The sequence below is a fragment of the Corythoichthys intestinalis genome, chromosome 11, assembly GCF_030265065.1.
Source record: "Corythoichthys intestinalis isolate RoL2023-P3 chromosome 11, ASM3026506v1, whole genome shotgun sequence".
Taxonomy (NCBI): Eukaryota; Metazoa; Chordata; class Actinopteri; order Syngnathiformes; family Syngnathidae; genus Corythoichthys; species Corythoichthys intestinalis.
The window spans coordinates 8405639-8462595 of record NC_080405.1 but is presented as its reverse complement, the minus strand read 5'-3'; the positions used below and the strand labels follow the sequence as shown (position 1 = coordinate 8462595).

The 56957-nt window shown below is 41.7% G+C and overlaps 3 protein-coding genes across 4 annotated transcripts; all 3 read left to right on the top strand.

Annotated features, from left to right (window-relative positions):
- The first annotated feature begins 2077 nt into the window (after positions 1 to 2077).
- On the top strand, positions 2078 to 13589 carry tcof1 (treacle ribosome biogenesis factor 1). Its single transcript, XM_057849315.1, has 7 exons — positions 2078 to 2343; positions 5818 to 5882; positions 5967 to 6022; positions 7662 to 7711; positions 7790 to 7961; positions 10914 to 12122; positions 13248 to 13589. Exons 1-7 carry the CDS (start codon positions 2236 to 2238, stop codon positions 13295 to 13297), a joined length of 1710 nt encoding a protein of 569 aa, XP_057705298.1. The 5' UTR covers positions 2078 to 2235; the 3' UTR covers positions 13298 to 13589.
- Positions 13590 to 17203: 3614 nt separating this feature from the next.
- On the top strand, positions 17204 to 34169 carry tmco6 (transmembrane and coiled-coil domains 6). Of its 2 annotated transcripts, XM_057851196.1 has the most exons (12): positions 17213 to 17971; positions 18093 to 18199; positions 18262 to 18374; positions 19259 to 19442; positions 19522 to 19626; positions 19721 to 19812; positions 19941 to 20057; positions 20150 to 20264; positions 22431 to 22611; positions 29261 to 29355; positions 29464 to 29631; positions 32000 to 34169. In XM_057851196.1, the coding sequence occupies exons 1-12, from the start codon at positions 17881 to 17883 to the stop codon at positions 32168 to 32170; spliced, it is 1539 nt and encodes a 512-aa protein (XP_057707179.1). In that variant the 5' UTR covers positions 17213 to 17880; the 3' UTR covers positions 32171 to 34169. The 2 variants fall into 2 exon arrangements, 1 of the variants encoding a protein (XP_057707179.1); XR_009064903.1 differs by lacking the exon at positions 32000 to 34169 and having other exon boundaries at positions 17204 to 17971; positions 27580 to 29355; positions 29464 to 29526.
- Positions 34170 to 35991: 1822 nt separating this feature from the next.
- On the top strand, positions 35992 to 56249 carry LOC130924404 (uncharacterized). The gene is made up of 7 exons (XM_057850951.1): positions 35992 to 36095; positions 36291 to 36414; positions 36500 to 36631; positions 36762 to 36818; positions 55172 to 55303; positions 55383 to 55496; positions 55664 to 56249. The coding sequence occupies exons 1-7, from the start codon at positions 36091 to 36093 to the stop codon at positions 55709 to 55711; spliced, it is 612 nt and encodes a 203-aa protein (XP_057706934.1). The 5' UTR covers positions 35992 to 36090; the 3' UTR covers positions 55712 to 56249.
- The last annotated feature ends 708 nt before the right edge of the window (positions 56250 to 56957 follow it).

The window sequence follows — 56957 nt, the reverse complement described above, 5'->3', positions numbered from 1 at the left end:
ATTTTTACATTTTGAATAATATTTAGCTGGTACCAAGTGAAAGAAGCTGGCCTCGTCTACGGATCATCAGTTAAACAGGTGTGTCCAAACCTTTTGCAAAGAGGGCCAGATTTGGTGTGGTAAAAATGCGGGGGGCTACCTTGGCTGATTTACATAGAACAATACATTTAAACAAATTTTAGCAAACCCTTCTGTGTGTCACATTTGCTTTTTTTATTTATTTATTTTCATAATTTTAACAGTCTCGTCTTTGTGGCGTTCTCTTTCGACACTCGGGCTCTTGCGAAATACTGCTGCTGTGAAATTAAACTAGCTTCAAGTTGCAATAATTTCTCGCTGCGTATCTTCCCTGTAATGTTGTTGTACATGTCAGCGTGTCTTGTTTGGTAATATCACGTCACATCGAACTCCTTGAAAACAGCGACTGTCTCTTTGCAAATGAGGCAGACACAGTTGTTGCGTGTTTTATTGAAGAAATAGTCCAATATCCACCTATCCTTGAAGTGTTGGCCATCACAGTCAACCTTTATTTTTTTATTGATTGTCGCCATTTTAGAAAATTGGAAGTAAAGGGCCACACAGGGTAATGTTGCTTAGAATGCTGCTCTTAAAGTTTTTCAAACTTTCGTGAGAATAGGCTGAAATTGTGTGGACAAGATAGCTGTAGATATCAGATAGCAGATGTCAGGCAGAGAGGGCGAAGACAGCGGGTCGAAAAATATCGATTTAGGCATCAAATATGGATCTGGTGAATGGATAGACTGAAGCGTTTCCACATAACCCCTTTTATGCAACACATCCAATGAGTTTACAGCATCTGAAAGCACCGGGGCTTCCATGAATTGCACTATAAATTGCACGACAAATTGAAACCATTGAGAATACGGATAAACAATGACGGACAATATGGCGGCCGGATACAGCGACACGTCATTCTGTGACGTTGGTGAGTAGGGTCTATAGGTCATCCTACGAGTAAAACAGTGAAACATTGCCTGACTTTACGTTCAGTACGTATGTTACGTTATACGACAGAAAAAAAGTTGTTTTTTGATGGATGAGCCATGTTTTAAAACCTCGTAGATACAGTGGGGAGAACAAGTATTTGATACACTGCCAATGGGAAAACCCATCCCCACCAGTGGGAAGAACAAGTATTTGATACACTGCCAATGGGTTTTCCCATTGGCAGTGTATCAAATACTTGTTCTCCCCACTGTATCTACATCACCAAAACACAGAAATTAAGCAAATCAGTGCAGCGCAGTGGCTATGCCCAGGGAATACTTTGGCACGACACCGGCGGGCATACCATATTCAATGGATGACGATCTTGGCGAAAAGTATAGCTGTTGTAGCCTGAGAATTTAGAATTCCCCTCAAGAATGATGGGAATACAATTCAGTGGTAACTTTTCCGTACTGGATGTGCTACTGATGAAAATAAATGAAGATGTTTTGTCAATTTTTAGTGCAACTGCACTGTTTTGGCAAAGGATGTATACTTATGCATGGCGGAAAACACAGACAAGGCTGTAAAAGCAGTTTCTACTCTTGCATCCCTATTTAAAATAAACTGCTGTATTTTAAGCCAAAAGAACTGTTTTGTTTGATAGAACAATATGTCTATATGCTGCCATAGCAGATTCATGGTGCATTAAGCCCCCAAACTCTTTTTAATTTGTCCATTTTACCCCGGAGACCCCTGTTTACGGTTGTCGAGCAACTGCTTTTGTTTCATCCCAGCCATAAAAAGGTGAGTAAATATATTTATTCTTCTAAATGTCTTTCATTTTTAACTTAGAATCATTAATTGGTGTCTAATATTTAGTTTTTAAAAAACGACTTTAAAAAAATCATTCACTTAAACTTTTAAACAAATTACGTCACAATGAAAAAAATAGAGTCTGTAAATAGGTTGGGGGTTTTTTTCCATATAAGAATGGGGCTTTCTGTCGAAATAACCACGTCGAAGAACGCGGGCTTTGTAGTGCACGGGGGGGAAAAGTCGAATTTTACACAAATACAGAAGCCGGAACTAAGCGCGATACAGTACTTCCCATAATGCACCGCGCGAAATGTAAACTGCATCCTGGGTGAAAGTTGAAACTGGAAGCATGGGTGATTTTTTTTAGGAGTTTACCAGCGACTTTCGCGTAGTGGTGGTTGGGGCTATATTATAAATAATGCGAGGAAAAGCACGCTTGTGTTTACTATTATACAGGGAGCGGAGACCATGTCTGTGAACGCATCACAACAAGAGCTTATTGTGCTCATATTTCGTCACTTGAAGGAGAATGGGTTCCACTCTGCTGCAGAAGAGCTTCTTAAACACAGCCCACAGGTAGGTAACGTTTGGAGGTACACCATTATACATGTGTACCTTAAATGTACTGGAGTAGATATTTTTAATTCCGCGTGCGTGAGTGCACTTTGGCAACTTATGTTAGCACTGAAATGGTATCTACATGCTTGTGAATATCTTCAATTTGCCCCAGTTGCTTACTGCTCTCTCCCTTTTAGTTACAACTTGAATACTGTAAGTACAGGTAGTTTATTACAGTTAACAGTGTACATATATATGTTGTAAGTGTAAGCAAATATCGTAGCCGAAATAGCAAAACTACTGTACTTGAGCACAAATAAAGTTAAAACGTCCACAGAATCTCGAACTCAAGCCAAATCTCAACTACACATTTGACATTACTTCCATCGTTGTGTTTAGTAGTTTGCTAGTAAAAGTTTTCAGATAAATACTCAAATGATGCACATGCATTTATTCATATACAAGAAACATTTACTTTTCTAAAATGTTTCCACTTAGTACAACTGCACCACATACATGTTAAGTAGTGGTGTAGTCTGTGATACACAAGTATACTGGTATGTATGTAAACTGTGACACACTGTTGACCAAAAGTATTGGCACCCTGCAATTCTGTCAGATAATGCTCAATTTCTCCCAGAAAATGATTGCAATTGCAAATGCTTTCGAAGTAATATCTTCATTTACTTTGATTGCAATGAAAAAACATTAAATCGTTATCATTAAAAAAATATATTAAAAAAAAAAAAAAAAACTCAAAAAATGGGCCGGACAAAAATACTGGCACCGTTTGAAGAACCATGTGATGCTTCTGTAATTTGTGTAATTAACAGCACCTGTTACTTACCTGTGGCACACAACAGGTGGTGGCAATAAGTAAATCACACTTCAAGCCAGTTAAAATGGATTAAAGTTGACTCAATCGCTGTCCTGTGTCCTTGTGTGTACCACATTGAGCATGGAGAAAAGAAAGAAGGCCAAAGAACTGTCTGAGGACTTGAGAAGCAAACGTATGAGGAAGCATGGGCAATCTCAAAGCTACAATTCCATCTCCAAAGACCTGAATGTTCCTGTGTCTGCCGTGTGCAGTGTTATCAATAAGTGCAAAGCCCGTGGCTAATAGGGGTGTGACAAAATATCGAAATGGTGATATATCGTGATACTTTTTACCCCAAAAGGTTATTGATATGCTCCTGCCAAGAATCGAGATATCGTTTTAAAAAGGTGTCAGTGTCTAAAAAAAAAACCAATAAATATGAACGAACAAGTTGCTACCAAAATCTTCCACCATAATGTGTTGCAGTTAACGCTAAGGCTGCATTGACGGTGCACGACGCCGAATCCATTTAGACTGGGAACATTCGTTCATTTGAAAACCAGAGTATTCACAGTCATTCTGTCCGGTTTTAAGGGCATTTACAGGTCATTTCCTGTTGAGTTTGAGTCACTGCCTATTCATTTGCGTGATTCCCAGGTCACTTCCTGCTCTGTAACTCAAACAGGAAGTGACCCGTAAAATACCCCAGGATCAACAGGAAAATGACCTCAAATAGCCCCAATTTACCTCATTGCCTGGCATTGGCTGCCACTGACAGCCATAGATGGTCAATCCATTTGAAGTGGGAGAGATGGCAGCGAATGAACGAATATTTATTCACTGCCACCCTCCCAGTTCAAATGGAATGGACGTCTACTAGTGATAAACTCATTCCAATTCACAGCAGAAGCTTGTTTTTCTGTTTATTAGTTGTTTTTAGAATATCCTAGAATGATTTCCTGACTAATGTATCGATAATCGTTGTATCGCCATATCGTCAGATCATCGTTATCGTGAGCTTTGTATCGCAAACGTATCGTATCGTGAGGTACAAAGAGGTTCCCACTCCTAGTGGCTAACCTCCCTAGATGTTGACGGAAAAGAAAAATTGACGAGAGATTTCAATGAAAAATTGTGCGGAAGTTGTCCTGCAAGCTGTCCTGCAGTCCGAGGGTACAACAGTGTCAACCCGTACTATCCGTCGGCGTCTGAATGAAAAGGGACTCTATGGTAGCGATACCCAGGAAGACCCCACTTCTGACCCAGAGACATAAAATAGCCAGGCTGGAGTTTGCCGAAACTTACCTGAGAAAGCAAAAAACGTTTTGGAACAATATTCTCTGGTCAGATGAGATAAAAGTGAGCTTTTGGGAAAAGGCATCAACATAAAGTTTACAGGGAAAAAAACGAGGCCTTCAAAGAAAAGAACACGGTCCCCACAGTCAAACATGGCGGGGGTTCCCTGATGTTCCCTGATGCTGCCTCTGGCACTGGACTGCTTGAACATGTGCATGGTATTTTGAAGTCTGAAGACTACCGACAATTTTTGCAGCATAGTGTAGGGCCCAGTGTGAGAAAGCTGGGTCTCCCTCAGAGGTCAGGGGTCTCCCAGCAGGACAATGACCCAAAACACACTTCATAAAGCACTAGAAAAGTGTTTGAGAGAAAGCACTGGAGACTTCTGAAGTAGCCAGCAATGAGTCCAGGCCTGAATCCCATAGAACACCTGTGGAGAGATCTGAAAAGGGCAGTTTGGAGAAGGCACCCTTCAAATCTTAGAGACATGGAGCAGTTGGCCAAAGAAGAATGGTCTAAAATTCCAGCAGAGCATTGTTGTTTTTCCATTCTTTTTTGTGTTTTTTCATTGCAAGCCAAATAAATCCAAAGCATTTGGATTTGCAGTCATTTTCTGGGGGAAATTGAGCATTGTCTGACAGAATTGCAAGGGTGCCAATACTTTTGGCCAGCACTGTATGTTTTTTTTTCTGCATATATAAACTAGAGAGTTCCCAATGCTGAATTTATTTTATTTTTTTTAACTTCCTGTCCAATTTTTTTTTTTCGATCCGATACCCATCTTTTTAGACCAGTAAATAGTAATGCGAAAAAAAGGTAACCAGTTAATGACAAATCTTATTATATGTGTTAAACTGAGCCCTGCTGGTACCTCCTCAATAAACGCTCTGTTTACAAATATTACACGAGTCTGTTTCTATAATTCCTAAAGACTAGTGGTCTCACTTAGTGAACATATTTGCGTAGTGGTTTGATTTACAGCTGCCGGAAAGAATGATGGCACTGTAAACACACGACTATTGGATCAGATCTCGTCAACAACCCAGATACCATCCGATACTCTAAAAATGGCCGTTTCCGGTGTCCATACTGATATTGAGTATCTGATCGGGACGTCACTAATATAAGCATTTGAAACTGAATCAAATTTGCTAATGCATGGGCTATACTGATGTACAGGTATGGAGAGATGACATTAATGTGTGCACATTGCACATAAGTCTCTCCCAACATAAAATTAATTGTAATATTGATATTCATAGGTTGTGTGAATGTGCATGAGTTGAATATGGTAAAATTCACAGCTTTTTTGTATTTGAAAATTAGTAATGTGGTAAAATTGGAGGAAAAATCAAACTGACTATATAACTCAATTACAGGGATCTGCGCTAGGAACTACAGAGTTGTCGTCATCATTAGGGGACATCTACAGTTCCTGGTTAAAGTGAGTATCTTGTGTAAACCAAGCACATATATTTGTTGTATTTACAAATGCTATGTGAATATTAAATGTTTTTATTCCTGGCAGAAAATCTAAGAGCAAGCACTCCACTTCTAATGGAGGTGTGTCAACTCAAATTCAAGGTATGGTAAGACACAATTAATATTAATGTGGGATTTTCAAATGAAAATGTTAAAAGTGTTAAATCCCAGATAGCTTAAGACATAGACCTAATAATGATATTGACGGGGCATGGAGTGTGGGGCCGATTAATAGGGAGGCTATCTGTCAAAGCTGACAGAGTGGAAAGTTTTTATCTGACAAAACAAGAACGAGATGAAAATTAGCCATAGTTTCCTTCTTAAGTTCACAATGTGTGACATTTCTTATCGTGTGTGTAGTTAGCACGCATCGTGAAGTGTTTGGTCACGTCACTCATGTGACGTGCAGCCAGTGCATGCAATGAGTTAATTTTGGGGTGTTTCACGTCATTTCCAGTTGATTTTTGGTCAGTTCCTTTTCCTTTTGGGGCATTTACAGGTCACTACCTGTTGATTTGGGTCACTGAACATGAAATTGATATATTGTCACACCCCAATTGCTTATCATATGAATCGTCACTTTGCCTGCCCGGAGCATAGATCAACATAGATTATCATTTCTACAACCCCTAGCAAAAAGTATGGAATCACCAGTCTCGGACGAGCACCCACTCAGACATTTTATCATGTAGAACAAACTTAGATGAAATATTATTTATTATATATTTTCAAAATATTTTTCTACCTTGTCAAGAGTCAAGAATCTGCATTGGACAAGGTGTCAAGAGTCAAGAATCTGTATTGGACAAGGTGATGATGATGGAACTTTTGTTTGGTGCTGTTCCATTGAGATTTACAAAGATGACTGCCTGAAGAAAACATTAAAATTCCCTCAGTCCTTGATGATGGGGGGCTGCATGTCAGGCAAAGGCACTGGGGAGATGGCTGTGGTTAAATCTTCAATAAATGCACAAGTTTACATTTGAAATTTTAGACAGCTTTCTTATCCCTTCGATTGAAAATATGTCATTTTCCAAGATGACAATGCATCATGTCACAGAGCTAAAACTGTTAAAGCATTCCTTGGAGAAAGACTCATCCAGTCAATGTCATGGCCTGCAAATAGCCCAGATCTCAACCATATTGAAAACCTGTAGTGGAAATTGAAAAAAATGGTCTACAGCAAGGCTCCCACCTGCAAGGATGATCTGGCAACTGCAATCAAAGAGAGTTGGCACCAAATTGATGAAGAATACTCATCAAGTCCATGCCTCAGAGACTGCAAGCTGTCATAAAAGCCAGAGGTGGTGCTACTAAATACTAGAGATGTGTTTTGATGGTTATTTCTTTGTTTGTTTCTCATGATTCCATATATATTTCCCTGCACTTGCTCAATAAAAGTAACGTTTACTGACCACCACAATGTTTTTTATTCATTTCTTTTAGTGTTTCTGAATGCTGAAGAGTTGCACTTTTGAACTAATTAATTCTTTTTTTCAAGCTTTTTTTTTTTTTTATCTTGAGTTCGTTCTTCATGATAAAATGTCTGAGTGAGTGCTCGTCCAAAATTGGTGATTCCATACTTTTTGCTAGGGGTTGTAATTGGCTACCAAATTGACGTTATTCATGTTTACATCTTCACATTGAGATTACAGGTAGACGACATACATAATGATAAAAATGCTAATTGTATTGCTGTGTTGTTCAATTTTTCGTTTTTGGGGGGTGCCTTACAACGCAGCCGCTTCAAAGAAGGAGAAAAAAACAGTAAAGAAAGCACAAAAGCAGAAGGTGAGTGTTCACATAACTAAAAAAAAATAACAAATGAATCAACTGCCATACCAAAGTGATCATGATTTGTATTTTCAGTCGCCATCAAAAAAAGATGACAAAGATCGGAAATTGTCAGAAACTGTCAAAAGGAAGAAGCTAAAGAAGCAAGAAAATGTTGTAGCCCCTGCCGCTGATGGCGGTGTCGAGTCGGACTCTGACAGCAGCTTGGACGTTGAGAAATGGAAAAAAATGCTTTTTGAGATGACAGGTAAGTGTTTATGAGTGCGCTTGCATGTGTCTGATGAGAAGCAATATTTTTGACCGGCTGATACAACCCACTTTATTTTATTATAGTATAGAATAGAAAGCCTTTATTGTCATTTTACAGAGTACAACGAGATATAAAGTTTCGTCGGAACATGCACCACACAGTGTACAAAGATTGGGAATAAAGTGAATAAGTGACTAGCAGCAAGTGATGTGATAGTAATACAACAGTGAGTATATGACAATTTAAAGTACTTAGACTACAAGGCAGATGGCTGACTTGATATGATGGTGAAAATGACACGTTGTGTGTAGAAATTGATGTAACAGTGTAAAAATGCTATAATCAGGGTATACGCGGGGTCTTAACAGCTTGACAGCTTACTTAGCATAGCAGCAGCAGAGAACATTTTAAACAGAAACGAATTACAGTACTTTCATCCATGGGCATTATTAGCCATATCGTAGTATCCCTATCTACTGCCATTGGCTGTAGATAGGGCTGCAACTAACGATTACAGGTAGTCCCTGGGTTACAACTAGTGTTGCACCAATACCATTTTGTGGCCCCGATACCACTCCGTTTATTTATATAATATATATATATATATATATATATATATATATATATATTAGGGCTGTCATAATGATCGCGTTAACGGGCGATAATTAATTTTTAAATTAATCACGTTAAAATATTTAACGCATTTAACTCATCCGCGGAACGACCCACTCACACATTGCCGCGAACAGACTACAACGGCGCCGTTTTAGACAAACGAGTGGAGTGGACAATGGCATTCATTGGAACCGCGCTACTAATTAGTATAAGCTTTGCCATCTCTTCCATAACAATCCTATATTGTAGCGAGCGATGTGTGGATGAATGACAGGAGATTTTTTTTTTTCTCAACACCCTGTATTGAACACAACGCAGAGAAGTTATACCATTTGCAGCCACAACTGACAGTCATGGTTTCCCAACTTCCCATCATGCATTTGGGCAGTTAAGAACAGTTATGTTAACAAAAAAAAAAGCGCTCAATGCAAAGAGAACTGGCATTCCCAATCAAAATAGCTGTGCAAAATAATACTCAGACTTTAGTCACTCTATTCAAACATTTCGTTTAGCTCAACAAATACACTAGATGGCAATATTTAGTCACAATGTACAAACTATCAAAATTACTATAACTTGTACTCACATTTATCTTTTAAGAATTACAAGTCTTTCTATCCGTGGATCTCTTTCACAGAAAGAATGTTTATAATGTTAATGCCATCTTGTGAATTTATTGTTATAATAAACAAAAACAGTACTTATGTACAGTATATTATTGAATGTATACATCTGTCTTGTCTTCTTTCCATTCAACAATATTTTACAGAAAAAATGGCATATTTTAGAGATGGTTTGAATTGCGATTATGATTAATTAATTTTTAAGCTGTGATTAACTCGATTAAAAATTGTAATCGTTTGACAGCCCTAATATAAAGATATATATATATATATATATATATATATATATTTAGAGAGAACTACATACTTGGATGTGAAATCATTGGTATCATGGCTTTGTCAGGCTGCTGCTTACCTTTGCGAAACAGGAAAAAGACTAAGACAAAGTGAATCCAGTAGATCTTTTTATTCCATACCTGGTAGGGGTGGCAAATTGACAATAGTTGAATAAACCCTTGGCTCTCAAAGGCCCGCCTCTCCCAAACTGCCTGAAAGGTGGGAGGTGTGGCGCACGAGGATCATTGCTCGTGAAGAAAGAAACTTACGGAGACTGCTTGCAGGCTTTAATGTCGGACAGATCCGTTGTTTGGTAGCATTTTGGGTGAGCTGATATGCTATCCCCACTTGTACATATTTAACAAAGACTGTCTTTACGGATACGTACAACAAAGTCTGCCAATATATTGTTGCCGACTTGGCTGCTGCGAACAACCTCAATTTGACAATAGATAGCCGGACGACACTGAGAGCTATCTCACGGTTACATGATGAAGAATGAGTGGCGAATAAAGAGCGCTGTACTTCAAACTCGTCCCGTTTATGAAAGTCGAGTGTCAAAAGCTGATGTTGTGCAGTAATGAGCAGACGTGACTTCTGTTCCCTCGTATCGTAAATTGTACCAAACCGTGACTTAATTGTATCGTTGCATCCCTACTGATTAGCATAATCGCTAACTAGCTTAGTGCACCATGCTAAGTAATCACGTCTTATCAGGAAAGAATACAAATACATCAGCTTCATTTATTCACCTCTGACAGAGGCACACTGGCCCTAACAACACACAAGGCAATTTAACTCACGACAGTTTGTAATATTATTGATTCGGCAGCTCAACCTGAGTGTAGCAGTGAACTGTCTCTCTGTTGCTCTAATCACTGGCGCACGCGGACCCTCACATTACACACAAACAAGGATCCAAACAGGACTGCTCTTAGCTGTCGGCAAAAATATATTATCAAATTTGTTGGCAACTAATTTATTAATCAATTCAATCGATTAGCTGTTGCTGCCTTAGCTGTAGGGTTTACAAAAGAAACAAAGACAAATAAATTAATATATTTTGCAAGTAATTCCTGGCCTTCAATTTTAATTCAAGTATTTTGTACTTTTTTATGGTATTGATGTGAAATGGGTCTTAAATTGTTTTTTTTTTTTTTTTTTTTTTTTTTTTTTTTTTTTTTTTTTTTTTTTCTAAGTCCAAAATTTGGCCTGTTGAAACCTGCAGAGACACTGATAATGTAACTGTGCAAATATTGCATATGCAGTACCCAGATTGAGACAGATGTCTGAAAACATATTACTTTGTGAGATGCATGTGACAATGTTATGGCATTAGCAGTGCAATGGAAGTAATATTAATGAGCAAACTTGAGTGTGGTGACAGCCCTTGGAAAGAAACTCTAATCTCTAATTATACGTTCGTTGTCTACAGACGTCAACGCCATGACCATGAGAATAGATACCATCAACGCTTTGGACTCATCCTCTGCCAAACCTGTTAAAAAGAGAGTCCGAAAACCTCAGGCTAAGCCTAAAAGTGGCACTCCTTTAAAACAGCCAGGTAAAAAGGAAAGCGACTCTGAGAAAGCAGTGAAGGAGAAAAAAACAAAGTCAAGTTCCGCCAAAAGGACTATTCTGGAAACCGCTGAACCAGAGAACAAATTGCCTACTTTAAATGGCACACTGCCTCTGATACTATCAGAGGAAGGGGCAACTTCGTCTTGCGAAGACAAACAGAAGAAAAAAAGCAAGAAAAGGAAACAAATGGAAGGTTCTGAAAGCGAAATCCCAGAGATTAGAATTGAAAACGGCAGCAAGGAGAGCAAAGTTGTCGGACAACCTGTGGAGGATTTGATAAACTGCAGTAACCTGAATTCTGAACCCCAAGATGAGCATGTAATGGTGTGTACAATTGGGAATGATGAGGCAGTGAAAAGAAAAAAGAAAGAAAAGAAAAAGGGAAAGGAGGCAACTGATGGTGAGAATTTGTCTGAATTCCTTATCAAAGATAAAAATGATATGAAAACCGATAAGGAGGCGCAGAATAATCAGAATGTTTCTCAGATACCTATCAAAGGCCAAAAAGATGATAAAAACAATGCAACAGATAGTCCAAATATTTCTGACACCCTCATCAAACACAAGAAGAAGAAGAAAAAGAAGAAAAGAGATGATTTAGAGGAACTCGCTGAGCCGTTAGCTGAGGAAACTAAAACCCAAACAACTCTCGTCAGTGAAGAAATTGATGAGCAACCATCTACACAAGAAAATCCAGGCCTGACAGATGACGATAAGAAAGACTGGCTGAACACCGTGGACGCTTCGGATGCTGTGAGAGAAAAGAAGGCAAAGGAGAAAAAGAGGAAAAGTCATCCTGAGGAGGGAACAACTCAGCGGGTGGTTGAAAAGGAAAAAAAGAGAAAAAGTTGTCCTGAGGAAGGAACTCCACAGCAGGAGAAAAAGAAGAGAAAAAAAGACAAAGCGAATCTTGTCGAAGATGAAAGCGTGAGCGTTAACATCGAAGAGATAGTTTCTCCAAATGCAGAAGTAAAGAAGAAAAAGAAAAAAAAACTTGGCTTAACTGACACTGTGCTTCTGTTTTCCCCGGAGACACCAAGTCCTTCATCACAGAAAAGGAAAAGTAAGTAGACAACTAAGTAGAGAACCTTTGTATACTACAGCCCCTAGCAAAAAGTATGGAATCACCATTCTCTGACTAGCACTCACTCAGACATTTTATCATGTAGAACAAACTCAGGTAAAAAGCTTGAAAAAATAATGAATTAGTTCAAAAGCGCAACTCTTTAGCATTCAGAAATGAAAGAAATGAGTAAAAAACATTGTGGTGGTCAGTAAATGTTACTTTTATAGAGCAAACAAAAGTTACAGCATCATCACCTTGACGAATGAAGATTCTTGACTCTTGACAAGGTGATGATGCTGGAACTTTTGTTTGGTGCTGTTCCAGTAAGATTTACAAAGATGACTGCCTGAAGAAAACATAAAAATTCCCTCAGTCCTTGGGGATATGGGGCTGCATGTCAGGCAAAGGCACTGGGGAGGAATGGCCGTGGTTAAATCTACAATAAATAAAGTTTACATTGAAATTTTAGACAGCTTTCTTATCCCTTCAATTGAAAATATGTTTGTCATTTTTCAAGATGACAATGCATCATGCCACAGAGCTAAAACTTAAAGCATTCCTTGGAGAAAGACTCATCCAGTCAATGTCATGGCCGGCAAATAGCCCAGAGCTCAACCCTATTGAAAACCTGGGGTGGAAATTGAAAAAAGCTGCAAGCATAATCTGGCAACTGCAATCAAAGAGAGTTGGCACCAAATTGATGATTACTCATCAAGTCCATGCCTCAGAGACTGCAAATTGTCATAAAAGCCAGAGGTGGTGCTACTAAATACTAGAGATGTGTTTTGATGGTTATTTCTTTGTTTCTCATGATTCCATATGTTTTTTTCCTCATAATGGAGTGAATCCATATGTATTTCCCTGCACTTGCTCTATAAAAGTAACATTTACTGACCACCACAATGTTTTTTATTCATTTCTTTTAGTGTTTCTGAATGCTTGCTGAAATGCTGAAAGACTTGCACTTTTGAACTAATTCATTATTTTTTCAAGCTTTTTATCTGAGTTTGTTCGACATGATAAAATGTCTGAGTGAGTGCTCAGCCGAGACTGGTGATTCCCTACTTTTTGCGAGTGGTTGTGCAAGGTCAGTATTTGATTTTTGTCGGCTTCCTTCCGCAGGGAAAAGCACCGTGAAATCTGACGAGCTTCCAGCAACGCCGACAAAATAAGCACATGGAGGTATTATAATACCATCCAGCCACAATGAAGTGATCGATCTGTCAAAATATTGTCTTGTTGTAAACATTATGATTAATACCTGACAAGGTAGAACTTTTTATGTTGACTATTTGTAAAGAAATTGATCATGTATTTTTGTACCATTTTACCACTTGTTTTAAACGATCACCTACTAAGTGCTATGTAGCAAATTTGTCTTGGTGAGGGCTTTGAAAAGAGATCTCCCTAGTTTCAAGTCAGAGATGCTTTGCAAGCATTTTTTTTTTTTTTTTTTTTTGTATAGAAATCAAAACATCACTCATATAGAACTAAACAGCAATGCTAATTGTGTCACGGAATGAACTAAACTGTTTTATTTTGGAAAAACAACACTGAATTCTTTGGTGTTGCTACATTTTGCAGCGTCTCATTCAATACACTTCAATCTCAAACTGAATTGTGCTTTTTAAAACTTGATCTGATTGAGAATTGTGTGCCGTAAATCCTGCCTGTTGTTCAGAATATCTTTGGTTTGAATAATCTGAAGACTGCCATCACAAGAGATGTATTTCAAATTGAAAGAACCAACCAAAGTAATGGAAACAGATGTAGATGTGAAACGTCATCTAACAATTCTTGCTACTCACGAAAGTGATGATGAATTTATCTCTGAAAGATTCCAGTGCTTCTCCACTTGGGAGCCCCTGCCACGTGGAGTAGCTTCCTTGTTAAAGTTCTCCATCATAGTGACAGAAATCCGTCAGCAGAGGGTGCTGGTGGGTGGTCATGCATGAGGAATGGAAGCAATTTTACAACTATTAGTTATTGTTAGTTTTTTTTTTTTAATACATTGGTACCTCTACTTATGAACGTCTCTACATACAGAATTTTCAGGTTACGATACGCCTCAACTGGAAAATGTTGCCTCTTGTTACCAAAGAAATTTCAGGATATGAAAGGCAAAAATACAGTATGGACTGTTACTCGCAGTTCCCAGATTTTACTGAATGTAACACAATTATAGCTGTTCAGCCACTGGCTATTGCTTAGCATCTTCCTGGCATACAATTGGCTAAGAGAGACCTCTACTGTATGTGTATGCATACATCCCAGCGTCCTCTTCATTCACCCCTTGTGTTCTGACAGCTTTATATGAGGAGTGTATTTAATTCTTTAGTCTTTGTATTTTACGTTATGCACAACTCTCAACTTTCATCTTTTATAAAGCATAAAAATGCATCAAACCATATTTTTTATTCATTTTTATGCTTTATAAAGGATTTATGTCTGAATTTTGGGGGGGAGCTGGAACGGATCAGGGCATTTATATGGAAAACGCATCTACTTATGGAATTTTCAGTTTACAAAAGTACTTTCAGAAGCAATTTTTTAAGTAGATGTACCAGTGTACTGTCTTTTCATGTTTTTTGTATTTCATGCTTGTTGTGCTGTTACAGCCCTCTGATTACAGTGCTGGCCAAAAGTATTGGCACCCCTGCAATTCTATCAGATAATGCTCAATTTCTCCCAGAGAATGATTGCAATTACAAATGTTTTGGTAGTAATATCTTCATTTACTTTGCTTCTTGCTATAAAAAACACAAAAAAGAATGGAAAAAAATTAAATCATCATTTTACACAAATCTCAACAAAAATGGGCAGGACAAAAGTATTGGCACCCTTTGAAAGATCGTGATGTTCTCTAATTTGTGTACTTAACAGCACCTGTTACTTTCCTGTGGCACATAACAGGTGGTGGCAGTAACTAAATCACACTTGCAGCCAGTTAAAAGGAAATAAAGTTGACTCAACCTCTGTCCTGTGTCCTTGCGTGTACCACATTGAGCATGGAGAAAAGAAAGAACACCAAAGAACTCTGAGGACTTGAGAAGCAAAATTGTGAGGAAGGATGGGCAATTTCAAGGCTACAAGCCCATCTCCAAAGACCTGAATGTTCCTGTTTCTACCGTGTGCAGTGTCATCAATAAATGTAAAGCCGCTGGCACTGTGGCTAACCTCCCTAGGTGCGGACTGAAAAGAAAAATTGACGAGAGATTTCAACGAAAGATTGTGAGAATGGTGGATAAGGAACCTCAAACAACATCCAAAAAGTTCAAGCAGTCCTGCATTCCAAGGGTACAACAGTGTCAACCCGTACTATCCGTCGGCATCTGAATGAAAAGGGACTCTATGGTAGGATACCCAGGAAGACTCCACTTCTGACCCAGAGACATAAAAAAGCAGGTTGGAGTTTGCCAAATCTTACCTGAGAAAGACAAAAACGTTTTGGAAGAATGTTCTCTGGTCAGATGACACAAAAGTAGAGCTTTTTGGGAAAAGGCATCATCATCGAGTTTACAGGGGGGGAAAACGAGGCCCTCAAAGAAAAGAACACGTTCCCCACAGTCAAACATGGCGGAGGTTCCCTGATGTTTTGGGGTTGCTTAGCTGCCTCTGGCACTGGACTGCTTGACCGTTTGCATAGCATTGGGAAGTCTGAAGACTGCTAACGAATTTTGCAGCATAATGTAAGGCCCAGTGTGAGAAGGCTGGGTCTCCCTCAGAGGTCATGGGTCTTCCAGCAGGACAATGACCCAAAACATACTTCAAGAAGCACTAGAAAATGGTTTGAGAGAAAGCACTGGAGACTTCTAGAGTGGCCAGCCATGAGTCCAGACCTGAATCCCATAGAACACCTGTGGAGAGATCTGAAAATGGCAGTTTGGAGAAGGCACCCTTCAAATCTCAGAGACCTGGAGCAGTTGGCCAAAGACGAATGGTCTAAAATTCCAGCAGCGCATCTGTAAGAAACTCATTGATGGATACCGGAAGCAGTTGTTCGCAGTTATTTTGTCACAAATACAATTCGAATGTTTGCAAACAATAATTCATGATGAGTGCACGCACACCATAAAAAACACATGTATAACTCACAGATATATTGGTGGATTACAAAAACATGTGAAACTAACAAATATATTTGTGGATCTCGAAAATACATGTGAAAATCTTGGATATATTTGTGCATCTACAAAAAATATGTGTGAAGCGCGGATGTATTTGTGAGACTTTTTGAGACAAATCTCTCCCCATAAGTATTAGGCTAATGGTGCTAATACTTTGTCCGGCCCATCTTTGGAGTTTTGTGTAAAATTATGATTTTTTTTTTCATCCTGTTCTGTGTTTTTTCATTGCAAGCAAAATAAATATATTACTACCAAAGCATTTGTAATTGCAATCATTTCAATTGTCCGATATGCATGTGTGACACATCATTGGAAAGCTTATGCTTGGAAATCTCAATTTTCTGGGGGAAGAAAATTTTTGGACAGGAGGGCATTTAAAAAAAAAAAAAAAAAAAAAAAGAATTACAGACACCATGACTTTAACGAGATATTATCGCTTACTTACCTTGTTTCGATCCAAAAACTCCATGTCGCATGTATCACTGAGTGTCAAGACACAGCTGTGAATGGCCACAGCTGGATTTTGGGGGGATTTTATGGATGAAACACGGTAATATAACAAGGGTCGCAATGCAGAAATCGCAGACATCAAGGAGTGGTCGAGATGTTCTTATTCATATATTTACCCATTTAAATGTTTTTATTTTAATTTTCTTTGTTTGGATCAATTATTTATCTAACATATCGGGGGAAATGCAGCAGTAACAAAAAATTACAATTTAGCGATAGTTATGAGGTAGATATCCGTGACTTTTTTTTTAGACACCATTTTTTTCATTGTGACGTCATTTGTTTAAAAGTTTAAAATATGCGAGTGAATACTTTTTTAAAGCCGTTTCTTTTTTTTAAACTAAATATTAGACATCAATATTGATTCCAAGCTAAAAATGACAGACATTTCGAATAATAAATATAATACCTTGTTTTCATGCCTGTGGTGAAACAAAACTGTTGCGCGACGTCTGTAAACGGGGGTTTCCAGGGTGAAACGGGCAAATTAAAAATAGTTTGGGGGCTTAATGCGCCATGAATCTGCTATGGCAGCATATAGACATATTGTTCTACAAAACACAACAGTTCTTTTGGCTTAAAATACAGCAGTTTCTTTTAAAGAGGAGTGCAAGAGCAGAAGCGGCTTTTTCAGTCTTGTCTGTTTTCTGCCATATATATATCTCATACGTATTACATTCGCAGTGCTTAAAAACTTCATTAAAATATACGTTTTTTTTTAATTACTTTTTTAAACAGTTTTTTATGTATCTCTTTACAATGTTGTTAAATCTGAAAAAATACACTGAGCATAAAAAATATATATATATTTTTTTTTTTATGTAAATAGGCTCCGCCTCTACTCAGCGGGGCGGGGGGGTTGTTTGTTTGTTTTTGTTTTTTTGTTTGTGTTTTTTCGAGGGGGTCGCCATTAACGAGAGAGAGGGATTAACCGCGGAAAAACTTTAACTGCGACACTAGGTGGCGATAATGCACCAAATAGCTGGCTTTCACTTGCCAGTAAATACAAGGAAGAAGTCACGTCGCTGTCAGTTGTTTTGGACGACTCTCAACAATGCTAACTGTTTGTATTGCAACCCGCATTTTTACTTAGTTACTTTTTCCCAAAAAATCATATAATGTGGAGGTTAAGCAGAGTTCGACATAAAGCCGCCCGAGCAGGCAACAGCCTGGAGGAGTTCCGTTTAAAGAGGCAAAAGCACGAAACAGGTAGTGTTTTGCATTGGTACTACTTGGTAGCCCCCTTATACGTCAATTTATCGATAGCTTGGTATTCGTGATGGCTAATCGCTGCTATTAACTGGGTGAAATATGGATTTCGGTGCTATAGCACTTCGTCAGGCCCGCCGAGATAAACAACTGGTCAGCAAGCGACTCCTGCTAAATGAAGAGGACGGGCAGCAAGACGCCCATATGGACACTTGTTCAGATGATAAGGTGAGTGACGGCCACGGTCTCTGTTCAAATGAGTTGAATTGGAATTCGTTTTCTTTGTGCAGGATATTGTCGGTTTGCTCCACAAGCTTCAACTCAGTGGTCCAGAGAAGGAAGCCTACCTTAAAACTTTAAGCAAATCCCTTCATGATCCACTGGCTCAGCTTGTCTTCATCAAGTATGCACCTCCCCAATACTGTGCTTTCTATTTTTCTGTGTGGAATATGTTAGTAATATGTACCATCAGTATAGTAACCTAGATATGGTTTACTAATATGTACCCACAATCTAATAATCTGTGGATAGTTTAATCTGTATTACTGATTTTTTTTTTTTTAATGTATACAAGTACAGGAAAAACAACTTCATAACAGTAATGAGCGTAAGTAACTCATTAGGGCACAGCGGGGCCGATTGTCACATTTTTCTCTTTCATAAATATCTTCCCAAAAATACATTTTAGAATACCGGTAATCATTTATTACAGGAAATCTGAATATCTAGTCTTAGATTTGACCTCCTTATTGACAGATATTTTTAACAGTGACTTATTATCAAAGGCAGCCTGACACTTTGACACTTATCTCCATGGTCGGTGATGATTGTCACCAACTAAAAGGCTGTTTGTGACTTTTAATTAAAATGAAATTTTCTTCTAAAATGATGACGAATTTCTGCTGTTGCTAATATGTTCCCACAGATCACTACTATTTATTAGTAAATCGTACCCACAGTGTAGTAATCTGTACCTACAAATTACTCAACTACGGATGCAGATTACCGTATTTTCCTCATTATAAGGCAGAATTATAAAGCCTTATGCATCCATTAGATGGAGCTGCGCTCAATAGAATGTCATGCCATGATGAACCAATATTCACCCATTTATAAGGTGCATCGCATTATAAAACTCACTGTCTGGTTTTGAGAAAATTGACAACTTTTAGGTGCACCTTATAGTACAGAAAATACGGTCCCTATTAAAAAAAAATTCGGCACCAAGTGGAGGGCGGGCTTTATTGGTCAACTTCTTGTGTATCACCTCATTCATATTCTGTTTAGGCAAGAGAACAGTATTCATATGCTGGTCAGCCTACTCACCGGATCCAACACTCGGTGTCGCCTTCAATCTGTCCGCTGTCTACACGAGCTCTCTCAGTCTCCTCACCCAAGTGTGGCCCCAGCCTGCCTGCCTGCTACGCCCTACCTACTTACCTATCTGTCTGGACAAAGCACCAGATTCACTGTCAGTAACGGATTTTCCCCGAAAAAAGATTTAACACAACAGAACCAGCTATTAATATATATGTACTATATTCACACAGGAGCTTTGTCTTTACACGCTTGGTAACTTGTGTCCGGACAGTGACATTGTGAGAAAGAAACTTTTGGCTCAGGGAATCATTCCAGCACTGGCCACCTGTATAGAGGTACGGTGAAGTCCTGTGAGAACTACACAAGATCAATACTACGAACAGGTGCCTTAAATGTGCTTCATTGATTGATCATGATACATTTCTTCAGAATCAAAGTCATAATATGGCAGTTGTTGAAGCTGCCGGCTTTACGCTGTCACAGCTTCTCCAAACCACAGAAGCGTCAGAGAAAATAATCACGTAAGCACTTGAACTACCACATCCATAATGATAAGTGTGAAAACTAGTTAACGGCAAGAAATAAAATGTCTATTTTGACCTTGAGAATGCAGCTGCTGTTGTTTCACAGGTTCTCTCGCGGTTTGCAGGTTGGTTCTTGCCTCTAATTTACCTTCACACCTTTTAGCAGTCCTGACTCCCAACCAGAATTTTTCCCTTGGCCCTGCCATTGAGTGTGCGTGGTGTCTGCACTACCTGACATGCAGGTGACAGCTGGCACTCAACAAATTCTGGCCTTATGACCTCAGAATGGAATTGTTAATCATATAACTCTCCTCTGCTGCCATCTTCTACAAAGTGGTGAGAATAACCAAGCGCTTTTGGATTGCGGAGCTCTGTTGCAGTGCAGTAAATTGTTAGTGTCACTGGGTGGCACTGTTGCTCAAGGAAACAAAGACGACGGACTAGAACTGGTGAGTTGCTGGATGTGCAGCATTGTTACTTTATCTGCACACCATTCCCAAAAGCAGTGGCGTAGCCAGACATATTTCACTGGGGTGCGTGCCCCAGTGTCAATTTCACCTGTAAAAGAAAATATATATGGCGGAAAACACTCAGGTGACTTGAAGTTCCGCTCTGACACCCCCAATTTGGCCAACTTTCAAAATTGTCCGATATGCATGTGTGATACATCATTGGAAAGCTTAAAATCTCAATTTTCTGGGGGGAGAACATTTTTGAACAGGAGGGCTTTTTTTTTTTTTTTTTTTTTTTTATGTTTTTTAAATAGCAAAACCCTATCTAGATGTGAGAGCATGAAAGAGAATTAAAGATGCCATGACTTTAACGAGATATTATCGCGTACTTACCTTGTTTCGATCCAAAAACGTCATGTAACATGTATCATTGAGTGTCAACACACAGCTGTGAATGGCCACAAATGGATTTTTGGAGAGAATTTATGGGTGAAAAATGGTAATATAGCATGAGGTGACTTTTTTTTTTACAGACACCATTTTTTTCATCGTGACGTAACTTGTTTAAAAGTAAAAATTTGCAAATGAATAATTTTCTAAAGTCGTTTTTTTTTTTTTTTTTTTTTTTTTTTTTTTAACGAAATACTAGACATCAATTAATAATTCTAAGCTAAAAATGACATTTTGAATAATAAATATAGTTACCTTCATTTTATGGCCGGGTTGAAACAAAAGCGGTTGCGCGACGTCTGTAAACAGGGGTTTCCCGAGTAAAACTGACAACTTCAAAATAGTTCAGGGGCTTAATGCGCCATGAATCTGCTATGGCAGCATATAGACATATTGTTCTATCAAACACAACAGTTCTTTTGGCTTAAAATACAGCAGTTTAAAGAGGAGTGCAAGAGCAGAAACTGCTTTTTTAGTCTTGTCTGTGTTTTCCGCCGTATATATTAATAATATTTTGGAGTTTTAAGTCATCAGATAATAAAGTCTATGGCATAATCAACAGAATGCGCCTATTTAATATGGTCATATTACTCTTTTCACTCCATACATACGATCTGCACATGGCTCCTTAATATGGTAATTTATGAGTTGACACTTCCGTGAACCACCTTCAGGAGATATGCTGTGTTCATGTATATCTGTAGATCTGAGTTCCCAAGTTGGAAAATCGTTCTGATGTGTTATAAAGTCATCATGTGGGATGAAAACATGGTTGCCGCAAGGGACGAGTAGTCTTTTTTGATGTTACAACAATTCATCACAAGTTGATCACGATTTGTGGTATTTGACCTGTATCAATACTGAAGCTATTGATCGCTATTTGTTTAAATGACCAAAATGAATAGAATCAATCTGTATGAATTAATTGCCTATCTTTGGGATATAACCTCTAACAGTTTTGTATGTGTGCTCATCGACATTTCCAGCTGTTTTACAAGCATTTTATTGGTAACTGCAGCCCCTGTAATCTGTAACAAGATTTTTTTCCTATCTGACTCAAACAGCGTTACTTTTGCAAATGGATATTAGAATGTTATTTGCTCAGAGCAAGGATAAATCGGCAAGGAGGAATAAGAAAGATAAGCTAGCTAACCCGCCTAGGCAATATAAACCACTTTTAGGTCACACCCTACCATTTGAAAGACACTGATTAATTGCATAACAGTTAGTGATATACCCCATTTCTATCCAGACAAAGTTATGCAGCAGAGTGTAGGAAGAGGTGAAGGAGAGATGGAAGTTGATGAGCATGAGCAGAGGTGAATTGACTATTAACAAGGGATGTCCCAATTTTGATTTTGAATACTGATGGCTGATAAACAAAAAAAACTTCACTTTTTCACAGAAATTTGTATTTGGTTTGATTAGATGTAGTCTAAAGAACTATTTCTGAGTTTTTAGGATGGATAAATGCTATTTTTAAAAAAAAAAATTTTTTTTTAAAGCAATTGATAGCTTGCCAGTGACCAGATGTGTCCCAGTGTTGTATGTCGTATTAGGTCTAATCAGTCACGCCCCTGCCCAAAAGTTTCACAGATAAGCTTTCTGCCCTTTCATAAAAGTTTTCTCTGCCTTATAATAATGCACACTTGCCTTGAACAGTATACTATTTTGATTGTCTGCAGCCATTTTTTTAATTTTCCACCTCCCCAGCTTGTCTGTCCTCTGCTGAGGTGCATGGGGAACCTCCTGTCCTGCTGCACATCAACCGAGACGAACGCTTGTTTGAGTGACATCGGGCTCGAAGCCGCTCTGTGTGCTCTGCTTCAGGCTTATGTCCACTCTCGACCCTATTTGGCGAGAGAAAGTGCCTGGGTCCTCAACAATCTCACAGGTGTTTTTTTTTTCATTCTACACATATTTCAATACATTACATATGAATACTAAATAAAATATTTAATTTTACGGTGCAGTAGTTGATTACATTGACACTGACTAAACAACTGACCTTTCGCAAAAGCTTCGCCTAGGGTTGCCGCCCGCGCGGCGTCTCCGCTCGTCTGCGTGGCTGTCGCGTGTTTGGTGGGGCTCGTGCGCGGCTAGATGTGATTGGGCGCGCTCGGGTGGGGGGTCCCGGTGCCGGGATTGGCGATGGGGCGGCGGAGGGTCTGTTGCCGACGGGCTTACACTCACACGGGATTCACACGATTTCTGGATTCTACGTAGATCACAAAGCTGATTTGTGTAAACTTTACCCCTCCCAATCACTTAGCTTATAGACTCCCCCATCCTCCTCCCCTTCTTTCCCTGGTCAACTGGCCCCCCACAAGGTGTCAACCGGGAATACATCTAGCTGACGATAGCACCAACATATTCATAGTTAGAGTAGGCGTTCAATCTATTTATTCTTGTTGTTTGTGTTTCTTTTCTTTTTTCTTTTCTTCTGTTCCCCCATAACCCTCTCCTGTTCGCTGCTTTGTTATAATAAACGATTGCCTAGCACAGCCAGACTGTTCTCCCTGTATTTTTCAAACACTGTGAGAATAGTCTTGGACCCTCCTCCTTAACGGCCTCTCGAGCCAGTACGAAATCATCCATCAAATCAGATTTGTCTATTTGCGTGACGTGTTCTTAACGAGCAACGTCACTCTTCCGTGTCGGAAGTCGTCTCCAAAACAGCACAGATGGCGAACAGGAGAGCCGAGAATATGTTCCAACCCACAGTAAAATCAGTTTTAAATTAACAAAAACACAGAGACACGAGTCATTGACAACAGGCCTCTCGCGCGCTAGCCATGTTAAATAAACTTATCCGTTCTCCGTTCGCGCCGTGCGAGAGCTGTCGCTTTACCAACGTCACTTCTGCCAGTCGCTGATTGGTCCACTCCGCTGTCTGTTTGCTGTGGCTTGCTCCGCCCTGGAAAAATTTGATCCGCTCATTGGTCGCCAGAGTCTATAGCTGGAACAGCGGTGAGTCTGGTGTACCAGGCTAAATAAACGAGGAATGTTGAATGATCACAATGGGAGTATGTCATACTTTCAATGTGACACATTAAAACAGTTCAGACCATCCGGACACTTAGACTTCCATTCTCCATGTGAAACAGCTGACAGGGCAAAAATAATAAAAATTTTAAAAATTATCCCAATTGGTTTTCGATATGTTTCCGCCATGAATGACAATATTGTTTTAAAAAGGTGTCATTGTTTTGTTTTGTTTTTTGGGGGGGGATTAACAGGTTGCTAGCAAACTTTTCCACCAGAATAGTGTCTATGTTAACTCATTGGCTTCCACTGACGGTGGTAGACGTCTTGGTGTTGGGGGCATTTACAGGTCTCTTCTTGTTGATTTGAAGTCACTTCATATTCATTTTGGGAAATTTCCCAGCCCACTTCCTGTTCAGTAACACAAAATCAAAAGGAAGTGACCTATGAATGCCCCATATCGACGGCAAAATGACCTGAAATGCCACAAGATTAACAGCGAGATAGCCCCCCCCCCCATAGATAAATACACTCCTGGCCAGAGGTTGCGCTAGACTTTTTCGTTGTCTGTCATTTTGACTCACAGGGTCATATAAATCCGGTCATAATCTATTTTTACCTGTCACTTAAATTTTTTAAATGATAATAAAGACATATTCAATAGTATTTAGTTTTCATTCATTTTTAATTAATATTCTGTCCGAACAAGCTTAACAGAGAATCCACACCGTGCCATCACACATCAAGCAGATGAATATGTAACTTTTTCTCCGCAGTGACAAAAACAGCTGACTGTGGCCCCAGTAGGTAGGCTACATATGGAACAATGAAATTAACAGTTCACCTGCTGTGGCCCGAACGCAGTCTCACACCTTCCTCCTGGTGCGCATGGACTTGAATTGCGTGCCCGCTTGTGCAGTCCCTCTTTTTTCACCTCTTTTATCAACACCATCGTCGTTTTGGGGCTTTTTGAAGAAACTTCGGACACTCAGTTGCCTTGACATTTTTCCGAGTAAGGCCAACGACGTCATGCATCAAGAGAAAATAGCTAATTAATATACTCACTTGCCACCCTGTGGTCTCGGGTGTGAATTTCAACCTGTCAAAATGACAGATGGACTTCAGTTTTTTCCGTCACCGTTTTAAAAAACCGGTCAACGACGGAAAATATTCGGTTAACGCGACCCCTGCTCCTGGCGTACCTCGTGTCCAATTTTTTTTATTCAATAGGCATATTTTTTCACCATTTTGGACGTCCGCAGCTTGCTGAGCCTTTTCGTCTTCAGTAAACTTTTAGGAAAGCTGACGATGGCAAAACCACCAAATAAATCGATTAAGCAATGGGGCATCCATAAGCTTGACGGAACTTGCTCATAAACAACGGTCTCAAGGACGTATGATTGGTCGATAGCCGTGTAGGAGGCAGAGTTTGCGAAAGGTCAGCTGGATCCCTCAACACCACGGCTGGTGCTAGAGATTCTGTTCATAAGGGCGTCCTTAATGGCCTATAATCCTCACTGAAAACCAGTGTTGTTTTTGGCTGGCCTTTTAATTTTTTCCCTCAGTCTTTTGGAGGAAAATGCGTATTAGTCTTAATCATGTTTTAGTCATTTCAAAATGTTTTCGTCTTGTTTTAGTCAACAGTTACTCAAAATGTTTTTGTCTGTAAAATTCAAAAGTTTTAATGCAAAAATAATTAAAGGCTTCCAACAATTTGGAATTAACATTGACAGACGAGCACATTTTGTTGCGTCCATAAGGATGACGCCAATTTAGTGATGATCATCCACACTCAGCAGGAAAAGCAGTACATTATTTTCAATAAAACCTATCTAGAAACCACAAAGTGTACGCAAAAAAACAAAAAACAAAAGTTGTCTTAGCGTTTAACACCCTCTAGACTTTCTGACCAGAAAAGCCAAGTGGCTCAGCTTTAAATTGGCCAGTGTTTTAAGAGGACACTCACCATTCGGAAGCTAATGTGAATGCTATGCTAACGCTAGGAGTTATATTTAACGTCTGATGATCACTCAGCACAGACCTTTAACGGCTAAAGGAAGATTGCATATTATCTCTTGCCAAGATAAGAAAATAAATCCGACCATGTTTACAAACAAGCAAGATAGAGCGCAGCCTAGCTTGAGACACATCCTACACTCCAGTGAGGAGGGGGAGTCACAGCACATCACACATGATTGACATGACCCAATCCCTGCCACGATGCAAGCTGACGTATTCCACGTACAAAATGAAAATGTTACTCATTGTGAACATAGAACAGAAACGATGTCACATTTTCATCTCATCAGACGAAAACTGGCATTCGTCTCGTTATGCTCTCGTCTCCCAAACCACGTTTGTAGCTGGTGGGACATGCCCGGAACACCTCTCCAGGGAGGCGTCCAGGAGGCATCCGAACCAGATGCCCGAGCCACCTCAACTGGCTCCTCTCAACACGGAGGAGTAGCGGCTCGACACCAAGCTCCTCCCGGATGACCGAGCTTCTCACCCGATCTCTAAGGGAGAGCCCGGACACCCTGCGGAGGAAACTCATTTCAGCCGCCTGTATCCGTGATCTTGTTCTTTCAGTCACGACCCACAGCTCGTGACCATAGGTGAGGGTAGGAACGTAGATCGACCGGTAAATCGATAGGTTCGCCTTTTGCCTCAGCTCCTTCTTCACTACAACGGACCGGTGCAGAGTCCGCATCACTGCAGACGCTGCACCGATCCGCCTATCAATCTCCCGCTCCCTCCCACCCTCACTCGTGAACAAGACCCCAAGATACTTGAACTCCTCCACTTGGGGCAGGATCTCATCCCCGACCCGGAGAGGGCATGCCACCCTTTTCCGGCTGAGGACCATGGTCTCGGATTTGGAGGTGCTGATCTTCAACCCAACCGCTTCACACTCAGCTGCAAACCGCCCCAGTGAGAGTTGGAGGTCACGGCTTGATGAAGCCAACAGCACCACATCGTCTGCAAAAAGCAGAGATGCAATGCTGAGGCCACCAAACCGGACACCCTCAACGCTTCGGCTGCGCCTAGAAATTCTCATGAACAGAATCGGTGACAAAGGGCAGCCTTGGCGGAGTCCAATCCTCACTGGGAACGAATTCGACTTACTGCCGGCAATGCGGACCAGACTCTGACACCGGTCGTACAGGGACCGAACAGCCCTTACCAAGGGGCTCGGTACCCCGTACTCCCGGAGCACCCTCCACAGGACTCCCCTAGGCACACGGTCGAACGCCTTCTCCAAATCCACAAAACACATGTAGACTGTTTGGGCGAACTCCCATGCACCCTCGAGGACCCTGCCGAGGGTGTAGAGCTGGTCCACTGTTCCACGGCCGGGATGAAAACCACACTGCTCCTCCTGAATCCGAGATTCGACTTCCCGACGGAGCCTCCTCTCCAGCACCCCTGAATAGACTTTACCGGGGAGGCTGAGGAGTGTGATCCCTCTATAATTGGAACACACCCTCCGGTCCCCCTTTTTAAAAAGGGGGACCACCACCCCGGTCTGCCAATCCAGAGGCACTGTCCCCGTTGTCCACGCGATGTTGTAGTGGCGTGTCAGCCATGACAGCCCTACAACATCCAGAGCCTTTAGGAACTCCGGGCGGATCTCATCTACCCCCGGGGCCTTGCCACCGAGGAGCTTACCAACCGCCTCAGTGACTTCAACCCCAGAAATTGAAGAGCCCACCTCAGAGTCCCCAGACTCTGCTTCCTCAAAGGAAGGCGTGTCGGTGGAATTGAGGAGGGCTTTGAAGTATTCTCCCCACCGACTCACGACGTCCCGAGTCGAGGTCAGCAGTACACCATCTTCACTATACACAGTGTTAATGATGCACTGCTTTCCTCTCCTCAGACGCCGGATGGTGGACCAGAATTTCCTCGAAGCCGTCCAGAAGTCGTTTTCCATGGCCTCGCCGAACTCCTCCCATGTCCGAGTTTTTCCCTAGGCGACCGCCGAAGCCGCAGTCCGCTTGGCCAGCCGGTACCTGTCAGCTGCCTCCGGAGTCCCACAGGCCAAAAAGGCCCGATAGGCCTCCTTCTTCAGCTTGACGGCATCCCTTACCGCTGGTGTCCACCAGCGGGTTCGGGGATTGCCGCCACGACAGGCACCAACCACCTTACGGCCACAGCTCCGATCGGCCGCCTCAACAATGGAGGTGCGGAACATGGTCCACTCGGACTCAATGTCCCCCACTTCCCCCGGGACAAGGGAGAAGTTCTGCCGGAGGTGGGTGTTGAAGCCCTTTCTGACAGGGGATTCCGCCAGACGTTCCCAGCAGACCCTCACAATACGTTTGGGCCTGCCAGGTCTGACCAGCATCTTCCCCCACCATCGGAGCCAACACACCACCAGGTGGTGATCAGTTGACAGCTCCGCCCCTCTCTTCACCCGAGTGTCCAAACATGCGGCCGCAAGTCCGATGACACGATCACAAAGTCGATCATCGAACTGTGGCCTAGGATGTCCTGGTGCCAAGTGCACATATGGACACCCTTATGTTTGAACATGGTGTTTGTTATGGACAATCCGTGACGAGCACAGAAGTCCAATAACAGAACACCGCTCGGGTTCTAATCGGGGGGGCCGTTCCTCCCAATCACGCCCCTCCAGGTCTCACTGTCATTGCCCACATGAGCGTTGAAGTCCCCCAGCAGAACAAGGGAGTCCCCAGAAGGGGCACTCTCCAGCACACCCTCCAAGGACTCCAAAAAGGGTGGGTACTCTGAACTGCTGTTTGGTGCATAAGCACAAACAACAGTCAGGACCCGTCCCCCCACCCGAAGGCGGAGGGAGGCTACCCTCTCGTCTACTGGGGTAAACCCCAGCGTACAGGCACCAAGCCTGGGGGCAATAAGTATGCCCACACCTGCTCGGCGCCTCTCACCGTGGGCAACTCCAGAGTGGAAGAGGGTCCAACCCCTCTCGAGAGGACTGGTATCAGAACCCAAACTGTGTGTGGAGGAGAGTCCAACTATATCTAGTTGGAACTTCTCTGCCTCACACACCAGCTCGGGCTCCTTCCCCTCCAGAGAGGTGACATTCCATGTCCCAAGAGTTAGCTTCTGTAGCCGGGGGTCGGACCGCCAAGGCCCCTGCCTTTGGCTGCCGCCCAAATTGCTACGCACCCGACCCCTTTGGACCTTCCCACAGGTGGTGAGCCCATGGGAAGGCGGACCCACGTTGCCTTTTCGGGCTGTGCCCGGCCGGACCCCATGGGAAAAGGCCCGGCCACCAGACGCTCGCCTTCGAGCCCCACCCCCAGGCCTTGCTCCAGGGGGGGGGCCCCGGTAACCCGCGTCCGGGCAAGGGAAACTTGGATCCTGTAATTTTCTCCATCATAAGGGGTCTTGTGAGCCATTCTTTGTCTGGCCCCTCACCGAAATATTATAAGAATATAATATATAATATCCCACAACACTGCAAGAAACAAACTTTCTGCCTGCTGTGCCGAACAAACTCTGGGACTGTTTGTATTTCTAGAGATGTTTGTCGATTTATAATTTCCATTTGTGTTTCTCCTATGATTGTGTAGCGCAATCCAATTTATTTTGTTCGGCCCTGATAACGCTCAACTTGGTCCCGAGGTTGATCCAGCTTCTGCCATTCTCTCAAGGCATCAATACGATGGTTAGTGCAAGAAATTGAGTTGCTTTTTTATTTTATTTTATTTTTTATTTTATTGAACCATAATATCATCAACTATCTGATCAATGACTGGTGTCATTTCACGCCTAGATCCTGAGAGTTCTAGCAAACGTGGCCCACAAGAAAAAGGAGTTCTGCATCAAGTTGGCTGAGATCGGACTGCTTTCATCCCTCTTGGCCACACTTAAAATGGCAGATCAAGACGTGATTACCCTGAGTCTGGAAATCCTTTTTATACTCTTATCTAGTGGTTCTCATGTAAGTCAAATACTTGATTTTGACCCAGTCAGAGGTGGGTAAAGTAGCCAAAAATTCTACTTAAGTAAGAGTAGCGTGACCTCAAAATAATATTGCTCAAGTAATAGAAAAAGTAATCATCCAAAACATTTACTCTCATACAAGTAATGAGTAGCTGCATATAATTTCAGATTTTTTATTTTTTAAACAATGGTTTGTTTGTTTTTTCAGCACGTCATCTAAATGAACTGTTATTATTATCCGACAATAAATATCTAAAGTGGTATTAAAAAGTATCTGAACCTTTTGGAATTTCTCACATTTCTGGATAAAATCACCAACAAATATGATGTGATAGTTGTCAAAATCGCACAGATCTAAAAACAGTGTCTACTTTTACTAAAGCTACACAAACAATTAGGTTTTCATATTTTAATGAGGATAGCATGCAAAAAATGAATGAAGGGGAACAATAATTAAGTGAACCCTCTGCCTAAGGAGAGTTAAAGAGCAATTGAAACCAATTTTTATCAAACAATTTAAGTCAGGTATGTGCCCAATCACTGATGAGTGGTTTAAAGCTGCCGTGCCCACTATAAAACACACACCTGGTGAGGATTGTCTTGATGAGAAGCATTGTCTGATGTGCATCATGGCTCTGTCAGAAAAGCTGTCTGAAGAGGCGCGATCAAGGATTGTTGATTTGTATAAAGCTGGGAAAGGATACAAAACCATCTCTAAAAGTCTGGATGTTCATCAATCGACAGTCAGAGAAGTTGTTAAAATACATGTTCTGCAGTGGACAAGTTAAAGTCCAGACTTGAACCCCATTGAGATGCTGTGGCATGACCTAAAGATAGTGATTTATGCCAGACATCTCAAGAATCTAACTGAATAATAGCAGTTTTGTTGAGAAAAATGGGCCAAAATTAGTCCAGATCGATGTGCCAGAATTATCTGCAGCTACAGAAAGCAGCTGGTTGAAGTTATTGCTGCCGGGGGGGGGCACAAAATATTAAATGTGATGGTTCACTTACTTTCGTTTCCCCTTCTGTCACTTGCCACGTTTACATGGAGCCAAATATTCCAATTACAATCGGAATATTTGTTCAAACCGAATAAATGTGTTCCATATAAACACCTCATTCGGAATGAACAGGCCCAAACCGAATGGAATTTCATTCCGATTCACAGGGGTGGAATATTCCTTTTCCCAAACCGATTAGAAGTAAAATTATATCATGTAAACAGGGAAGCGGAATGGTGTCTGGTTGCGTTCTTTCTGCGCATGCTCCGTACTGACGTAAGTAACGTCACTTACAACATGGCTTCCAAGCACACGCACAGCGCACCCACACAACTTTTTAAATGAACGGCGTATCATTCTGAAGTTTTGTTTCCACTCGAAAAGTTAAAACAGCAGCTGATCTGACGATCGATCTCCATGTTTTGCAACGTGACGCTTTGTTTTGATTAATCTGCGCATGTCAGACGGCAGTTGTCAAACGTCCTTTCGGAATAAAGGCAGTCACATGTAGACGCTGGATCGGAATAGATGAAGTGACATGTAAACAGCTGATGTGAAATTTCCATTCGGAATGATTTGAATCGGTATGAATAAAAGTCAGCATGTAAACGTGGCTATTGTTTGCATACTATCCTCATTAAAATCTGAAACCCAATAAATGTTTGGGTGGCTTTGGGTGTGATTTTGACAAAGACCAGATCACATTTGATGGTGATTTTATGCAGAAATGTGAGAAATTCTAAAAGGTTCAGATACTTTTTCATACCACTGTACAAAAATGAAACATCACCCGACTAAAGAGCTTGAGTGCCCTTTAATGAAGAAAACCTATTTCCTACCATGAATGTAAAGTGATCCTATCTCCGGTTTTCAAATAAAAACGGGGAGAGAGGTTGAATTCCGCATGGTCGAGTCATGTTGATGGCAGCACTCTATGTGAAATATTTCATTTTTACAGTGCTTTAAAGATGCCAAGTGATTGAATAGGCCTGCAAGATCGTATGACTTCGAACTGCAAGGTTGTGTGTAGCAATGTGACTATTGTTAAGTCCTTTTGGTATCATGGAGTCATGTAAATATTGTTGCAACGTCTCATTAGTTAAACTGATGAAGCCATATCTAATATGTAGAATAAGAAGGAAACATGTAACGATGCTCGTGTAGCCCAAAGTAACGGAGTAAGAGTTTCTTCTTCGCAAATCTACTCAAGTATAATGTATGGCATGGTGAAACTCGAAGTGGTACATTTTTTACCCACGTAATTGTAACGGAATAAATGTTGCGTGTTACTACCCACTTCTGAACCCAGTATACAGTAAATTGTCTTCATCCTACATCAAGCTGTCCTATGTTCTTTTTTAGGTCATAAAGGACTTCGTTAGTCAAGGTGGCATTTCACTTGTGGAAACTTTCCTTTACTCCAGCGAAGAAAATGTAAGACGAAGGGCATCATACCTCCTGGATCATCATCATCTTTCTCCTTCCTCACCGCGCTTTGTAAATTCTTCACTATGTTCATCAAATTACTTATAACTAGGACTTAGTAGTAAATTGTTTAACTGTCGTAGGGCAGCTGCATCCTGCCTTCTTGACACAGATGGGCAGTGCAACATTAAATACAAATGTATTTGAAACGCATATGAGAGGAAAACTACTCATTGCATTTTTAACACCCCCGCCCCTCCAAACAGGTTGTGCATTTTATTGTTTTGAAATGTCATGTGAAGCACTGTATTTTAGTCGGTTTGGATTTTTTTTTAACTGTAAATGTGTATTAATGTAGTATATTTTGCGATTTTCAGTGCAAGATGTTTTTACACCTCAGTGTCCTCCTGAGTCATGCATTAAAGACTGACAAATATACATCTATACAGTATAGATGTCAGTGTTGTTTTCGACAGACCTTTTCATTTTTGTTTTAGTATTTCAGATGATAATACTTATTAGTCGTATTTTAATCATCTCAAAATGTGTTTGTCTAGTTTTTGTTGAGGAAAACACAGGACTAATCTCATCTAGTTTTAGTCGACATTTACTAAAAATGTTTTTGTCTGTAAAATAAAATGAACTTTACTCCAAAAACAAGTCGATAAAGGTTTCTAACTATTTCGAATGAATATCGGTAGACAAGCACATATTGTTGTGTCTACACGGAGAACACCTATTTGGTGATAAGGAAAACAGTACATTATTTTCACTTAGTTATACCCACCTGGAGGCCACGAACTGTATGTGTTTTAAAAAAAAAAAAAAAAAAGTCCCAGAGTTTAAAAAAACACTCGTCATTACCATTAGCCTAATGCGATGCTAACACTATGAGTTACATTTACTGTGTAATGATCACTCAGCACTAACCTTTAAAGTCTAAAACAAGATTGCATATTCTCTCTGGCCAAGATCAGAAAACAACTCTTACCATGTTTGCAAGCCTTGAGACTATAGAGTACACCTCACTGGTGGGGGTGGGGGGAGTGGTTGCAGTACGTCACATGAGAGATGAAACCAGACACCGCTAGATGCATACATAAAATGTCACACGTGAACATATGACGGAAACTATTACCCATTTTCGTCCCGTTTTCATCTCATCAGATGAAAACTGGCATTAGGCCTGTTATGTTTTAGTCTCCAAAAACACGTTTTTAGCCTGTTAACATCTCATTATCATCATGTAAAAAATGTTCATTGACGAAATATTTTCGTTATACTCATCATTGACGAAAACAACACTGATATACATTATATACACTGCTGGCCAAAAATATTGGCACCCCTGCAATTCTGTCAGATAATGCTCAATTTCCCCCAAAAAATGATGGCAATTATTGCACGGTAGACACAGGAACATTCAGGTCTTTGGAAATAGACTTGAGATTGACCATGCTTCCTCACAATTTTGCTTCTGAAGTCCTCAGGCAGCTCTTTGGTCTTTTTTTCTTTTTTCCATGTACACACAAGGACACAGGACATAGGTTGAGTCCAATTTAATCCATGTTAACTGGCTGCAGGTGTGATTCAGTTATTGCCACTTCCTGTTATGTGCCACAGGTGAGTGGCAGGTGCTGTTAATCACACAAATTTGAGAATTATCACATAATTTTTCAAAGGGTGCCAATACTTTTGTCCGGCCCACTTTGGGAGTTTTGTGTAAAATGATCATGATTAATTTATTTATTTATTTAATTCTCTTATGTGTTTTTTCATTGCAAGAAGCAAAACAAATGAAGATATTACTACCAAAGCATTTGTAATTGCAATCATTTTCTGGAGAGAAATTGAGTGTTATCTGAAAGAATTGCAGGGGTGCCAATACTTTTGGTCAGCAGTGTGCGGTACATATTTGAAATTTCTATTATTGGTTCTTCATAAATATAGAAGAATCATGCATTTTTTTTTATTTTATTTTTTTTTTTAAATGTCTTCATACACAGCCAATGTACTTTTATTAGTTCATTTGTATCAGGATTTTTTAAGACTGAAACTTTATTTTGTAAATGTCTTTTTCATGAATTTAGCTGCCTTTTATGAAATAAACCAGTTTCTCTGAAGACCTTCTGAAATACATCATTTAAACATTTAACCATCATCCAAAACACAACAGAAGACTGCGTTGCTTTATCCAGTGTGTCACAAAAGTGAGTACACCCCTTGCATTTCTGCAGATATTTATATCTTTTCATGGGACAACACTCACAAAATGACACTTTGACACAATGAAAAGTAGTCCGTGTCCATACCCATCATGAGGACAGCCTTTCACCAATCTGGTTTCTTACAAGTCCAATCAGTTGATTGCCGTCAGGTGCTTCTTGTTTCCACTGAAACCTCATTGGTTAAATTGTCTGTGTTGAATCAGTTGGAACAAAGACCAGGACCCACTGCGGCCCTCGAGGACCGGTTTGCACACCCCTGCCCTAGGAGGAAGGCTCTTCTGAAGACGGTACACAACAAAGCCTGCAAACAGTTTGCTGAAGACATATCAACAAAGCACATGGATTACTGGAACCATGTCCTATGGTCTGATGAGACGGGTGGGCTTTGTTGTGTACCGTCTTCAGTCTACACGCCAACAAGCTGTTTGGGAGGCATGCACGGAGAAAACCTTTCCTCTGTCACAATCATAAACGCAAACATCTGGAATTCGTCAAGCGGTATTGGGGCTTCAGCTGGGACCGTGTGCTTTGGTCAGATGAGACCAAGATTGAGCTTTTTGGCACTGTAAGTGGGTCTGGCGTGCCACGAAAGATGCGCATGCTGAAAAGCACCTCATACCCACTGTGAAGTATAGGGGTGGGTCAGTGATGCTGTGGGGCTGTTTCGCTTCCAAAGGCCCTGGGAACCTTGTTAGGGTGCATGGCATCATGAATGCTTTGAAATACCAGGACATTTTAAATCAAAATCTGTTGCCCTCTGCCCGAAAGCTGAAGATGGGTCGTCACTGGGTCTTTCAGCAAGACAATGACCCTAAACATATGGCCAAATCTACACAGAAAAGGTTCACCAGACACAAAATCAAGCTCCTTCCATGGCCATCTCAGTGCCCAGACCTCAATCTCATTGAAAACCTGTGTGGTGAGCTGAAGAGGAGAGTACAGAGGAGAGGACCCAGGTCTGTGGATGATTTAGAGAGATTCTGCAAAGAGGAATAGCTGAAGATCCCTCTTTCTGTCTTTTCCCATCTTGTGAAACATTATAGGAGAAGATTAGGTGCTGTTTTGTTGGCAAAAGGGGGTTGTACAAAGTATTAACACCAGTGGTGCTAATAATTGTGACCCACATTATTTGATGTCAAATAATTATTTCTTTATGTGGGATTTTTTCCCCACTGAATAAATGCACTTGTATTGAAGGTTGGAGTTTTCTCTTTTTTCCATTAAGGTCCCATATTATTTAGAAAAAAAAATATTAGAAGCTGAAAAACACATAATTATTATAAATCCAATAATTATGGAGAGCACTGTATAGAACAGTGAAAGAAAGATGCCGTAATGAAATGGAGTGCAACCAACTACAATTTTTTATGGTACTTTTTGGAATAGTGCCAATCTCACAAACATACCACTATGTTTGGTCTCTTTTATTGTGTTTATCACAAGCAGAGACTATTAGCAATGGCTTTTAGTTTTTCATTTAGAGTCTCATGAGTAAAAAAAATCTAGCGATATCGAGTTAGGGACATTAAAATCAAACCTAATTAGGTGTTTATTGCTTTTCTTTTTTTTTTTTTTAATATTAATTCAAAATTTTTCAGTATGCACTCTTTGTTTTGAACCTTTGATTTTCTGCACGTTCAGTAATATTTTCCTCTGGATGTATACATCATTTGACAGCCTTTCATCAAATATGCTTAGCTCCTCCTCTTGATGAGTCACAAATTTCTCTTCCTCCTCTGCTCCCCTCACAACATTGCCTAACCGTTATTTCCTCTATGGTGGCTCTCTGGAAAAACAACAATGAGGTGGGTTGCTGTATGTTTCTTGCTCTGTTTTGTTTAATCAAAGTTTACATCAGATTTTATTGTCCTGTGTCAATCCTGGAAAGAGTGCTGTCAAGAATGCAAAAAATAAAGGAGTGCTGCCAATTATTCAGCATGGAATGCATTACCACACTGTTGTTTTCCCCTTTTGTCTAACTTCCTCACCATGGATTACAGTGCACCAACAACCGCTAACACAGAGATCACAAATGGACACAAGGAAAATTTCGATGAGGCCAAAGTGCTGATGTCCAGCAAACCGCTTCATCGCTTTGTCCAAAGGGATCCTCAAAGTCTTGGGGTAATTCCTCCCATACGGTTCAAGCTTTGTGTACTGAGTTTATATTCATGAATGCAGTGAGACAAGATGTCCCTTTCATCACAAGGTTGTTATTATGATCTGCGGCTTTGCTGAGGTCATGATGGGATTCATCTTGATCAGTGAAACCCCGGAAAACTCCAATGAAACTCTAGGAAACTCCACTTACCTCTATATACCTTTCTGGCAGGGAGCCTTGGTATGCAATACTTGTCATTTTGTCATTATTTTCCATCACAGTCAATTGTTGTGTATGCCTCACCAAGTCTTGTAATTTAGAAGAAAAAGTTAACAACACAGTAATACGTTGTGTGTTCCTTTTTCTGTAGTTTCTCATCTCTGGAAACCTGTCCATCTACACCACCGCATTTCCATCGAAAAGGATGGTAAGAGTATTATGATATAACGTACATACTGTATTTGTATGAGTCATTCCAGTACCGGCGGACGATTTAAGCACAAATTGAATAGCTGTCTTAACAATACCAAAAAGCAGGACACATTTTCGGCATATTGTGAGGAGAGAAAAATAATTTATTCTCGAAGTTTCCTCACCACTTACGAAAGGAGGACTACATCCTGAACTAACCAGATAGTTACACAGTACATGATAATATTGGTATCATAATTCGGGGTGCGAACCTCTGGGTACCTCACTATACAATAACGATTATCTCAAAATGTGGAGATATAACAACTGTCGATAAATAGGTCAGGAAATAATTCTACAATATTTTACTTTACAAGTAATAAACAGAAAAACAAGCTCTCTTCATCCTTCTGCTGTTGATGGAGTTGAGTTTATCACTAGTACACATCCAAGTCATTTGAACTGGGAGGGTGGCAGCGAATGTTCATTTCGTTCATGCACTGCCATCCCTCCCAAACGGATTGGCTAACCACTAGTGTCCTAACACAAACAACAATTGAATTTAATGAATCAATAATATATTGTTAACAATCACCTGGGCAACGTCTCCTTATGCTGGGTGCCAGTGAAGTGCCTTCCGGTACCATACCACGCACCCTTCTCAGGTTGGGTTGTGTGGGGTTGCGCCTCCATCCCTGGGCCCTTTTCACTGTCTCCGCCCGCCTCTGTGTGCCTGCGGCTGCTGCAGCTGCTCTTCTGTCAGTGGGGTCATCGGCGGGCACTCCTGGGGTGGGGCTGGTTGTCCCCTGCTGGAGGGATGGTTGTCCCCTGGCCGCCGGCGCCTGGTGCAACGCCGGATCGGGGATGGGTAACAGGCAAGTGCAGGCCATAGGAATGGTCAGGGCCCTGGTGCTTCCCTCGCCCCGCGTCTGGCAGTTCTGGCGGGTGGAACCCCACCCGCAGAAGCCTGCCTCTTAGCTCACACTCTTCCCTTTGCACTGTAAACATCTTTAATTTTGGGCACCTACAAACTCATTCAGGTCTTCAGGGGGAGTCAGAATGGGGCCGACTAATCCCGGGCCGGCTTCCCTTTGATTTTAATGCTAATACTACTACTACTAATAATAATAGTATTATACTCCGTGGATGTGAGGCAGCTGGGGTCGGTTGGGTGGGAAGGTGATGTGACATTTGCCGCCCTGCCATTCTCGCACCTCTTTTAACTAGGGCTGTCAAAATTATCGCGTTAACGGGCGTTAATTAATTTTTTAAATTAATCACGTTAAAATATTTGACGCAATTAACGCAGATGCCCCGCTCAGACAGATTTAAATGACAGTACAGTGAAACGCTCACTTGTTGTGTTTTATGAGTATTGAGTTATTGAGTTTTGCCGCCCTCTGCTGGCGCTTGGGTGCGACTGATTTTATAGGCTTCAGCACCCATGACCATTGCAATTATTGACATCAACAATGGCGGGCTACTAGTTTATTTTTTGATTGAAAATTTTACAAAATTTATTAAAACGAAAACATTAAGAGGGGTTTTAATATAAAATTTCTATAACTTCTATAACTACAAGTCTTTCTATCCATGGATCGCTTTAACAGAATGTTAAGAATGTTAATGCCATCTTGTTGATTTATTGTTATAATAAACAAATACAGTCCTTATGTACCGTATGTTGAATGTATATATCCATCTTGTGTCTTATCTTTCCAATCCAACAATAATTTACAGAAAAATATGACATATTTTATAGATGGTTTGAATTGCGATTAATTGCGATTAATTACGATTAATTAATTTTTAAGCTGTAATTAACTCGATTAAAAATTTTAATCGTTTGACAGCCCTACTTTTAACGCATCACATACATTACACTCCACGGGGGAGATGGGACGAGGGGCGTTAATTTTTAAGCTGTAATTAACTCGATTAAAAATTTTAATCGTTTGACAGCCCTACTTTTAACGCATCACATACATTACACTCCACGGGGGAGATGGGACGAGGGGCGTTGGGATGTGCGCCTGTGAAGAAGCTCCACGCGGCAGTCCCAATGCCTTCTCAGCCGGGCTCTCCTATTTGAATGCATACACTGCACTACCCTTCCCACTAAGGGTGTAACGGTACATGTAATAGTATTGAACCGTTTCGGTATGTGATGCTTGGTTCGGAACGGACGCGTACCGAACGAGCTTCTGACGTAATATAACCCTTACTTTTCGAGGCTGTGTGTCGATCGGGTTACAGTTTCTTTGTGTAGATTATATTTACTCCGTCTTCTCTACTATAATGAGGACCATCACGGTAGGACAATATAACCCAGAAATGTCAACAGCGCGACAACATGGGCATTAGAGTCAATCAGCCAATGCACACCAGTCGCAGTGCGGCCGCGTGTTAGATGCGGCCCAGAAGCGGCTCAACGCGACGCACGCGAAAAGAACGGCAAAGTTTATTATTTGACGCGAGACGCGGCCCTCCTGCGTCAATACTACTACCGGTAGCTAGGATCGGGCCGGAAGTCACTCGTGTAAAAATATAGTGGATCCGGTCGATTTTCAAACTAATATGCAATCGTAACCTACTTTTTGAGTCCATCAGATCTCTTGAGTGGTAGATCGGGGCACATTTGACTTATCTTTGTTGATTTACTGCTGTCTTCTCTGCTATAATAATAACCAACACGGCCCCGTGTTCAATACAAAACCCTCCTACCACAACAAAACAAGTAGGAACTAATATTCACATAGGAACTAAAGTTATACAACATAAAATATACAATATAAATGAATACTACATCACATTTGTAAAATATAAACACATAATAAAATAAATAATAGCCCATTTAAATAAAATAAATTGAAATGAGCTAAAACACCTGTAATTAAATAATAAGAATAATACACACATCCTGCTAACACAATTAAATTTATTAATTTCTGTGTGGCGCTTTTACTTAAGAAAATCCACCAATAAAACTTTTGAAAACCATTCATAAGAAAAAAAATGTTTCATTGAGGCATTTCATTTGTAAAATACATGTTAAAATCTTTGTCATTGGGATTGCTTTTCTCTTTAGCACAGGACTTCTTTTTTCATCTTTCTATCTGAAAGAAAGCTGAGCAATACGCGGGGTCTGAAAGGCAAATTGTTGTTGGATTATCTTTAAATACCTGCTTTTGTTAGGTTGTGCGTGAGCAGGAAGGGATCCCAATGCAGACAACTTCTGGCGAGCAGTATTTTATTAGCAATCGCGAGAAGAGCGTGGCGGGTGGAAGTTTGCTTGGCTCGGGGTAGTTGAGCTGACGAGGAAGCTCGGAAGGGAGGCAGGCGTGGAATCCGACGAGGGGCGCGCAGAAAACAGGACCTGGGGCGAAAGCAAGGTAGTCGTGAGCCAGTGAGCAAAGATATCATGTAAGGAATGCGAGATACAACTGACGTGAGTAACAGACGAGTTGATCGGGCGATGTGGTGGTGCGTCCGCTGGGCTTTTAAAGCTGGCTGATGGTAATTGCCCACAGCTGTGGCCGCTCCACCCATCTGACATCAGACCTGTAATCAGGCAAAATCCCCTCACCTGAGGCAGGGCTCAGGAAGGAGGCGCGGAGGCCCTAACAGCTTTTGAGCAGAATTCTAACTCTGTATAGGCTAATGTGTAATAAACAACTAGCACATTTATATTTTGCATTTTGTTTTCTTACTGTACCAAAAATAAACCGAACCGTGACCTCAAAACCGAGGTACATACCGAAATGAGATTTTTGTGTACCGTTACACCCTTACTTCCCACACAATCCCATTACGGTGGCAGTTAGTGCCTGCCAGTCGGGGACCTGGCAGCCACAGTAATAGGGGCGGTAGGTGGGTCCTACTCGTTTCTTTATGGCCGGGCTACCATGGCGGGTCTTCCTCTTCGACTGGGCTGTTTGTTTCAGGGGTCAGGACTCTGGTCCTGTGCCGTCCTGCAGCGGCCTCTAAGCGTTCCCCTGCTTCTGTTTTCCTCTCTCTATTCTACCCAGGCATCCTCCTTGGCCCCCGGGGCGGATCACTGGCGAGGTGTCCCTTTGGGTCGGGATCCTGTCCTGCCCCGGGACTAGTGGGCCATGGAGGTCCCGCATCGGTGGGGGGGTTGAGCTCGTGGGTGGTGGTCTGGGTAGGCGGACTTTTGGACTTTTGGGGGTTTTGGACTGTATGAGCCATAGTGTCTATTAGTGTTGATTTTGATTGTTAAACTATTTCTTTTGTTTAGGAGCCCAGTTATCTTCCTTTGCTTAGTATTTGACTGTGTATTTGTGTTCCTAACGGCGTACCGCACGCAGGCTATTTTTAGACCGTGACGTCGCATCGTAAAGCGGAAGTAAAGCCGAAGCGGGACATTGTAGACCCGCCCTCGCATAGACCCAACGTAATTAGTGCTTCTTTTCTCCGGTAATCTTTCAAAAAACGAAAATGCTGATCACGCATTGCTTTTTTGGAACTTGTAGAAACGACTCTAGACATTTCGACACATGAAGGATGTTTTCTTCATACGTTTCCGGAAACCAAAAACTTGGGAGGAAAACGTGAAGACCGAATCAACTTGCGCGGACTTTAACAACAGCACGGCGAATCCATTCACGTTTCATATGCAGTAAACATTATTTTGGGTTGGCATGGTCTTTCAGAGGACAAAGAGGTAAGCCATTTTTATATTTTGAACTTATTTTTTTAGCGTTGTGCCGTACTGCTTGTGTCTGACAATGACTGACCTTAAAAGAATTACAATGGTATCTGACTGCCACTGTTACCATTTGTTATATATACAGTATATAAAAAAACAACTTTAGTAAGGGGGAAGTGTAAATAAATTATAGGATTAAGATGTGTTATCAATGAAAAAATTAAAAGTGTTCGTTGGCTGTCACTGAGTAGCATTTGCGATCGCTACACAAAGCTAACTAAATTACCCCCAAGAACAGTAAGAGACGTAGGACAACCAGAGGATATATAAGAAAGACAGGGCTGATAGTAAAGGATAGCTTGTTGAAACAGGAAAATGTCATTGACAATCGGGTCGATAAAAAAGCGAAAGCTATGCTTAGGTCGGCCCGTTTTTTTCGTCTTTTTCAGCCTTCGACACGAAAGCCATCTCTTTAACTGAACATTTTTATGTTCTTCCACATCTTTGCCAGTGAATTTGGCACCAGGCACATCATTTTCAGAAAGAATTGGTAGGTTTAGCTCTGTAAACATCTCCTTCGTACACGATTTCCATTCATTTCCTATTAGGGATAAACGGTGGCTTGTCCCTACTTAGCAACACTAGCTAATGTCATGAATATTAATGAGCGGAAGTGACGTGTTGCTTGCGGTACGCCATTGGTAGGTGTGGGGGTGGTTTTAGGCAATCAGCCTTTGACACCTTTGAGCTGTTTATGCCTGCTGAAATGGGGCTGTCAGAAGGAGCCAAGTCAGTTGGACACACAGAGCAAGGGGGTTAGCTGGCTCAAGGCATATATTCTTTTGACCGTTGTTTCACTGCTGCACGTTATTGTTTAGTTCTGTTTATTTTAATTAAGAAACCACAAGTAGTATTGTTTGAATTTTGAGTTGGAATAAACACCTTAAACTTTACATTCAGTTTATGCTGAATGATTCAACGAGTCAAGAAACCCAGAGCCTTCTAAGCCTCTCAGTGGCTATTTTGCAAAAAATAGTCCCCACAGGCACGTCCCCTCGTCGCAGGTTAATGGGGGCGTCGATGATCCAGTGGCGGCTGGCTCCTTTGGCAGAGCTGCAGGAGGAGAGATGGGCCGCACCTGCTCACCTCCTCGCTCCTACTCTCCGTCTCAAAGCAGCTGAACAGGACAGGTTAAAAAATAAAGAAAAGAAAAAAACCAATCACGCTAATAGATAATGACTCATCTGTGGCAGTGGCACTGCAAGTTGACAGTATATCAGTAAAATAGCACTTTCCAAGTGCATAACATTGCCTACATGTAGATTTTGACCTTGATGGAGGTACAGAACCCTACCAATTTCATATTATTATATTATTTTTCTTCACCTCTGTGGCGGAGGCTCTGCCAAACCCCTGAGACAAGATTCGCCAAACCCCTGAGACCGATTCACCAAACCTCTTGGTTAAAGAAGAAGAAAAGAAAGCTCACCCGTCTCATCAGACCATAGGGCATGGTTCCAGTAATCCATGTGCTTTGTTGACATGTCTTCAGCAAACTGTTCACGGGCTTTCTTGTTTACCGTCTTCAGAAGAGGCTTCCTCCTAGGGTGACAGCCATGCACACCAATTTGATGTAGAGTGCGGTATATGGTCTGAGCACTAACAGCAGCCTGACCCCCCACCTCTTCAATCTCTGCAGCAATGCTGACAGCACTCCTGTAATGAGTCACATGACATTTTGGAAGGAAAATGACAATAGTACTCAATTTGGACATTTAGGGATGTACGTCGTTTCTAAAGGGTGTACTCACTTTTGTTGCCGGGGTTTAGATATTAATGGCTATATTTTAAGTTATTTTGAGGGGAAAATAAATTAACTATCTTACTATATAAGCTGCACACAGACTACTTTTAATTGTGTCAAAGGCTACGTTCATACTACAGGTCTTAATGCACGAATCCGATTTTTTGTCATATACGTTTTTTTGGCGTGCCCGTTCAGACTGCCTTTGTCCATTGAGACCGTTCAAGTATTACGCATGTGCACTAATTCGCAGTCCGACACGCGCTGAGCAAGAAGACCCGCATGCGCAGAAGCATCAAAACAAATGACACACGTCATCCGTCATTCCAGGGATAGCATATTTTGCTTTTCAAAAGGAGGACACAAATAAAAGACATAAATAATCCCCGTTTAGGCTGATATTCGAAGTTTATATGGATCAATAGCATGCACGCACTGTCCGTGCATTTCACACACACATACGGGCAGTGTGCCCCGATTCTCGGCCGTGTAGGCAATGTTGAAATATTGCTCACTTGGAGCAGAGAGAAAACTGAGCATTCTCAGGCTTATCCTCAACCCATTTTTATTTTTTATGACTGTTGTCAAGCCCAGCCCTTCCCCAAAAGCCGTGTTCACTGCAAGCTAGGCGCTAATAACGCACAGCTGCACCGCTACCGTAGCGTCTCTCTCGCTATTTGATGACGTAATTGCTGCATGAAATCCGATTTGGGAGAGTGGATAGTACAGACCACCGCGACAGTCTGGAAAAATGTGGCCCAGATCTGATTTGAACCACATACGAAAGTGACCCAGATCGGATTTGAAGTGGTCCAGTTCTATGCGACTTGTCACGTTCAGACCGTCAAGTTAATGCCTCACTCGAGTCGGAAAAACACGAAAAAATCGGATTCATGCATTAAGACCTGTATGTAGTATGAACGTAGCCAAAGTGTCATTTTATCAGTGTTGTCCCATGAAAAGATATACTTAAATATCTGCAGAAATGCGTGGGGTGTACTCACTTTTGTGATACACTGTACCTCAGAACGGTGATCACGGTTCAATACAGGTGCGGTACAACAGGAGAAACGAAAATGCATTTTTTTATTACAGCATTTTTTTAAAAAAATCTATTGGCTAAAACTAAAAATCAGATCTTATCGAAGCGCAAAATAAATAGAAGAAAACTTCAAAGTTTTTATTGTCCTAATGTCCTTTAATTAACACTTTTCAGTAAAGATAGTTCCCGGTTTACGAACGAGTTCCGTTCCTGCGCTGACGATGTAACCCGGATTTCCGTATAAATCGGAATTAACCCTTTAAATACCTCTGAACACCCTCTAAATTAAAAAAAGAATATCCATAAACATACATCATTGTACTGTCCTCGGCGCCAAGATGTTGGAGCTAAGCCCTAGTTAGACAGCAAGCTAAGCTCCGAAATGACAATGTCAGGCATCCGTGTGGTTTACTGACTTTATTCAGCTCCTCATGACATCAACACTTGCAGAATGAAACTAAAATAAAATTAAATCAGTCTCATCCTCAATAACAGTAATTCAAATTTGCGTTTACAAGTAGCTGCTGATACAGCAATAACAAACAATTAGCATGTTTCAGTTAGCGTCCGCCCATCATCAAAAACAATCTAAGTATTCGACCACAATTGAAAACCCACAATAAACAGTACAAAAGGGGTTATATACGGTCGTCGCCTCTGGATGCTTCACAAGCAACGAATGTGCACGCAGGCTGTCATCTCTTCACTCGGTTGTGCTTTTACTCATATGTGTTTGGGATAGGTGGTGTGTAAATGCTCTTGCATGCGGAGGTACAACCTGCTCTACGCTTCTTGCGCCAAAACAAAAAAAACATGCATCACACAAAAGTCAACATTAAGGAAAAAAAAACGACGAGACAGGCGTTGTGGAGTCGAAGTCACGTTACCCGGGGGACTACCTGAATGTGCAAATATGGACACCCTTTTTTGTAAGGATCAACTGAGGTAACAGTAAAGTCAGGTAGCCTTCACCAGCTGACATGTTTTTATCCAAACATTTTTATAAAAATATGATACCACCATTTTCAATGTTGGATTACACACAGTTAGCTGTAAACCATTACTGGTGGACATACACTCCCAAAGGTGATATTTATATATTAATAGGTAACACTTTTAATTTTTTCATGAATAACAAATCTTAATTCTATAATTTATTTACACTTCCCCCTTACTAAAGTGTTTTTTTTTTTTTTGCAACAGAAAAGGTAACAGTGGCAGTCAGATATATTTTTATCAGGTCATTCACTGTCAGACAGAAGCAGAACGACAAAACGCCAGGCCAAAAAAAAGGGTAAAAAATATCAAAATGGCTTACCTCTTTGTCCTCGGAAGGACCATGCCCCCAACAAAATGTTTGCTGCATATGAAATTTGAATGGCTTCACCGTGCTGGCGTTAAACTGTTTTTTTGGACGTCCGTGCAAGTTGATCCATTCTTCACATTTTTTCCTCCGAGTTTTTGGTTTCGGGAAACGTATGAAGAAAACATCCTTCATATGTCGTAATGTCTTGAGTCGTTTCTACAATTTCCATGTCAGCAGTGTTTGATAGGCATGTTCCTTTTTGAAAGATTACCGGAGAAAACAAACAGAAATAACATGGATTGTATGCGAGGGCGTGTCAATAATGGGCCACTTCCGTGTTACAATAGTTACAAATGTTGGAGGACTTCTGCTTAATGCAGGAGAAAAAAAAATGTAATTGGTGTTATATTGAAAGAAAAAGTGGTGATAAGCTGTCATATTTTGATTTGGCCTACTTCACTGTTTGAAGCAAGCTTGTTACAGATACATAGCTTGGAAAAACAGGGTTTAAAAAAAAAAAAGAAAAAAAAATTGAAACCCTGTATTATTAAAAATACCCTACCGTTCAAAAGTTTGGGGACACTTAGAAATTTCCTCCTTTTTGAAAGAAAGCACGGGTTTTTCCAATGGGAACAACATTAAACTAGTTTTTTTTAAAAAACACTCTATACATTATTAATGTGGTGAATGACTATTCTAGCTGGAAACGTCCGGTTTTAATGCAATATCTGTGTAGTTTTGTAATGAGGCCCATTTACACCAAACATCAGTCCAGTGTTCTAATGGAACATTGTGCTTGTTAGTTGCCTTAGAAGGATAATAGATGATTAGAAAACCTTGTCCAATTATGTTGGCACAGCTCAAAACAGTTTAGGTGGTTAGAGAAGCTATAAAACTGATCTTCCTTTGAGCTAGTTGGGTATCTGGAGCATCACCTTTGTGGGTTTGATTAATCTCTCAAAATGGCCAGAAAAAGACAACTTTCACGTGAAACGTGACGATCTGTTCTTAGAAATGAAGGCTAGTCTATCAGACAAATTGCCAAGAAATTGAAGATTTCCTATAACGCTGTGTACCACTCCTTCAGAGAGCAGCACAAACAAGATCTAACCAGAGTAGAAAGAGAAGCGGGAGGACCCGCTGCACAACCAAGCAAGTGAAGGTGATAGTTAAATTTCTTACAGACACCGCATAACTGCTTGCATTAGTCTAACACATTCATTATAGTAAAGCATTTAACCATAGTTTAAGGAGATGTTACCCCATGCCCTTTGACACAGTAAAGTGGACCACCTTATCAGCCCTCGCCTGATAAGGTAAGGAAAATACGTCAGCATCTCTTCGGTGGGGTCAGGACACCCCCGCCTTACCAAGGCAACAAGTTGATAGCTCGGCGCCTTAGACGTCAAGCCATGCCGAACTCTCACCTCAGTTGCCGTGGCAACCACATCCCAGCCACAAAAGATGACACACGAACTTGACCGCCCAAGCCTGCCACAGAAGGATGATCCCAAGACAACACCTAGGCACGCCTTCCACCGGGCCCACTCCACCGCAGTTTTCAAAAGACTGAACATTTAGAGAACAACTGTCGCTTCTCGGGAACATTCCGATGTATCCGTTGTTCTGCAGACCTTGGATTGCCTCTCCGTCGTCTGTTTTGCCTTGCTTTTTGATCACTGTCCACGAATAAATTGTCAACCTGTTCTTGGTGAGCTTTCTTTAAAATGTTAAAAACGGAGTCAGTACAAAGGGTTAATGCTGGAGTGAGCGCACGGGGATTGGCTTTTCCGGCCGACGTGCTAGGGCTTCGCCAGCAGGACGCCTACTGGTTCGGCTGTCTCGTTCCGGCGGCTTGGCTGGGAGGCCGAATTCCTTCACAAGAAGACAAGTATATGAGAGTCTCTAGTTTGAGAAATAGATGCCTCACTGGTCCTTATCCTGCAGCTTCATTAAATAGTACCCGTAAAACACCAGTGTCAATGTCGACAGTGAAGAGACGACTCCGGGATGCTGGCTTGCATGGTAGTGTGGCAAAAGAAACAGGCTAATAAAAGGAAATGATTAATATGGGCAAAAGAACACATACATTAGACAGGGGAAGATTGGAAAAAAGTGTTATGGACAGACAAATCGTAGTTTGAGGTGTTTGGGCTAAGGATCAAAGAGAAGAACATTTGTGAGATGCAGAACAACTGAAAAGATGCTGGAAGAGTGCCTGATGTCATCTGTCAACCATGATTGGTGAAGGTAATGTGATGGTCTGGGGTTGCTTTGGTGCTGGTAAAGTGGGAGATTTGTACAAGGTCAACAGGATTTTAAATAAGGAAGGCTATCACTCCATTTTACAACACCCTGTCATACCCTGGGGACAACGCTCGAGTTAATTTCAGCCTACAATATGACAATGACCCAAAGCACACCTCCAAATTATGCAAGAACTATTTAGGAAAGAAGCAGGCAGCTGGTATTCTGTAATGGAGTAGCGAACACAGTCAACAGATCTCAAACCCATTGAGCTGTTGTGGGAGCAGCGTGCCCATCAAGCATATCCAACTTGTGGGAGGTGCTTCTGGAAGCGTGGAGTGAAGTTTCTCCAGATTACATCAACAAATTAAAAGCTAGTATGTCATTGGTCTGCAAAGCTGGAATTGTTGCAAAGGGAGCATTCTTTGACAAAAGCAAAGTTTGAAGGAGAAAATGATTATTTCAAATAAAAATCCTTAATTCTAACCTTGTCAACGTCTTGACTATATTTTCTATTTATTTATGTGCAACTCATTTAAAGAATAAAAGTGTTACTTTTATTATTTTTTTTTTTTTTTAATTAATATTTATCTTATCATGCAGTCTCATTGAGATTAATATCTCTTTTAAAGGCGAGGCCTGAGCACAAAAAACATTCACAAATATCAAACAACACAAATGACACTAACAGAAACAGTTACAATAATCAAAAAAACCTCAGACTAAAGAGATTTAAAATCACCAAGATGAATGATTGACTGTAGTTTAGGAGTAGATTGCAATTCGTTCCATTTAAGAGGAGCATAGTAGCTAAAGCCAGTTCTGCCAACATCAGTGCGTGTGAGTGGAATGTTTAGGGTTAAGTAGTTGGATGATCGTGTTTTGTAGTTACTGGATTTGAATGACAGGAGAGATGTGAGGTAGTTAGGAAGTTTGCACAGTAAAGCCTTATAGATGAATAACATGATGTGGATATTTCTTCTTGACTGTAGTGAGGACCAACCAACGTTTTGATAAAGGGTACAATGATGAGTGCAGAAATTGTCATTGGTGATGAAACTGTGATAAACCGGGTTTAACTGTTGAAGAGTTGATGGAGCTGCATGACAGTACAAGATGTCCTCATAATCAAGAACAGAAACAAAAGAAGATAATACAATGGTTTTTCAGTTAGAAGTTGACAGACAGCCTTTGATTCTATACAGGAAGCTAAGTTTATATTTAAATTTACGGATTAGGTGATGAATATGAGTGTTGAATGAAAAGTTACTGTCAATCCAAATTCCTAAGTATTGTATGAATCAGTGAGAGTAATTTGAGTACCATTTAGGGATTTGATTCCGGGTAAGTCATTGTCAGTAATGGTGGAAGTGGAGAAAACCATGTATTTAGTTTTTTCAGCATTTAAAACTAGGGTTGTTCCGATCATGTTTTTTGCTCCCGATCCGATCCCGATCGTTTTAGTTTGAGTATCTGCCGATCCCGATATTTCCCGATCCAATTGCTTTTTTTTTTGCTCCCGATTCAATTCCAATCATTCCCGATAATTTTTCCCAATCATATACATTTTGGCAATGCATTAAGAAAAAAATGAATAAAACTCGGAAGTATATATACATTCAACATACAGTACATAAGTACTGTATTTGTTTATTATGACAATAAATCCTCAAGATGGCATTTACATTATTAACATTCTTTCTCTGAAAGGGATCCACGGATAGACAGACTTGTGACTTTGTATATTGTGACTAAATATTGTCATCTAGTGTATTTGTTGAGCTTTCAGTAAATGATACTGTAGCCATGCCCAATGCATGATGGGAAGTGGAACCATGACTGTGCGTAGTTCTATCAATTGATATATCTTCTCTGCTTTGGGAAATAGTATAAGGTGTTATGAAAAAGATCATTTGCTACCTTGCTTCCCCACATTGCTTCCCATGATATTTCTAATCGTAGGGAGAGGGATTGTAAGGCTTTAGCCAATTAAGAAAATGCTCCAAAGGCTGCCAAAATTCACTCTACTCATTTTACACTGCCTTTTATCTCTCTATAAAGGTAAAATGGCGCCATTACAGATTGAGCGCGATAATGTGTGGGTGGGTCGTGCAGCGCGTGCATTAATTGCGTTAAATATTTTAATGTGATACTTTTTTTTTTTTTTATTAATTACCGCCGTTATCAGGATAAATTTGATAACCCTACCTTAAGCCTAAACTAAAGACTCTGATACCCCTTTCCCACTGAAACTAGTGGGTCAACGCGCGTTTTTCCAAGCCGATGCATCCCACTAGCAATTGGCATTTGGCACCTTTCCCATTGGCGAAAAAAGCTGTGTCTTTTTTTTTTTTTTTCTTCCCATGGGCTCACCACCTGTGGGAGGGGCCAAAGGGGTCGGGTGCGTAGGGAGTTGGGCGGCAGCCAAAGGCGGGGGCCTTGGCGGTCCGACCCCCAGCTGCTGAAGCTAACTCTTGGGACATGGAATGTCACCTCTCTAGCAGGGAAGGAGCCTGAGCTGGTGTGTGAGGCAGAGAAGTTCCGACTAGATATAGTCGGACTCTCCTCCACACACAGCTTGGGTTCTGGTACCAATCCTCTCGAGAGGGGTTGGACTCTCTTCCACTCTGGAGTTGCCCATGGTGAGAGGCGCCGGGCAGGTGTGGGCATACTTATTGCCCCCCGGCTTGGCGCCTGTACATTGGGGTTTACCCCGGTAGACGAGAGGGTAGCCTCCCTCCGCCTTCGGGTGGGGGGACAGGTTCTAACTGTTGTTTGCGCTTATGCACCGAACAGCAGTTCAGAATACCCACCCTTTTTGGAGTCCTTGGAGGGTGTGCTAGAGAGCGCCCCCTCTGGGGACTCCCTCGTTCTACTGGGGGACTTCAACGCTCACGTGGGCAATGACAGTGAGACCTGGAGGGGCGTGATTGGGAGGAACGGCCCCCCCGATCAGAACCCGAGTGGTGTTCTGTTATTGGACTTCTGTGCTCGTCACGGTTTGTCTATAACGAACACCATGTTCAAACATAGGGGTGTCCATATGTGCACTTGGCACCAGGACACCCTAGGCCGCAGTTCGATGATCGACTTCGTAATCGTGTCATCGGACTTGCGGCTGCATGTTTTGGACACTCGGGTGAAGAGAGGGGCGGAGCTGTCAACTGATCACCACCTGGTGGTGTGTTGGCTCCGATGGCGGGGGAAGATGCTGGCCAGACCTGGCAGGCCCAAACGTATTGTGAGGGTCTGCTGGGAACGTCTGGCAGAATCCCCTGTCAGAAAGAGTTTCAACACCCACCTCCGGCAGAGTTTCTCCCTTGTCCCAGGGGAGGTGGGGGACATTGAGTCCGAGTGGGCCATGTTCCGCACCTCCATTGTTGAGGCGGCCGATCGGAGCTGTGGCCGTAAGGTGGTTGGTGCCTGTCGTGGCGGCAATCCCCGAACCCGCTGGTGGACACCAGCGGTAAGGGATGCCGTCAAGCTGAAGAAGGAGGCCTATCGGGCCTTTTTGGCCTGTGAGACTCCGGAGGCAGCTGACAGGTACCGGCTGGCCAAGTGGACTGCGGCCTCGGCAGTCGCCGAGGCAAAAACTCGGACATGGGAGGAGTTCGGTGAGGCCATGGAAAACGACTTCCGGACGGCTTCGAGGAAATTCTGGTCCACCATCCGGCGTCTGAGGAGAGCAAAGCAGTGCACTATTAACACTGTGTATAGTGAAGATGGTGTACTGCTGACCTCGACTCGGGACGTTGTGAGTCGGTGGGGAGAATACTTCGAAGCCCTCCTCAATTCCACCGACACGCCTTCCTTTGAGGAAGCACAGTCTGGGGACTCTGAGGTGGGCTCTTCGATCTCTGGGGTTGAAGTCACTGAGGCGGTTGGCAAGCTCCCCGGTGGCAAGGCCCCGGGGGTGGATGAGATCCGCCCGGAGTTCCTAAAGGCTCTGGATGTTGTAGGGCTGTCATGGCTGACACGCCTCTACAACATCGCGTGGACATCGGGGACAGTGCCTCTGGATTGGCAGACCGGGGTGGTGGTAAGGGGGACCGGAGGGTGTGTTCCAATTATAGAGGAATCACACTCCTCAGCCTCCCCGGTAAAGTCTATTCAGGGGTGCTGGAGAGGAGGTCCGTCGGGAAGTCGAATCTCGGATTCAGGAGGTTCAGTGTGGTTTTCGTCCCAGCCGTGGAACAGTGGACCAGCTCTACACCCTCGGCAGGGTCCTCGAGGGTGCATGGGAGTTCGCCCAACCAGTCTACATGTGTTTTGTGGATTTGGAGAAGGCGTTCGACCGTGTGCGTAGGGGAATCCTGTGGAGGGTGCTCCGGGAGTACGGGGTACCGAGCCCCTTGGTAAGGGCTGTTCGGTCCCTGTACGACCGGTGTCAGAGTCTGGTCCGCATTGCCGGCAGTAAGTCGAATTCGTTCCCAGTGAGGGTTGGACTCCACCAAGGCTGCCCTTTGTCACAGATTTTGTTCATAATTTTTATGGACAGAATTTCTAGGCGCAGCCGAAGCGTTGAGGGGGTCCGGTTTGGTGACCTCAGCATTGAATCTCTGCTTTTTGCAGATGATGTGGTGCTGTTGGCTTCATCAAGCCGTGACCTCCAACTCTCACTGGAGCGGTTCGCAGCGGAGTGTGAAGCGGTTGGGATGAAGATCAGCACCTCCAAATCCGAGACCATGGTCCTCAGTCGGAAAAGGGTGGAGTGCCCTCTCCGGGTCGGGGATGAGATCCTGCCCCAAGTGGAGGAGTTCAAGTATCTTGGGGTCTTGTTCACGAGTGACGGTAGGAGGGAGCGGGAGATCGACAGGCGAATCGGTGCGGCGTCTGCAGTAATGCGGACTCTGCACCGGTCCGTAGTGGTGAAGAAGGAGCTGAGCCGAAAGGCAAAGCTCTCGATTTACCAGTCGATCTACGTTCCTACCCTCACCTATGGTCACGAGCTTTGGGTCGTGACCGAAAGAACAAGATCCCGGATACAAGCGGCCGAAATGAGTTTCCTCCGCAGGGTGTCCGGGCTCTCCCTTAGAGATAGGGTGAGAAGCTCGGTCATCCGGGAGGGACTCGGCGTCGAGCCGCTACTCCTCCGCGTAGAGAGGAGCCAGCTGAGGTGGCTCGGGCATCTGGTTCGGATGCCTCCTGGACGCCTCCCTGGAGAGGTGTTCCGGGCATGTCCCACCGGCGGGAGGCCCCGGGGACGACCCAGAACACGCTGGAGAGACTATGTCTCTCGGCTGGCCTGGGAACGCCTTGGGATCCCGCCGGAGGAGCTGGTTGAAGTGGCTGGGGAGAGGGAAGTCTGGGCTTCCCTGTTAAAGCTGCTGCCCCCGCGACCCGACCCCGGAACAAGCGGAAGATAATGGATGGATGGATTTTTTTTTTTTCCACCCGTCTAACCCCCACCCCTCCTCAGCCGTGCGTAAGGTGCGTGACGTCACCACGCTAAGATGCGCTTCGACAAGTGCGACCGAATTCATTCAGTTCAAGGAAGTTAACAATGCAATGCAACATGGAAGCCTCCTTTCCGTTTGTGTTCTGTTTTCATGCGTTTTACTGCCCGCAAAATGGTCGAAATGCAGCAAAGGATCAACACTGTGCTTGTGCTGAGGCAACCTAGGCGACGTAAATTTTGGTTTGAAATTGAAAGGAGTCGTGTACGTCACAGGAGGAGGAGAAGAGCCTTTGTTTCGTCTCTTATGGCTATTGCTAATGCTGCTACACCGACTGTTCGCCGTATGTGGATCCGGGCTAGAGCACATGGTTTTTGTTTTTTGTTATGACGCATCACGTACTAGCCTGCGTCACCACGTAGATTAGGGTATTGACTGTTGACCCGGGGTTTTGCTTTCACACTGCATGGCCATCAGAGCCGAGGTGATTTTAACGCGGGTCGCTTGGCGGGTTGATTGACACGCGTCGAGGCGGGTCGCCACACCTTTCCCACTGCCACCAAAAGTCGATTGTTAGCGGGTTGACACGGGTTTTTTGGCCAGTGGGAAAGGGGTATGAATGAGTGTAACATATTATGTTTGTAACATTAAATACAATTAGAAAACGATTTAATTAAAAAATATATATATATTTAAAAAAAGGCATGGCCGATATTTTTTTGCCGATTCCGATACTTTGAAAATGACGCGATCGGACCCGATCAATCGGGATGCCGATCGATCGGGACATCTCTATTTAAAACTAATCTGTGATTATGTAGAGATATTTGTAAACAATCAAAAGCAGTCTGTAATTGAGTCAGAGCAAGAGCTGGGGAAGAACCGGGCGCATATAGAATACAATCATCAGCAAAAAAGTGGGCATTACAATGTTGATTAGGAAGAAAAATATTAATTTATAACGTAAAAAGGAGTGCTCCAAGGACAGACCCCTGTGGTACCCCATTTTTAATAGTAAGTGGACTTGATTGAACACCATCAGCAGCAACAGTTTGTATTCTGTCTGTAAGGTAGGACTTAAACCAGTTGAGGGCATTAACATCCAAGCCTATGGCCTGCAATTTATGAAGTAGAATTTTATGATCAACGGTATCGAATGCTTTTGAAAGATCAATGAAAAGAGCAGCACAGAACTGTTTATTATCAAGAAAGGAGAAGAAGGAAAACAGAATTGTTTGGGTGTCCCTAAACTTTTGATCAGTAGTGTATATTTTAATATTAATTAGTTTTGATATCTCTAAAATTACAGTAACTGATAATAGTAACAAGGTTGCAAATCAAGCATCATGCTAGCATGTCTTTGCTATGCTAACTTGGCTAGAGCATACTTAGCCAGATATTAAAGAAATAAAAAGTTTTATGTATGACTTTTTCTGATGATGTAAGTATGACTTTTTCTGATCATACGATTAAAAAAAGGTTTGCGGGGCACACGCCCTTACGACTAGAAACATTGGACCAAAAAAATGGAAATCAAGAGAAACAACATGCCATAGCTTTGCCTACTGTAACGGTCACTTCTGTGTTCCTCTTTGTTCCTTACAACATCCACCACACGGTGGCGTCTCTTTATCCATGTTCGTTTTCTTCTTCAGTTGCTACTCACTTTTTGGTGGACTCAATTTTGACCGCGTGTCTGTGGTCTGTTGCACTCCCGAGTGACGAGTGGTTAAGCTGGACTTATTTATTTTTTGTGTTATAAAAGTGCATAAGTGGAAGTCTGCTCCAACTTTTACTTGTAATGCACGCATCCTGCTCTACCACACATTCCACTACACAGTTAATTTAAATTTTATCATAGCAAACTTTGTGCCCTGACCCAAATAACATTTTGATTTCTTCCAGGTTACAGTTTCTTTGGCCATGTATGTGGTTTCCATCTTTGGCATTATGGTCTCTGTAGGATACAGGATAGTCTGCGTTTCCACCAATCGCATTTTCAGAACGAGTGTGACAAGTTGGACCTATAAGAGATCGGTAAATAATATTTTACTAAAAATAGATGAGCATATCTTAAACATTGTTTGAACTGAAATATATTTCTCTATTTTTCTAGGTGCAAATTTTGAGTATTGAAATAATATTGTGCGCATATTCAGTCTGCATATTTGTGCTGCTCATCTTCTTGTCGGTGGTTGCTCGCTTGGCTTTGAAATCCACAAACACTCAGGTAAGACATTTGTCTCCTACAGGTGCAATCGTTGTGGTTAATTAAAAATGCAGAATAATTCTCAGAAGATATTTCTTTTAAAGATCTCAAAGTTGCTGACAAAAATATGATAGGCTACATGATGATATCCAGTAGTATAACCAAACTGTCCTCCATGTGTTCAACAGATCCTTTTCCAGCGGATTTCAACGCCGCAGCGTGACACAACATCCTAATAGTGATCATAATAATAGGTCTGCTGCAGTTCTTCATCATATTTGTATGCGTTATTAACACAACATTACAAGTTACTTTTATAATCTAAAAACATCCAATACTAATCTACAGTTTTCCTTTGCAAAGGCAAAAACAACTCTGATGAAACTTATAAGATATTGATTTCAAATGTGTTTTGGGATTTTATTTATTATATTACAGGGTGCCCTGTAAGTCTCCATAAATAGGGAAAAAAAAAATGTTTTTTTTTTTTTTTTAATATGTTTGATATGCTGCCATTTTGCCTGGAACACAACACCATGTATGTCATCCACTGCAAAAGAACACTTCAAAGAAAATCTGGATTTATGTTTGTAACGGTGTTTGCGATGTTTTGTATCTTTGCCTGATACACCATACAGTCCCTGACAAAAGTCTTGCCACTTATCCATTTTGTAGAAACAATTGTTCATGACCTGACTTTTAATTATTCAATTGGTTTCAGAAATGGCTCATATGAAAGCTAAGACCCTCCCAAACGATGTTGAATGTACAAAAATATATTTGTTTCACTGAAAAAAGATTTATCATTTAATGAAGACATAAAGGTCAAATTTTGGCAAGACAAAAGTTTTGTCGCCTACAGAAAGTAGTGTGAAAATTGAACAAAAAATGTACTTCAAATACAAAAATATGTGACATAACATGAGCGAATTAAGTAGTGGTGCTGTGAGATCAAAATTTAATATTTTGTATGACTTCCATGGGCTTGAAGGACTGCATCCATGTGGTTCGGCAAGGATTCATACAAGTCATCAGGAACATCAAAGAAAGCAGTCTTGCATGCCTCCCAGAGTTTATCAACATTCTTGGATTTCGTCTTCCATGCTTCTTCTTTCATCTTGTTCATGTCTGGTGACTGGGCCGGCTAGTCCTGGAGGATCTTGATCTTCTTTGCCTTGAGGAACCTTGAGGTAGAGATTGAAGTATGCAATGGAGCAACATCCTGCTGCAGAATTTGTCCCTTCTTATGGTTAGGAATGTAACAGGCAGCAAAGATTTGTTGATAATTCAGACTATTTATGTTGCCTTCCACCCTGCAGATCTTTCACACCCCTCCATACTGGATGTAACCCCAGACTATGATTTTGCTACCACCAAACTTCACTGTTTTCTGAGTGAATCTCGGATCCACGCGGGTTCCAGTAGGTCTCCTGCAATATTTGGGATTCAAGAATCTTGAATATGATTCAAGATTCATCTGAA

Excerpts from the sequence above, each read along its gene's own strand:
- tcof1 (XM_057849315.1), top strand. The coding sequence starts at position 2,236 with ATGTCTGTGAACGCATCACAACAAGAGCTTATTGTGCTCATATTTCGT. Across the intron at positions 6,023-7,661 it reads TGTGTCAACTCAAATTCAAG|CCGCTTCAAAGAAGGAGAAA; the intron begins GTATGGTAAGAC and ends CTTACAACGCAG. Across the intron at positions 12,123-13,247 it reads TTCATCACAGAAAAGGAAAA|GGAAAAGCACCGTGAAATCT; the intron begins GTAAGTAGACAA and ends TTCCTTCCGCAG.
- tmco6 (XM_057851196.1), top strand. The coding sequence starts at position 17,881 with ATGTGGAGGTTAAGCAGAGTTCGACATAAAGCCGCCCGAGCAGGCAAC. Across the intron at positions 18,375-19,258 it reads GCTCAGCTTGTCTTCATCAA|GCAAGAGAACAGTATTCATA; the intron begins GTATGCACCTCC and ends TATTCTGTTTAG. Across the intron at positions 29,356-29,463 it reads CTCAAGGCATCAATACGATG|ATCCTGAGAGTTCTAGCAAA; the intron begins GTTAGTGCAAGA and ends TTTCACGCCTAG.
- LOC130924404 (XM_057850951.1), top strand. Across the intron at positions 36,632-36,761 it reads CTTTCTGGCAGGGAGCCTTG|TTTCTCATCTCTGGAAACCT; the intron begins GTATGCAATACT and ends CTTTTTCTGTAG. Across the intron at positions 36,819-55,171 it reads CATTTCCATCGAAAAGGATG|GTTACAGTTTCTTTGGCCAT; the intron begins GTAAGAGTATTA and ends GATTTCTTCCAG.